The sequence below is a fragment of the Podarcis vaucheri genome (assembly GCF_965113315.1).
Source record: "Podarcis vaucheri genome assembly, chromosome: 5".
Taxonomy (NCBI): Eukaryota; Metazoa; Chordata; class Lepidosauria; order Squamata; family Lacertidae; genus Podarcis; species Podarcis vaucheri.
In genome coordinates, this window is record NC_138763.1 from 54,830,549 (window position 1) to 54,902,637 (window position 72,089).

Consider the following 72,089-nt stretch of genomic DNA (forward strand, 5'->3'; position numbering starts at 1 on the left):
CACAAGCTTGTTAAAGCATTGGTTCATCTTTTAAGTAATATTAGATTACTGTACTCCAAACAGACCTGAAATCAAAGGTCGTTCTCTCCCTATGGCTTCCATTAGCCTGGAGTTGTTTTCTGTTTTGGAGAGACTCATTAACTCATCTTTCTCCAACTGCGGCTGGGAAGCGCAAAACAGAAACTTATCAAGTCTCTGATCCACCTTCAGATGCCTTGTTAATAGCGTACTCTGATTTGGAAACACAACTTCATCAACCCCCACCCCAATCTGCCTTGCCATTTAGAGTACAAGAGTTGATGCACACTCATCATATGTAGTAGTCACATAGACGCACTACCAGTCATGGTTTCCTCTAATCCACGGGTGTCAAACACAAGCCCTGCAGGCCGAATCCGGCCCGCCAGACCTCATCATGTGGCCCGTGTAGTCTGGTCTATATATATCTGTGAGGGAAGCTTGGGCTATGGCGCGCGCACAGGGCGCCTCAGGTCCCTTCTGCACAGGCGCAGGCCTCCCCCTCCTCCAGCTACCTAGCCGAGACTTATTTGACACGGCGAGGGCGGGGTTGGATATTGGAGGCCGCTGCTGCTGCTCTCAACTTCTTTTCGGGCTCACCGGGGTGAAATAAGTCCCGGCGGGAGCCCAGCGTGCCTGCACGAGGTGGAACGCAGAGAAGGGCAGAGCCGGCTTCGCGCGCGTTGGAGAGAGGGAGACCGAGAGCGCGCTTGTGTTTCGGGAGCGCAACCTGTGAATACTCGGGGCGGCGTGCTTTTGCTTTGCTTTTCTTTCTTTATTTCTTTAGGCACATTTCCGCGCTGCCCAATGAACAGCATCCTCTGCCTCTGGGGATTCACAATTCAAAAGCAAATTCGATACGCAAGTGCATGTTTTGTAAATAACGTCAGGCGCGGCTTCCACAGGGTGCGCATTGCAAAAATTTATATATGGAAAAAAAGCTGATAAGGAATTGGTTTATTTTTTAGGGTATTTACACATCATGCAATTTTTTCCTCAATGTTATTATAGGGTCCGGCCATCAGTTCCCGCCCTCCTCAAAGGTTTAGGGTAGGTAGCAAAGGGGAAAAAATCCAAACAAATGCTCGATTAAAATTTGGGGAATGAGAAAAATTAAAACCTGCACATCTTGTGTAACTTAAACACCAAGCCAAACAGGAAACAATTTTTATATTCATATATGTATTCAAATGAAATCAAGGTGTAGTGTTCCATGAGCCAGAAGCTCTGCATTACTTAATCCAGCTGTTAAAGGTGTCATGGGCTTTGAAGACACTCGAACTCGAACCAGCCCTTTGAGGGTGACCAAACTGCTGATGCAGCCCCCGATGAATTTGAGTTTGACACCCCTGCTCTAATCTGTGCACAGACATATGTGAAACTGTCACATGTATCTATCCATTATTTTATACAAAACACTATATGTATTCCTATATGAATTCCTAACTCCTTATTATAGATTCTGGCCTAGTTTTCTTACATTCTCATAACAGCAAGAACAGGCAACAGTGACACATTCAGGGACTTATTATCATGTTTGCTGCTGATATTAAGTTTCCTTTCACTCTGAAATAACAGTTTTTGTATGAAGCCCTCACCCCAACCCCTGTGTTTCTCAGGCACGCTACATTTCAGTTTCTGCTCCCTGCTCTCACCTCTGGTCTCTCAAGCCATCCTGTTTCCATTTGGCCTGTTTACCTTGGAGCTGAGTTCTTGCAAGCAAAAAAAGGGGAGGGGGCAATAATTTCATTTTGCTTCCTTGGAATAACATGTCATCTGGATTTGTGAGCTGTGCAAGTGTAGCACTTAGTATCTTAGGCAAAACGGCCAGTCTAGTATGACTGAACATTTCATTTGTTTCTTTTCATTTAAGTATACTTTTACTGCAGCTTTCTCCCCTCACTGACCTCAAGGTAGCAAGCATGCTTATGGAACTCAGCTGGTCTCCCATGTGGTCTGCCCGGATCCAGACCCACTTAGCTTTTGGCAAGGTGTCTGCATTATGGTCCCTAGCCATGGTCTGAGAGCACAACTAATACCGTATCTTTCGCTCTATAAGACACACCAGACCACAAGACGCACCTAGTTTTTGGAGGAGGAAAACAAGAAAAAAAATATTCTGAATCTCAGAAGCCAGAACAGCAAGAGGGATCACTGCACAGCAAAAGCAGCAATCCCTCTTGCTGTTCTGGCTTCTGTGATAGCTGCGCAGCCTGCATTCGCTCCATAAGACGCACACACATTTCCCTTTACTTTTTAGGAGGGGAAAAGTGAGTCTTATAGAGCAAAAAATACGGTAATTATTCTACTTGATTGGTATCATATGTGTGGGTAAGTGATAGCATAATAAAAAATTTCCCGGAAATTAACCTACATAAGATAAAATCTTGGAGGCATAATTGGCCAGAATTAATAAGCCTGAAAGCTTTGGCAAGGAGTTTGAAATTATTGTGTGTGGGTTTCTCTCACCCTCTCTCTGCCTCCCTCTCATCTATGGGGGTGGGCAGAAATCAGTACAGTGGGAATTTTATATTGAGAGGATATTAATTAAAGCTGAAAGGCCATGACAGAGTATTTGTAGAAGATTCCAGGTTCAATCAGTATCTCTCTTGAGTAAAGAGAAATTCATAGGCGCAACCAGGGCAGTAATATGATATGCTGAAGTTGCTCCTCAAACACCTGTGTCCCTGTTGTGCAAACATAGACTGGTTAATACAGAGCTGTCAGTGCCAACTGGAGGGGGCCTGAGCCTGGGCATCCCTTCCTCTGCCCCAACACATAGGCTCTATTGTAAACTCCAAGGTGGTGGACTCTCCTTCCTTGGAGGTTTTTAAACAGAGGTTGGATGGTCATCTGTCATGGATGTTTTAGCTGAGATTCCTGCATTGCAGGGGGTTAGACTGGATGACCCTCAGTGTCCCTTCCAACTGTGATTCTATAGAGCCAATCCTATGTTCTTTCTACAAAAGAGCATGCCAAGCTCTCTGGCTTGACCCTGTGCATCCAACAGTTTTATGAACGTTAGATTTGCAACCCTTGTTACTTCCATAACATACTCAACCCTATAACATCTAGAAAACTATTGTCCCTATAGAACCAGAAATAATGGAATGGTGATGCTATGACAAATACCACCTGTGCATGTTATTTTGTACTCTTTACTCCCAGTTCCCCCAAATCCTAGGTTACGTGACGGGCCATCTTCCTCTACCCCAGTTGTTTCCTTAACCAAAATATGGCTACTTTTCTGTAGCCCCCAGTAGACGTATGCTGAAATTTACCTGGAGCAGCATTCAGCTATGTTGTCTAAACTAGGGGTGAGCACAATTAATCCTTTGTACCCACCATATAAAAGCAGCTCAATTTGCTGCATCACACAGGCGAAATTTACTCAACACTTTAAATAATATTAATAATCTACACTCAAGGCACATAGTCTCTAGTATTTATTTATGATTGACTCCATACATCTGTTAGTCTTTATGCTACAGGCAGCAGATGGAAGGGGGAGAAAATTTCCAAGCAGTCATATTCATGGCTGGCAAACCAAATTGTTGCAAATGTGTGGTCCTGTCAGTACATGGGTACAAGTATCATATCTGGGGGGGGGGGATGCATGAGCTTTTTGTGAGCATCCTCTGAGAAAGCTCAAGCTCCTCAACTATTGAGCCAATTTGGAGTTGGGCTGAGTTCACCCAGCAGTTTTTTGAAAACTTAATCTTGACCTTATCCTTTCAAATGACATTGCATTTCCTACTGTTAAAGAGGAGCAACTGCAGCTTGAGCGTGACCTTATTAGCATTTTGAAATGCTATAGTGAAAAGATTGTTTTAAATGATCTGTCAAAAGTGTCTCATTTTCAGAAATGGCAAATGAAAATAGTCCTAAGACCAGGATTCAAGTCTCTTTCTCTGCCTTTCGGTGTGCCTGCATGCTAGATAATGGACAGTGCTCTGAAGACCAATTGCTATGGTTACATCCAAGCAGTCTGTTCAAGTTTCCATAGCTATTTTTTTTAATGCACTTATTAATTGAATGGGAACTGATCTCTGGGCAAAGCCCTGTATGCTTCTCTTTTCTCTAGGGATGAAAGAATGTCCTTGGAAGTCACAAGTTTGCCTAATTACCAATTTAAAAGGTACAGATCAAGAAAGGAAAGCATACACAACATTCTCCTGAATCAAAAGAGCTAAATGGCCTTTTATTCGGGGCTGGGGAAAGGCATTGTGGGGCCCAAGGTAAGAGGAAATCAGCTTTTGCTGAAACCCTGCTCACCAACCTCCTTTAGCTCCTCCTCCTTTGTCACCACATCAGTGATGTGGGTGCTTCTCTGCGGACATCTTACCCATATCTCACTCTGAGCAACATCGGGTCTTTCCTCAGAGTGAGATGTCCAGGAGAATCCTTGCAGCAAGTGGAATTTGGATATAAAATTTACAGCATGTTATGGTTTAAGAGGAAATGATATATGAAAATGATATATAGTTGGTATCTAACACCAAGTAAACTGGTGAAAATGTATAACTCTAAATCAAACAAATGTTGGAAATGTAAAGAGAAAGAAGGTTCTTTTTATCATATGTGGAGTAAGGTTAAAGCTTGCTGGGACATGATATATAATGAATTGAAAAGGATGTTCAAAATATCTTTTATAAAAACAAACACCCAGAAGCCTTTGGGGGGTGGATTATAGGGACAGAACTACCTGAATTGTATAGAAATTTATTTATGTATGCTACTACAGCAGCAAGAATGTTACTTGCCCCAAAATGGAAAGTAGCAGAAGTCCCAGTAAAGGAAGAATGGATACAAAAACTTATGGACTATGCAGAAATGAGGAAACTTACCAGAGGAATAAGAAGTCAAGATAACAAACTTTTTATAAAAGAATGGAAATAGTTTATTGAATATTTACAGATAAATTGAAAACAGATAAAAACATTAGCAGGATTATTGTAATACACTGCAGTTTTATAAGAGCATATATTTACAGTAGATAATTAAATGAACAAGTTAAATGAATTTGGATATGTAGAAGATATTAAAGAATAAATTTAATGAACTACCGAAAGAGGGGGAAGGAAGTCAAATTTTGAAATGTTAAATAGATTGTAAAACCAATGAAATGTATAAATGTATAAATTTGAAAAGTATAAATAAAAAACTATTTTAAAAAGAAATAATAAAAAGAGAGAAACTACTTGCAGCATAACCATTTTGTGGTATCAAATACTATTTAAAGTTTCACAGTAGTAAACTGTGAAACGTTAAAACAGGTACTCTTCTGGGATACCTTGCCCACAATGTCTCACTCTGAAAAAGACATTGTTGTTGTTTAGTCGTTTAGTCGTGTCCGACTCTTTGTGACCCCATGGACCAGAGCACGCCAGGCACTCCTGTCTTCCACTGTCTCCCGCAGTTTGGTCAAACTCATGCTGGTAGCGTCGAGAACATTGTCCAACCATCTCGTTCTCTGCCGTCTCCTTCTCCTTGTGCCCTCCATCTTTCCCAACATCAGGGTCTTTCCCAGGAAGTCTTCTCTTCTCATGAGGTGGCCAAAGCATTGGAGCCTCAGCTTCAGGATCGAGAACACTGTCCATAGGGTGACCCAAAGTACCTTTTCAAAGCGCCACAATTTCACTATAGCAGAAAAGCAGTGTCAGGGCCCTTACAGTCCCAGGCAGGTGAGCTACAGTAACAAGCCTGCCCACTCAGGAAACAGCAGCAGATCATTCCTCAGGCAGATGGAGATAAGGCATGGATCACTAACCATGGCTAATCCCATAGGAGCCAATTCCGAGGGGCTGTGAGGACTGCAGCCCCCACAATAAAATATTTGAGAAGGCAGGGCCTCCACAAAGTTGACGGGCCTTCCCATTCAAATGGTGTGGGTGCACTGTGTCATGTGATCGATGATGTGGGGCGGGGCTGACCTGGGCCCCCACAATATTTTATTCAAGTTGGCATCCCTGGCTAACCCTGATCCACAGCCTGAGATGAGGAGTATATCTTGGCTAATGGATGGACCAAAACTGCCTTTCTAATGTTTGTGGTGGGTGGAGAGGCAAATTGATCTGCTCATGCCCTGCATTCTAGCAACATGTAGAGAGTTTTGTGATGCTTATAGAGAATGAAAGAGCTAAGTGATTCACTGGTTCTGTTCTGTACACAATGCATCCACCACTTTTAATTTTTTTAAAGCTAATTTTAATTTAGATTTTAGCTCAAGCTGCCCTGTCAGAGAGTGTTGATAGGCTATGGAATTAGGCATAATCATTATCAATGCGAGCAAAACCTTTACGTCGTCAGAACAGAAGATTTGCTGGTGCCGCTTAGTCAGAAATCGTTTATTTCAGTTCTGCACAAGAGAAATTCCACAAGCAAATTGCAGACCCCTGGGGGAATTCCAAAAGTTATTGTTTGGGGCACCATCCATCAAGAGGTTCTCATTATGCTCTGAATTGCTCGTTCTGCCCCTAAATCCAGAAGAATGTGATATTATTGGCACCATCTAGCTATATCTCACAGCTCACTCATAACTGACATTCCTGTAGCATGTGAAGTGTTGGTATAATGAAAGCTTTCTAAGTTCCATTGCAGCCTGTTGACAAAACTCAAGGAAGATAAAGAAGAAAAGGGGAGAGCAAAACAAAGCTTGTGGTGCAGAGAGAATGGGGGACGGGTGAGAGAAAGGGCCATAGCGCAGTGGTAGGTTTCCGGTTCCATCCCTGACATCTCCAGGAAGGGCTGGGTGAGATGCCGGTCTGAAATCCTAAAGCACCACTGCTAGACAATGTAGACAATGTTGAGCTAGATGGACCAGGTAAAGGGAAAAGGGACACGGGTGGCGCTTTGGTCTAAACCACTGAGCCTCTTGGGCTCGCCAGTCAGAAGGTTGACGGTTCGAATCCCCGCAATGGGGTGAGCGCCCATTACTCTGTCCCAGCTCCTGCCAACCTAGCAGTTCAAAAGCACACCAGTGCAAATAGGTACCACTGTGGCGGGAAGGTAAACGGTGTTTCAGTGAGCTCTTGTTTCTGTCACGGTCCTCCGTGTGCCAGAAGCCATTTAGTCATGCTGGCCACATGACCCAGAAAACCGTCTGTGGACAAATGCCAGCTCCCTCGGCCTGAAAAGCGAGATGAGTGACGCACCCGAGTCACCTTTGACTGGACTTAACTGTCAAGGCAGGAGTGCCAACTTGACCCTGCAACTCTGAGTGTCCGGGGCCATGGGTGCCCTGCAGTGTGCATGGCCTTGGCACTGAAAGTTGTGGGTGCCTGGCCCCTTCATGGGGAATTTTGTGGGTGCTTGGGCACCCAGGGCCCCAGAGAGTTGGCACCTATGGTCCAGGGGTCATTTACCTTTAACCTTTAGATGGACCAATGGTCTGACTTGGTCTAAATCCATTTCCTATGTTGGCCGCCATCTTTTGAGTAGTCCCTGTAACTATGCCTTTAAAGACCACCTGGATGTACTGATATTAGCAGGTGATAATGCTTAGCTCTGTACTTTATCTACTGGGTTCTGCATACCAAGCAGCTGTTAAAGACTGAAGAGCAAGCTAGGCTTTTGAATATTAAAGGAAAACTGAAAAACATAAAATACAGGGGGCTGGGGGGGGAAGCCTCTGGGTGGGGAGAGAGAAAAAAGCATGCAGATTAAGGCAACCAAGATAATCAACAGTCTGGAAACCAAGTCTTATGGGGAATGGTTGTTGGGGCTGGGTATGCTTAGTCTGGTAAAGAGGAGACTGAGAAGAGGTATGATAACCATCTTCAGATATCTAAAGGGCTGTCACGTGGAAGAGGGAACAAGCTTGTTTTCTCCTGCTCCGGCAGAGAGGACCTGAAGCAATGGCTTCTAGTTACAAGAAATGAGATTCCGACTAAACATCAGGAATAACTTTCTGGCAGTAAGAGCTGTTAAACAGTTGAATGGACTCCCTCAGGAGGTGGTGAACTCTCCTTCCTTGGAGGTTTTTACACAGAGGTTGGATGACCATCTGTCATGATAATTCCTGCACTGGACTAGATGACTCTTGGGGTCCCAACTCTACAATTCAATGTTTCTATATCCAGCCACAAAGATGCCAAAATACAATTCATCATGACAACAAAACCAGCATCAGGACACAACTCGGGAGCAAGCAGACAGCCAAAAGTGGATCTTGAGGGCTTTCCTACTGGGGCTTGTCAGCATAAAGAGAGTAGAGTGCGCCATACAATAAAGTGCAGTGAAAAGGGGGAAAGAGCATTGATGACGTACAAGAAAAGTGGAGAAAATCTCACATACCTCATGAGGCAGAGTATGCTATAGAGTCAAAAGGGAAGGTCAACAAAAGGGTTCAGAGAAGTAGTAGAGAGAGGAATTCATCACCACTTCTGTCCCCCGAGAAGTAACCAGGCAGTGTCTTCACTCTCACAGCCCATGGCAGGGAATTTGCTTTTGCTTTGTGAACTGCATTCATGGGAGCCACTTAGCCACTTTGCTTTGTGAACTGCATTCATGGGAGCATATTAGACAGACACCATCTCTGCTCTCTTTTCAACGTTTCTCTCTTTTCAGACCCTCCCTCTTTCAAGATCTTTTGAAAGATCCCTGGAATTGTTTAAAAGACATTTTATTGTTTTTTCCACTTGTTTGCTGTCCTGGGCTCCTTCAAGAGGAAGGTCAGGGTATAAATTTAATAAGTAATAAGTGAATATAAATAAATAAATCCAGCAGAATAAATCTGGCAGTCACCCTTGCTGTTAATCTTCAGGTATCTCTTGAATCCTTTATTATATGCTGACAAAAAGTCTTTTATAAGTTCATTGTTGTTGGTTCGTTCGTTTTTTAAGCTGGATTTAGCCAAGCTTGGCTAGAAAAAAAGAATTCAGTGCAATAATTAAAAAGAAATCGAATCAACTATATCTCAATTGCACCTGACACACATCTCAATCGTTTATAACCCTTCTGTTAGGCTTTGTTGGTACAGTTATTTCATGTAATTATCCCTTTGACTCTTTTACTCTTGTTCTGTACAATGGTTGTATAAAAGAAATTTGTACAAGGAACAGTATTTAAAAAGAAAGAATTAATCTAGGCACTACTTCATTTTCAGGTGTTTGTCCGAAAGCTGTAAGTGATCCAAATGCAAAGACAACATTCTTTCCTTAAGCGATGCAGGGTTATTCAAAACGTGGCAATCGTAGAATCGGAAGGCATCTCAAAGGTCATCTAGTCCAACCCCCTGCCACACATGACTAAATCATTCTGTGGATCTATGGCACAGGCTGAGGAAATGTAAAACATCTGCAGTGACTCTGCAGAAATGTCCACTTCACACTGATGAGTTGCTGAAGGTCAGACTCCTTTGAGCAAACGGTTGCTAAAGCAACCAACACTGGCCGCTTGGATGAAACCTTTTGTGTATAATACATGTTTATGGAGCGGTAATTTCATTAGTGCTCTCAAAATAGATACTTGAGAGCACACAGCTGCTCACCAAACAGCACTGAACCTTCCGTAGGACCAAGACTTCGGTTGATAAGCCGAAGTCTTGAACAGTAATTGACATCAGTTCCTGGAAGCAAAGATGGTAGCCTGGGGGAAGCCATTTGAGTTTCTCACAAAGCCTTTCAGTAACAGATTCTTTAAAGGCGAGAGGGGGAAGTGAAGTTGATTTGGCACTAGAAGTAAATTCAAAGATAAAATGGTTTACACTGGCTATGTGTGTACCACAAATTAGAAGGTGAATTGCAGTAGTTTGGGAAAGGTTCTTGCTAGTCCTATTTTTCTGGGGGTGCACAAGGGCACTTCCTGTAAAAACTTCATGATGAGTACGAGCGCAAAAATAATTGTTATTTAACTTAATTAGAAGACTCAATTAGCAAATTAATCACATCATCGAGAATTTCATAGAAATGAAAACAAAGTATAAAGATGACCATTGCCTTGGAACTTACGATTTATAAATAATCTCCAGTGTTCAGTCAATCTATTTGTTACCCTTCCTTTCCTATTCCTTCTATAATTTGTGAGAAATGCTATTTCCCAAACTCTTTTATACCACTATCAGTAGTTTTGAAGATTTCCAGTTGCTAGCAGTGACTTGCCTAGCTGCTCTTATCTAATATTCTGTATGTCTGAGATCTGATTCTTCAACCATTTCTTTTAAATTGCCAAAGGGAGTGGTTTTGCTGTCCTTGGGATATCATAACCAGTAATAGCTTCCATTGTATTCAATATCTCTCGCACAAGTCTTGAGAACAAGTCCAAAATAAATGTTACAGGCTTGCAATTGACACCTCCAGTGATTATCATCCTGAAGATTGTGTTTTCTGCAAATGAACAAACATCAGATACTAAGTTGCAAGTTATATAAATTCTATTTTAATGTCACTGGAATCAGATTTATACAACCACACCCATTCTTCTGCAATAATTGGTTTACCAAGTCTTATCTCCATATACCTTCAAAACTATATGTGTGATCCTGACTTCGCAGTTGAAGCCATTTAGGTTTATCGCATTGACAGCAATCAAAACAGCATGTTACTTACATCCCTTGAGAATTGATAAGTGCGTCAGGTAAAGAAGTCAATGCAGTGGGATTGCAATGCCTAGCAAACTGTACGCTTTGTTATTTTCCAATCAACCCTTGTCAAAGGCAACAAACCTTCTAGAGGGAACAAGGAACCAGAGGAGTCAATCACACTTGATACAGCAATGTGCCTGCTTATATAACCAAACCCATGCATTTTACCTGAAATTTGTTGACAGACAATGCCATTTATCAGGTGAAGGAAAAGCTCAAGAGGCATTGTTCTGAAGCTTAGTAACTTGGGTGATGCATCACAGATTGGCTTTCTTTTCAAAAATGAATCTGTGGTTCAAGAGAAGCTACACAAACATCTTCAATCCAATGCCATTCTAATTCCACTTTTTAAAATGCCACTGCTTATGTAGCCTGTAAAGAGGAGAGGAGATATAGCCATCTTCTACACAGACAAACTCCGGCCCTCCAGATGTTTGGTACTACAATTCCCATCATCCCTGACCACTGGTCCTGTTAGCTAGGGATGATGGGAACAGTTGTCCCAAACATCTGGAGGGCTGGAGTTTGCCTATGCCTGATCTAAAGGGCTGTCACATGGAGGACAGAGCAAGCTTGTTTTCTCTTGCTCTGGAGGCTGGGACCCAAACCAATGGATTCAAGATAAAAGGAGATTCTAACTAAACACCAGTAAGAGTTGTTCAAAAGTGGGGCCAACTCTCTCAGAAGGTGGTGGACTCAGCTAATATAAACAAATTTGCAAAGCCATTTCCCCTAAAATAATGCATTTATGTGTGGGTGGGTGGTTTGAACTACTACAGTAGTACCTTGGTTCTCAAACTTAATCTTTTTTGGAAGTCCGTTCCAAAACCAAAGCATTCCAAAACCAAGGTGTGCTTTCCCATAAAAAGTAATGCAAAATGGATTCATTCCAGACTTTTAAAAACAACCCCTAAAACAGCAATTTAACATTAATTATATTAACATGAATTTTACTATCTAATGAGACCATTCATCATAAAATGAAAGCAATAAACAATGTACTGCAGTCACACAATCAATCAATCAGTAGCTGAACTGGGTTCCACACAGTCACAAAAACAAAACAAAAAAAAGCAGCAAAAACAAAAATGCAAAATAAATAGCAAAAACAGACAGACCTCAGCGTAACACTCAAAACCGAAGTGTAGCACTCAAATCGGGAGCGTAACACTAAAAATGGAGTACGTTCAGCTTCCGAAAAAAGTTCGCAAACCGGAACACTTCTGGGGGTGGGTTCCAAGTTGTTTGAGTACCAAGGCATTTGAGAACCAAGGTACCACTGTATATGCATTTTTAAGTCCATGTACCTGTCAAACAGACACCTGTTAATGACTGGACTACTAACTGGGCCTTTCCAACTAATCTCAATACGCGGACTGGATGGTACTGGGAGAGGCACCTTTTATATATTACATTAGAAGAGACCCCATGTGTTTCTTAATGCCATCATAGATTAATCTTAGAGAAATGAGGCTCTGGCTTCTGTGGAGAGCCAGTGTGGTGTAGTGGTTAAGAGCGGTAGTCTGGTAATCTGGGGAACCGGGTTCGCGTCTCCGCTCCTCCACCTGCAGCTGCTGGGTGACCTTGGGCCAGTCACACTTCTCTGAAGTCTCTCAGCCTCACTCACCTCACAGAGTGTTTGTTGTGGGGAAGGGAAAGGAGAATGTTAGCCGCTTTGAGACTCCTGAAGGGGAGTGAAAGGCGGGATATCAAATCCAAACTCTTCTTCTTCTGTCACAGTTACCCTTGCCCCGCTTATCCAAGATGTGGGAAGTTCCAGGCCACAGAACTTACCTGGAATTAGCCTTCTTCAGAGATTCAGACTAAACATCAGGAAGAACTTTCTGTCAGTAAGAGCTTTTTCAACAGTGGAACCGATTCTTGTGAGAGGTGGTGGACTCTCCTTCCTTGGTGGTTTTTTAACAGAGGTTGAATGGCCATCTGTCACGTATGATCTAGTTGAGATGCCTGCATTGCAGGGGGTTGGATTAGAGATGACCCTCAGGACCCCTTCCTACAGTTCTATGATTCTAAGTCACACACAGCAAACCTGATGTTTGCTAAGAATGGACAGGGAACCCCCCCCCCCAATACACACACACACACCAAATGGACAAGTCAATCCCTATGGGAACAGAGCATGCTCACTGGACACAGAATGCTGATAGACAGTTGAGAGGGAGATGCAGAAAAGTGGGTGAGAAAATGAAATTGAGCAACTGGGAAAGGATGATCAGGAAAGTGAGGCAAGTAGAGAGAGATGAAAACTTTCTCACTGCTGCCTGGTCCACAAGAGAAAAGGCCATTTTTAGATGCTCCCTGAGATGCCTAGAAAAATGAGAGAAATTCAGGATTTTCATTTAGCTGCCATTGCCCATTCTCACACTGAAAATGGAAGGGGAGGGAAACCTCACCAGCACCCAAATATGCTCAGTGAGCAAGAAATACTGAGGGTTGGAGAGAAAACAGTTTTAGATTTGATATCCCGCTTTATCACTACCCGAAGGAGGTTCAAAGCGGCTCCTTTCCCTTCCTCCCCCACAACAAACACTGTGAGGTGAGTGAGGCTGAGAGACTTCAGAGAAGTGTGACTGGCCCAACGTCACCCAGCAGCTGCATGTGGAGGAGCGGGGAAGCGAACCCGGTTCACCAGATTACAAGTCCACCGCTCTTAATCACTACACCACACTGGAGGAGATGACAGGGAGAAACTGAGAACAAAGGGTAACAGAATGAGGTAACTAGCATTCTGAACTGAAGCTGCAGGCACCACTTTCCCCTTCCAATAGCAATGTGGCTCATTGGCTGGCTCAAATGGGTTGGAAACAAAATGGGGCTAACTGTAAGAATACAGGTTTTTGCATATCTGGGGGACCCTGAGCCATGCAGATGTATATGGCTTCTAAAAGAAACCTGCTCCGTTAGGACTATGTGCATAATGGCTGGGCAGATAGCTCACTTAGGCAGGTGCAGCAACTCAGTGGTGGTGGTAGCCCAGGTCCTGGTGCAGGGGATAATACTGGCTGCTCTGAAAGGAACAGAAGGTGCTGCTATTTTGGATGACAGAGTAGGAGCATGGATTGGTAACAACCCTGTGTCTGGTGGAATGCATGAAAGCGGTACCTAGAGCTTGCAAGGTGGTCCTTGTTTGACAGCCGAAGGAGGGAGGGAAGGATGGCATGTGGTGAGTGGATGCAAGAGATCCCAATGGACACAGAGAGTGGGGATGGGGGGCAGTCTGAGTTGGTGGGCAGAAAGAAATGGAAGAGGGAAAGTCCTAAGGCTATGTCTGTGTACACACAAAGAGCAGGGATGTAGTTTGCAGAAGAGCAGTGAACAAGCATATCTGAAGGTGTTGGCTGTGGCTTTTATAAGTCTACTATTGAGCTATAGAAGTAGCCCTCGAGCAGATTCATTTCTCTCCTTGCCAACTGAGGATTTTCAGTTTATCATTTGCTGGGTTGGAAGCAACAGTGATTGACAGTATCCGGCAATTGTTTCTGACCTATGTGTCCCTCGTGCCTACAAGGGAAGTCTGGTATATATGCTAAAGCTCTAAAGTTGGGTTCAGAGTCTGAAAACATTTACTAACAACCTGATTTGTGGCCTATCTACTAGGAAACAGGCCTCACCTACTCAGGAACAAGGCATATTATAATGATTTGTACTACAAATTTTACCTACGCTGATACCCGTCCATCATCCCCCACCACTGCTTTCTCTTCAGCAGCTAATGCACCAATGCCAGTCAACCTGGCAATGAGGATAAACTTTGTGGCTCCCACCCAATATCCAAGAGCTAAGGTAACTCAATATGCATGAGACCCCGCTGCCACATTTTGCCAAAGGGCCCACCTGTTCACATCCTGTCTGACCACTGCCCTCCACCTCACTCACATTTGTGGATAGGGCCTAATAGAGCCACTGATTCTGGTGCAAGGAGAAAGGAGTAAAGAAAACTTGGTAGGAACAGTCAACCTCACCCTCCAACCCAGGATATAAAGAAGTGAATGTAAGTATGCCTGTTTATGAGGGGGAAAATTTGGGTCGTTATTAGATGTGAATGTTGTGTATGTACCATGCAAACTCCATCTGCTCTCTTAAGTTTTAAGGGCAAGCAGGAGGTGCAATCACGTAATTTACATCACTTGAGCAAATTAGTAGGTTCCCTTCTTACAATAGTGGTTGTCTAAGCCAACCCACCACGTTCACAATTAATAAATCCTGGTAAAATGCCACAGCAACTATAGCAATCACCGCACAGTGGTACCTCTAGGCTAGGGAACCTCATACATGGGACTAACCCCAAGGGGACACATTATATTTTTTGCTGCTTGCTGATAAGAAATCTCCCACCACTATATGACAGATCCCTCAAGAGCATTAGCCTTCAGCTCTTAGGGGTCAGGACTCACTACTGGGTCACAGCACGATCCAAGGTGGTTTGCAACAGCAGCACTACCACAAAACAAATATATGATAAGCGATTAAGAAATGGGCCACCAAATCTATCTTTGAGTTAAAGGTGGGTCTCAGATTCGGAAATAATAGGAGGCTACTGATCTAGAGAATACAGTTCCAAGGTTACCTCATTCCATCAGCAACAGAAAGAGCAATCACTAACATTATATGGAGGATAGAGGGGGAAGCCATCCTAATCGGCCTAGATAGATGAATTTTTTTTATTTAAAAAATTGTTTCAGAATAAGGGGTTTCTAGCCACACAATCACCCTACCCTAGCAACAAAAAACTGGCTGACAGCTTTAGAAATTAGAAAGGTTCATCCAGAGGGTGGAAATACATGAGCAAACAAGCCACTGAGCAGTGAAGTGGCTAAATCACAACACTTTTTGTGATGTCTTAAATATGAACTGCTGTTCCATTACCAGCAAATGTAAACTGGCATAATTATGTCTGGCAGACAAAATAGGGATTCAGGAAATGAAGATCAAAAGATCACTATATATGCAAAGCACTTTTCATAGCTCTCCTGCAGCCTAAAAAAAGCAGCCAGGTATAAGACTGATGCTGAAAATTTGTTCATGTCAGTGAATGGCGTGTGAAGAGTTCGAACAGCCTGCAACTCCTATGTGCACTCTGCACAGTAATATATTCAACAGTATAATATTAGGAACCTTTGAACAATAGATCCGAGATGGAATTCTCAGAGAAAATAATATACTTCTCTGGCTGATTACTGCAGAAGCATCCTTCAAAAGGCAGGCAGAGTTTTCCTTGGGACACTTCTGCACTTCGGACACTTCTGCACTCACTGTGTAATGCCAGCACTGTTACTGGCCATCAAAGTCTCTCTCAGCCGGGCAAACCAGTATGGATAAGTGGATGCAAGTTAAAAATGGAAACTTCAAAACCAAAATGTTTGTCTAAAAATATTTTAATAGAGCAAATTTCCCAAGAAACAAATCTGATATATAAGATGATACCTGATGCATAAAATTTTGCTATTTAGGTCTCATTTGAGGGGGGAAACAAAACACACACACACACATACACACGTGTGGCAAGTTGTCTGATTCACAGAAGCACCATAGCTAAGACCATGCTGCTTTGGTTAAGTCATGGCTTTAGAGACCTGACACACTGATTGACCAAGAAAGATGTCTACAGAGTAACCATTGTTTCGTATGTTTTGTTGTGTTCTTTCATGCTCAGCTCACAAAGATAAAACCCTTTGAAGATAAGGAAACAAATGATTTCAGCATTAGATGCCAAAACATACAGAAATCTTAATACTAATTTACAACATAACACAACTTTTTTTTTATTTTTACAAAAAGTTTTCAGTATCCTAGTCAGGCAAGATGCTACATAGGGCTAAAACATTTTTTCCCCAAAGAATGTGTAGAATATTGACATTAGAGGAAGGCTTTGTCCTAACTTTTAGAGAAGGACTGGTTTCAAAAAAGTAATGTCCTAAGACTCAACATTCAATGACACAAATAAAATTATATAACCTGAAACAAAAGTTGCACTCTACAGGTTATTTACAAATCACAAATTAGATACGAGTTTAAAAAAAAAAAGCAGCCCAACATACATAATAAACCTGCACACTCTTGGAAATCAAAAGGGTGTTTTATATTAACATTCTCATCCGCTTGCTTCTGGTAGCTCTAGTTCTGCCAACAACAAAATATCAAATGAGAATCCCATCCTAATCCGTAGTAACATAGACTATATATGTAGAATATATATGTGGAATATATTCAGTCTCAGACAGTACCAACACTCCAAATGAAGGGAATCCCATGGCAATGGTATAAGTCACCATGAATACTTTCTGCTTATGTTTCCTTATTGTAGGGGTATATCTCATTGGTCAAAGCAAAATGGCAGAAAGGTGGAAGATTAACTACATGGCCTTTCTGGTTAAACAAGAACCACAAATCCCAGGCATGATCGTCAACCTCCCACCCTTTCAGTGGTACCAAATATTTCACTTGTGCTTCAGATGGCTATCCTTCAGATTACTTTACCTCTGACCACTCTAAACGAAGATAAAGTGGACCAAACGGCAGAGGACCATTGGTAGGAAGTATATGATGGGTTATACTAAGCAATGTAGTGCTTTACCAGGGCGATCTGTAGTGCAGTAGCGACATTAACTGGGAAGGGCAGAACAATATGGGTTGCACCCAACTAAGCTGCCCCATGAGCACAAGGACTTCCACCTGTGCAATGGAACTTCCCGTCTCTCTCCTCGGTGCCCCTCAAATCTCTTCTGGAGGGTTGGAGGGGAAAGCCAGAACAGATTTGAAGGGGAGAAGGAAAAGGAAGGAAGTCCCACTGTGGAAAACCTTGCACTAATGAGATGACTTCAATGGATACAACCATTAGGTTTCCATCTTTTAGAGAAGACCCAGTGCCACGGAATGGCTGTAGGCATGGTGTTCCATATGCTTGGCTCCAGTCCTCATTCACTAACCAGAGCAGGGATGAGGAACCTATAGCCCTCCAGATGCTGTTCAGACTACAGGTGATGAGAAACAGCGCAACATGTTCCCCACTCCTGCTCCAGCAGTTGTAGCTCTGCCATCTTCTGCCACACAACTAAAGCCTGAATGGGAGGGTTCTGAGGAGAATGCTACAACAATAGGAATCATCTGGATGTAGTGAAGTACCCATCCTTAAAAATAAATAAATCATAAAAATTATTTTCACAACTGCGGAAGCAAGTAGCTTTTATATCAGGAATCTTGGTTTTGTTTTCTTCAATCTGTTTTTGTTTGGTTACTAAAACTACTAAGTTGTGCATACATTCTGCACGCTCCATTTTCCATATCCAAAGGTATACTCAGTCAACTGGTGTGAGTGGCATTTGTACAGATACATTCTGCATTAAATACAGTATTGGATATATATGACCTCCCTACAAAAGATACCCCCCAGATCTTTTCAACATCAGAAGGCCTTATGTGAACTCTGTCCTTGAGGGCAACTGAGGTCTGGTGGGTGGGGTGCCAATCTGGAGCAGATGCCAACTGGGCTAATCTAATTCTAGTGGCATGACTATGTACTTGCTCATCACATTCAATGACTGGGAGCTCAGCGTGCAAACTTATGGACACTGAGTGGGATGTCACAATATACTGCTCATGGTATCAATTTGCTGGGGATGAAACCACAAAAAATGTTACACTGGTAAAGGTCCTAGGTAGTCCATTGTTTCTAATGGAAAACATTCCACAGCAGAATCTGCTCTAACAAAATTATACCCACCTCTCACTTAGTACTTTTCATCTAATTAATTGTTTCGAAGAAAAATACTGAACAAACCAAGAACATGCAAGGGATTAATTTTTAAAACATTTCAAAAATTAACAATCTGTAATTTCCTAGTGTCTTTCATTTGAATATCAAAAGAAAGGAGGACAGCCTATGTAAAAGTAGAAATGAATTTTCTTGCCATATCTACTGTCATGGTTTCTTTGAAGTGATGCATAATTTTTGACCATTAACTAAGAGCCCAGTTTTCCCATCAGGTCTAAAAGATTTTTTGATATTGCAAGGGTTTTGTTGTTCTTTTTAAAACAAACCAACACTTTTTCCAAGTACCATTTTGCTATTTAAGATTATGCTCTCACACCATTAATGGACAAACATATCTCTCAAGAGTCCTACCCAATCAGATTTCAAAACTGTGCAGGGCACTCTGTGCACCAGATAAGCCCAGTGTGACCAGTGCACAAAAGTGGGGAAGGCATGTAATAAGATTATTTTTTTACTAATAAAGAGAGCTGCCATTTATTACTTCTGGAAATGCAAAATGCTTCCTCTCCATGGCCTTCCACGGGCACAACACTTATATTAAAGGTTCATTCATAATGAACTTCCCCTGAGCACTAACTTCTCAGAACAACTGCATCCAGTTTGGCTTTACTGTCTCAGTGGCAATCGATATCTGCACTTACCTTTTATTGCAGAGAACGACCTACTCTTTCTATTAAAAAAACCTCCTCATTGTGTGATATCCAACTAAACCCTACCCAGAAGGGACCTGATGAAATCAATGGACTTTAGTCATGACTAACAAGTCTGCTCTATGGATCTACTCTGAGTATGACCTAGCTGGTTACCACCCATAAGACACAGGGGATCCCTTAGTTCTCTATGCATGCATGGTGCTTCTTCATAGAGAACACGGGGTGGGCAGGACAGCACCTTGTGACTTGCCTCTGATCTGGGACCAGAAGTAGAATACAGGGATCCAAATTCATCCCATATGAGGTACAGATTGCTGCATATATATTCATACCCACAATGCAGTACAATCTATTGCAGGACGTTCAAGCTTTAACAAGAGGAAAAAATCCTTTACGTGCAAATCAAGTACACAATTCACTTACCTTCTGAAAAGGGTACAAACTTTTCATGGGTGTATAAAATTGACCTAGAGTACCTTGCTACCCAGAGGTAAGCTACAAGCAAAGTTTCGGCTACGTTCTTTAAATCTATTATAGCAGTCCAATAACAAGGTAATCAAACAAACAGATTACTTAAAACCATAAAGAAAAATCTACCTGTACTGTCACAGCCCAACACGATAGATGTGAGCCAATAACCTGACCCACAATGTCTTGTCAAATCCTTCTATCTGTATGTACCAGCATTTCAACTCTGAATTGAAATCGCATGTGGGAACCGCTTTCTATCTGGTGTTTAAGCTTTTGCAATCATTACTGAAGCCAACAACAAAATACAATAAATGCTGAGACTTGCATTAATACTTCTCATGTGGAAGGAAACAGGGAACATAATTGCCATTTTCGTTCACTTTTGTTTTCCTAAGTGATAGGTTGCAAGAGAATCTTGCAAATTTGCAGCATGTTTAATCAAATCACAGCTTAAGAGAGACAAAGATGCAAAGCACACAAGCTGAAAGCAAGGAGACTGAGGGCACAGAAGGACCTATTAATGGATATCTGAATAAATGGTGGGGGAATAGGGGGAAGGGGGCTGAATAGGTGAACCATATAGATCTGGAATGTCAAGAGCCAATAACATAAGACTGACTCTAGGATGCAAACTTTTTGTGGAACAAAAGAAATACTGCCAAGCGATCAATTTTTATTCTTTCTAAGCAAAACATTCCAGACAAAACCTAATGGGCACAAGCTCAGCAATGTCCACACATTTAGAAAGTGCAAAGTTTCTTTCAGAGGAAGCTGCTTTTTTTTTGGCTACCATGTTTTAGTATGCACTGGTCTTTTTAAAACAGAAACAGGAAGGTCTGCTCCTCACAGGATTGCCCAAGAAGAACTTGTCAAGACTGGTCACATTGTTCCAAGTTAGCCCCCAAATAGCAGCAAACAGATATTTTATTACATGGCAAGAAACATGTCCAAACTCCTCTTGTAGGTATAGCTTGCATCAAAGAACCTGAGTATCAGTAGAGCCCAACTGGGCCTCTGGATACCCTCCCTTCCAATGTCACTCCAGTGTCCGCTCATATTGAGAATAAAATACTTGTTGCAGTCACTATCTGCATCCTCTTGAGCTTGCACACGAAGCGGAACCATCTAAAACAGTAAAAATAAAATAAAAGTTTAAAGAGAAAAATGATTCAAGGTATCTTTGCTGGTGCCCTCCCACCTGATCCATTATCTCAAAAGACAAGCATCCCCCCCCCCCCCAATTCTTCTATACGTACAAATACCCTAAGAAACTTAAAGGACATCTTTCCATATGCCAGAAAAGTACATAGATGGCTGTTAAGCCATAAAGCACTAAACACCACCATATTATACAACACGCTACAGTAGTTTCATCAGTTTGGCGAACCAAGGACTGCAGAACGACACTGTTCGGCAGAACGGACCTGCAAGATAAGGCCTGGGTATTTCTGATCCTGCCAATTCAAGTATCCATTCAATGATATCATGCTGAAGGTAAAGTTAACCTACACACACACACACACACACACACACACTCACACACTTCAGTGATCCAATACTAAATTTACAACTTCTTGAATCTTTTTTTGCTCATCTGTACAAACTTTATTATTACCAATATTTTAGAGATGTAGAGCAGGCATAGGCAAACTCGGCCCTCCAGATGTTTTGAGACTACAATTCCCATCATCCCTGACCACTGGTCCTGTTAGCTAGGGATGATGGGAGTTGTAGTCCCAAAACATCTGGAGGGCCGAGTTTGCCTATGCCTGATGTAGAGGGAAGTGGAACTACAGCCAGCCAGTTTTTCTTACCTTCTGTACCCTGGCAGCTTCTCTTTGACCCATGTTGCAAGTTGCCATACATAGGAACTTAACTTGTTGGTGAGAAGGAGTTGTTTGCTTCACTGTCTCAAACGAAGCTTCTGTTGTTAATCAAATAATTTATAATGGTAATCTAAATTACTTACTGTAGGTTAATTCTTCTCCAGCTCTTTTACGTGACTGGTCACCTCTAAAAAAGAAGGTAGCAAGGGAAGGAATTATAGAAAGTTAGCATGAAGCCTGACATCAATATAGAGTTCAAAAACAATACAAGTAAAATATAATATTTATCTATGCCAGAAGAGCAACAATAACAGAAGGAACAGAATGTACCAGAATCAATTTATTCTGCCTGACAAGTATTATCCCTAATATTTAGGGTCAAGTTTTGAATTACCTGTGTGTCAGGGTTTTATTTCTGTATGGTCTTATTCCACACCAGCAGTCATTTGAAATGAGCAGCTACAAAGCATAAGCAAATGATGTGCTTACTTCCCATGCTGGCAGCATAACGCTCTGTGGCTAGTAACACTGGCATGTGAAGCAGACACATAATCTACCTATCCAACACAATGGACACTGTTCTAAATGTTACAGGGACGGATCCAACCATGCAAAAGTAGCTATCCTACCCAAAAACATAACATGTGATTGACACCTATGGCAACTTTCTTTTGGAGGTGAACAGAAACTTCAATGAGGGGCTGTTTTCATTAGGATGCCATAACCTTTCCCATCCATGCTGCTAACAGCCCAGAATGGGCTATCTTAAAAAAATAATTATAATAACCAAGCATGTTAGCAAACATACATATATTTAATGAGCCATCTAATTTTGCCTAAAAGATCTGAGACACAAGGAGCAACCTTGCCATTAGTCACAGGAAAGCAGCTTTATTTAAGCAGCTTATTTAGAAACTGGGAAAGGGCAACAATTACTAACATGGGGAGTTTCAGTTGGCATTTGTGCCTCAGCCATCAGACTAGTTAGTGTCTTGATGAAATTTCTCAAATTTACTATTTCTCCAAAGGGGTTTGGAACTGAGCATCTTGGAAACCACACTGATAAGCTACTGAAAGAAATGCTACCAAGCCAACATTGTTCCATTTAGTGAACAAAATGGAAGAGTTAACATTCCTCCAACATATGTATGACTCATAGCTAAAACTATTTTGTATTGTAAGTGACCTCTAGCACTACAGCTAACTTATCCTCCTGGAACATTGCTAGTGCTAAATATCAGCCCCAAGGCTAAATTTACCCAGAGTCACTGGGGAACAGCAGTTTAAAATTCAAATGAAAATGAAACAAAGCTCTTGATCAGATTTTCAGGCTAAAGTGATTAGGTGTAACTGTGCAAGAAACCTACAGCCATTCTGCAAGGGTTCAAGTACAGTGGTACCTCAGGTTACATACGCTTCAGGTTACAGACTCCGCTAACCCAGAAATAATACCTCGGGTTAAGAACTTTGCTTCAGGATGAGAACAGAAATCGCTCGGCGGCACGGTGGCAGCAGGAGGCCCCATTAGCTAAAGTGGTGTTTCAGTTTAAGAACGGACCTCCGGAACGAATTAAGTACGTAACCAGAGGTACTACTGTACAACCTTTTAAGGAGGGTGTTGAGAGAACTCCTGCTTTTCCTGGCAAAAGCTGAAAGTGTGCACACACATACATAAGAAGGACATATAACAACAAACAAAGCAGAACAGTAATAATTCCCATCCACTCTGCAGTCACAACATTCAAAACTCTGGTAGCTGGTTTATCAAGGCTATCATATGGCTTTAAGCAGACAGCTTTGGGTGCTTTTGTAGCAGTTGTTCAAAAGGCAATGTCTTTGTTTCGTCCTTGTTCGCAGTCCTTGAAAACTGTCCCCATCCCTGATAGTTCCTCAGTGAACACATTCTCCACGGTCAATAGAAACACCAAGGAAGAGAACAAAGAAACACGTGCTCCTTCCCCAAAACATTTACAGCAAACAGACAGTACAGGGGCAGGTAATCAGTTGTTATTATTGCACTTTAAACTCAACTCTCAGGGCAGTTCATAAAATGTTTGCTTTACACATAAGCTGTTCTGACTTTTCTGGGCAAGTACAAGGACTGCTGGCAGCAATTATTCTGACTGTGGCTGCACTTTATTTCAGCTCATAGTAATAGCCATGACTGACCCCACTCCCAAACCCCAACAACATCAATTCGATTCACTTGCTGAAAAAAACTAGGTACTAATTTTTAAATGCCAGGGTTATTACCTGGAAAATCCTTCCTGAATAAGTTCTTGTTGGAGCTTCTGGTCTTGAGCAGCATATTCCTCAAGCTCAGATTCTACAGCAGGAGGGAGGATGTTTGGAATAAATTTAGAAAATAAAGCTGGTGCCATCTGAACCCATTCTGTGTAGAAATGGAAAGCAATAGGGAATGAAACAAAATCACTCGCACACACACACACATTAATTCATATGGCAGGCCTGTAACATCCTAGCACTGAGCTTTCACACAACATAGAAAGGATAGCTCAGTTGGTTAGAGCGTGGTGCTCATAATGGCAAGATTGCAGGTTCAATCCCCATATGAGACAGCTGCATTTTCTTGCACTGCAGTGGGCTGGACAAGATGATCCTCAGGGCCCCTTCCAAGTCTACAACTCTATGATTCTATGAAAGGGTAAATATTATCTTGCTGCATGCTAAATGCATGTACAAGGCACCAGACTGCTTAGCTATGGAAGAGAAAGATGTCTGTCAGGAAGCAGCCTGGAGGAGTAGGTGTTCCTAGTGTTTCAACAGCAATCATAATCACAAATGTACCACAAATGCATCCAATTTCCCATGTGCCACACAGTTTAACTACACACCTTGACATTAATGGCTCTGATCTAGGACTTCACCTGCAAGTCCACAATCTGGCCAAAATAGATTATAAGAAAGGACTGTCTCACACACACACACAGAGAGAGAGAGAGAGAGAGAGAGAGAGAGAGAGGTGGGGGGGAGACGCCTTCTTGTTGATCTGGTTATTGAGAATTGCCTAAAATATACCGCTCTTGAAGGCTTCAAAGCCAAGCCCTTTCATTTTCTGCCATGCGTACATAAGCCAGGCCATGATGTCAACAGAGCAGAAGTCACAGAATCATGGAATTGTTGGAAGGGACCCTGAGGATCAATTATCCCAACCCCTTGCTATGCAGAAGAATGCAGCTGTCCCATCCAGGGACCAAACCTTCAACCATGGCATTATCAGCACCATGGAGACAAAGGAACTTGCTGCTTGATTTTCCAGGGACATCAGTCCTGTAAATTATAGACTATTCAAAAGAAAAATGATTTAGCTCATTTCCTATGTTTGTATTCCTTCTGTGAAGCGCAAGATACACTACGTATCAATATTCTTTATATCTACTATCCATCAAAATGTGATCACCAATTCTCCCTCATTGTGTTATTGTTTTCTAAACGATGTGCAAAATTAATATTTAAAATAATAATAAAAATAACAATAATAATTTACCTGGCCTAAGCATATACAATCCTTTGACAATGTTTGCCATAGTGGAAGGGTCTATCCAAAAAGGCGTGGTCTGAGCTTCTAGGAGTAAAGCTGAAATGATAAAATAAACTCACTTAACATTAATTGTATGCCAATTAAGCAGGTAATGGTGGTTTCCAAATAACCTTTTCAGAAGACAAAACTGAATGAACCATATTATCAATTGTTACTAGTTCAGAAATGAGGAATATTCTAATATTTTCCAACAACCTTTTCTGAAGATAGAGACAACTGCCTTTACCATCTTTATTAACAACAGTATGAAAATACTGGATCGTTCCAATATCTATTGATACCCCCACATGACACAGTAAGAACTTTAAAGCCTATTAAAACTTCCCAAGATGAAAACATTTTAAGCCTCTTAAAAATAAAATCAAGATAACAGTTTGTATTAAAACAGAGGAAAATCTCTGTATGCAATGCTAAGTTAACAGAAGAGTTTGAAGGTAACCCTGGGTGGGTTACGGGGACCCCCTGGTGTCCATGGACCACCAACTGGGAACCACTGCATGATGAACTGCATGGAAAATGTACTCACCCATTAATATAACTAGGTGGCCAAGATCTCTTTTATTATGAGAAAATGGGTGAGGAGTTGGCTAATAATAATAATAATTTATTATTTATACCCTGCCATCTGGCTGGGTTTCCCCAGCCACTCTGGACAGCTTCCAACAAAATACTAATCTACAATAGTCTGTTAAACATTAAAAGCTTCCCTAAAAAGGGCTGCCTTCAGATGTCTTCTAAAAGTCTGGTAGTTGTTTTTCTCTTTGACATCTGGTGAGAGGGCGTTCCACAGAGCAGGTGCCACTACGAAGAAGGCCCTCTGCCAGGTTCCCTGTAACTTGGTTTCCCGTAGTGAGGGAACCGCCAGAAGGCCCTTGGCACTGGACCTCAATGTCCGGGCAGAACAATGGGGGTGGAGACGCTCCTTCAGGCCCATGCACTTTCTCCAAACCAGACATACATTTATAAACTGCTATTGTGTTTCGATTGTCGTTTCTCCATACCAGAAAACCTAGCACGTCAACCTTTTGATTGTTCCAAAAAATCCCTTATATTTACTGAGGTGACTCAGCCTTTTAATGTCTATTGATTACGCCCAATAGCAGCACAGGAAATTACTTCTTGACTTTTAACAATGCCTTTACATCTAAATGCCTTGACCTTTACACCTAAATAAAAAACTGCTGCCATATGTCAGACGCATGAGTCAGTCTCACTAAAACTATAACGTTAATGATTTAGAAAAAGTATCGGTTGCAAGTACAGTGGTACCTCAGCTTACAGACTCCGCTAACCCAGAAATAGTACCTTGGGTTAAGAACTTTGCTTCAGGATGAGAACAGAAATTGCGCGGTGGCGGCGCAGCAGCAGCGGGAGGCCCCATTAGCTAAAGTGGTGCCTCAGGTTGAGAACAGTTTCAGGTTAAGAACAGACCTCCAGAACGAATTAAGTTCTTAACCCGAGGTATTACTGTAAATGGATCTGACGCTGAAGCACTAAACAGCAAAAAGGTAGAATACTACAAAATGGCATTGCTGGGCGTTCATTAGCTGTGGACTGGGATGTAAGACGTGAAGAACAGACATTTCCTTTTATTGACTATGATCAGTTGTTTACCTTGATTTGATATAAGGGAATTTTAAATAAGTGCTATTAAACTACTAGCATAAAGCATTCAGGTGCAATACTTATGGGACTTTACGGTGTATCTAATAATTCTTACTTACACCTCGGTTGGGCTGATACAATGACAGTAACAAGTTTACCTTAATCAAAGCCGATACAGTCAAACCTCGGTTGTTGAATGTAATCCATTAAGGAAGCCTGTTCTGCTTCCGAAACATTCAGCAACCAAGGCACAGCTTCCAACTGGTTGCAAGAGCTTCCTGCACTTAAGCGGAAGCCGGGTCAGACGTTCGGCTTCCAAAAAACATTCAAAAACTGGAGCATTTACTTCTGGGATTTTGGGATCCGGGAGCCGAAACATTCCAAAACAGAGCCGCTTGGGAACCGCGGTTTGACTGTATAGGTTCACAAAAAGCAGGTGTGCAGCTCTCCTAAAGACAGGCATGGAAAATTGCATGGTTCATGCTTCCACACATACAAAAAAAATGAAATATGTAACTCATTATATGCAGAAAACTGGTGACAGTTTATGAAAATGTCTGAAGAACAGAATTTCCATGAACGATTTCAGTGGAGGCCAAAGTAATCACTGAAGTGTTCTTATTTTCTTACTGGGTTGGTTCGAATCCAGAGATAGTTGCTGTTTTGCCAATGTCAACATTGACATCTGAAAAGGACTGTTTCCATTTATAGCAAAAGATTTGTAAAAAAAGTAACAAAAAGCTGGATGTTGTAGTAAGAACAAATCAACAGTGAACTCTGTGGCTGCAGACTTCCTGGCTTACAATGGTTTTTTGTGAATGACCAGCATGCTACTGTATGCTTCCCAATGTTCCCACTAAACTCCTTTCCAGGTATGAGCAGGACAAACAAACTCGGAAGCCCAGATCTAAACTGTGGATCTCCTTAAATACCTCGATGAATAACCTTCACCTCCCATGGCTTAAGGTTAGCTAGAGATCAAGGCTTGCTAGGGAGAAACAAATCACAACCCCCTGTTCAGATGGAACAGGAAGTCTAGGCTTTCTGGTTAGTATATCCTGCTCATATCAGGGATGGAGTGCAGTGGAAGTGACTTGGCATGCTGCTTGTTCACAATAAAACCACAAAAAGCCAGAAAATCTGTGCATGGAGCCAGTTTTTCCCAGTGATGCATTATGACTGTATTTTAGTACAACTTAATACTGTCAAAGACATCTGCTTCAAACCTCTTCAGCAGATAGCTGTATTTATTGAAATAATCAATCATATTGCATTTTCTAATATAGGCCAGGAATAAATGACATCCATCATCTGGTCTTCAAAGCCTATTTTGAAATAAGCTATGAAAGGTTCCTTGATATAATTTTTGGTCTTAGAATTTTTACCTGTTCAATTTCCCCATTAATATTGAAACTTCAGCATTTTGTAACTCCACAATACGAAAGAAGCCAATTAACTTAATATTTTAGAAAACATAAGCCCAAGAACTTTACTTACGCATTAGGCTGTAAATGTGCTTTTCTGCAACATGTTCCGTAAACAGTTTTATAAGGTCATTTTTTAAGTCTCGATTAAGCTTGGTTTCTATGTAAAACTTATTCTGAAAAACAAAACAGAAGAAACCATGTTAACTGTTTTGGATTTACAGCAACACAAAAAAAGGCCTGTGAAAATCTTCAGAAAAGCATCATTCATCATCACTCCTTAGAACCTTTGTTGTTGTTGCTTTTGAGCACTGTATTTCTTCAAGGATAAACTGTTGGGGACCACATGGTGGTGGTAGACATGGGCTGTACTAGAGACACAAGTGGCCCAACTTCTATTATTATCCATTGTTGTTATTACAAGGTATTTATAGGCAGCTTTCCTGCATGATACCCATTTCAAGGGGAGAGAGGAAATCAACAATACAGAAGTTAAAAACCACTAGATCACCCCAAGATTTACGAATACTTTTCTCTTTCTCTCTCTGCCACTCCCCTTTCCCTTGTTTGCCACATGCATGAAATTAGGCCAAGGGCTGCTTGAAATGAAAATGAGGGCTGCATGTTGCTCATATAAAGTAAACATAGCTTTCTTTGAAAATGATTCTAACAACTTTTGCTACCCCATTTCGGTACATAGAAAGTGTTCACAGAGTGATAAAACCGTTCAATGTAAAACCACAGTAGAGATATCTTGCTTATCAGTACTGCAGGTATCACATATTTCTACAGGAGCCGTTTCCTGCTTGTATCACTGCTGTTCTTCAGGATCACACATCAGTTGCCATTATGGTCCTCCAGATAGCAAGCATATAAAATGAATATTAATGATACCTGTCAAACACCAGCTCTGCCCAGCTGTCCCCACTATTACTTATTTAGTTAATTGCATTTCTATACCACCTTCTCCCCCAATGAGCTCAAGGTGCTGCACATAGCTCTCCTCCTCATTTGATCCTCACAACAACCCTGTTAAGTAGGTAAGACTGAGAGACAGTGACTGGTCTAAGGTCACCCAGTGTGCTTCATGGCTGAGTGGGAATTCAAATCCTGGTCTCCCAGGTCATAGCCCAACATTAACCATTATGCCACACTATATTCTACCACTATCAAATGCAACCTAGCAGATGTCAGGAGACAAAATGTGCTGGGGCTTCTAAGGTGGATGATGATTTTTTAACATAGAGCAAAGAGAAAAACACATCATGTTTTGAGTCCTTCATCCAAATGGCTCCTTAAACCAAGTTACATTTACCAAAATGGAATGTCTACTTGTCATTTTGGAGCAAATCAGCTCGAAAGTCTTATTTTTCAAATGATGGACTGCCTGTGATTGATTATCTGTTAAGCATCTGGCTAGTTCAGATGACAACCTTCAGCTGGGTTAAAAACTCTGAGGACTTAAAGAAGAAACATCACTTGATCCAGGGACAGTCCACATATATATTGACCTATTCCGACCTCTTTTTCTTAATGGTGACTGCTCCTGCTCAGGCTGCATAGAAAAAACATTTCAGTTCCTGAAATTCATTCCAAGTGTACAGATGAAATATATTTGATAGAATTCTACAGGATGTGGTATTAGGGTGTGAAAACAGTCCAGATCCAATGATCCTCCGGCTTGAGTGCCATTGGGAGATGAGAATACAGAAATTATTATATGAATCTAAGCGAGTAAAGTCTATTGGATTCAGCAGAAGCATATGGTTGATTCAGAGACAAAGCAAAATGAGAACCAAGACATTAAATCTGACTAAAGCAACAGTTAACACACTGCCCACTTCATACTCCATTTAGAATCATTACAGACCTGAACATACCACCCAGAGATTTCAGCCAAATACAGGACACCTCCAAGCACTTCATTTTCTCTTGAGAAAGAAACATGCTTCAGAACAACTTCAAAATGTTCCTCACAAAAGGTCAATTGTGAACTACAAGCACATATTCTGATAACACTAAAACCCTTCGCTACCGTTCAGAATGTTTATCATTTAGTCAAAAGTCATTTAAAAAAATCAAATGAAGAAATATTACAACACAAAAGAAAGGCTACATAATGACCAGCTCAGGTAGTTTTAAAGGACAACACAATAATCTTTACAACATTCATTTTAGTTGTTGCCATGGCAAATAATATAACCCTCCTAATGTGTGTATCATTATTCAATACTATGTAGGATAGCTAATGGGATGCTCTCTAAAAGCAATGGTACCAAGGATACCAGCTAATCAGTTTTCTGGTGACAGTTTGGAGATGTGCCTAGATCCAGTCATGGGAGTTACAAATGGCCTCCATGGACCAAGAGTTTTCTAACAGCTTAGCTTGGTTTGTCAGCTGAGATTTCTGGAGAGAAACATAAAAAGCACCTGAAAAGATTTTAAGTTACATATCTTTAAAGGCTCTTAATGAAACACAAGTTTGCCTTGGTCCAGTGTTCTTTTAGGACTACAGATAACATGATCTGAAGTCAAAGGGTTATAAACATTCTCTGTGGTACAGTCATTTAAATCAAACAAATACTAAGCAATAAAATTATGGCACATATTTGTAAACCTTATCTGTGACCTGCCAATACACTTCTTTTTAAAATCTGAGATCTAGTAACAGTTGGCTCTACGTGGGTAAGAGAGTTTTGACAAAACCAAAATCATAACTGTGCATAAACAAATCCTATTTTTGAGATAGTGTGTTGACAGAGGGTTGTTTTTAATTACAAGCTTATTTTGGTACATTAAAAACACAGCTAGAGCCAAAATTCAATAAATGAATGAAGTGGTCTTGCAATAATAAGCATTACAACTTCTGCTTCTTGGCATGGGACCAACAAAGTAGATCAGAATTCTCTTGATATGCATAGTTATCAAATTTCTCAAATCGGTTTGCAATGTTTTAGCTGCAAGACATTTTAGAGCAGAACCCATCTAATACCCCTTCCTCATGTAAATCACATTAACATAAGCAATGTAAGTGCATGTTTTGAATTAAATAGTCTGAATATGTAAAAAAAAACCCACAAGAAGCAAACCTTACTGATCCAGGAAAGATTATGCAAGATACAAAATGTCTATAAATATGAAAGCCTGGTAACCCATCTGCAAAAAAATAAATGTACATACACTCTTAAGCTTAACACACCAAGCTAATGGCAAAACTGATTCTTCCAAATGAGTGCTTATACCAATTTTAGAACACTCATGAGCAATGCTTGATTCAGTACAACCATACTCAACCCGAGTGGTTGCCACGCAACTCCAGGCACTTTTAGATGAGATTAAGTTAACTGTAACCTGAGTTATGCAAGCATGCCCTCTTTGCTGCACCTTTCTGCAGTCCCTTATAAAGCCTCCCAAGCAGCCAAGGGGAAAATGGGCAAAAAACAGGTACGGACAGCTTGTAAGAGCCAAACCTCATGGTTGCATTGCAGACTGAAATGCTTTTGGACAGGCTGTTTGGGTTGATAACAGAATGCACCGTGTTATGATGGTTCTGTTCCTAACTGGGTGGTTAATTCCAGAAGGTGCCGCTGGGGGATAAGAGTGCAGCACAGAAATACCTCAGCACACTAGGCGAGTTTCTGTTACGGCCTGGGCTTTAATTAAACTGGTGGAATAAGTCCAAGTGAGTCCATGAGGGAAAGCTCAGTTGGTAGAGCATGAGACTCTGAATCTCAGGTTTGTGGGTTCAAGCCCTACTTTGAGTGAAAGATTCATGCATTGCAGAGGGTTGAACTAGATGATCATCGTGGTCCCTTCCAACTCTACAATTCTATGATTCTATTCTATGAGCAGAGAGAGGAAATTTGTGTTTCTAGCAGGAGATCATCCCACTTAACTCCCAATTTAAGTCTTCAGGAGAAGCTAATTGCTGACCACTGCTATACCTCGCACCTAATCAGTTCCTTCCTTCCAGACTATGCACAATTTGAAAAAAATAGTCTAAAAACTTACCATATATATGAAAAGAGGCACAATGCTCTGTAATGCTCCCATATACTGTCCAAGTGCTATGTTAAACCTTTCGATGTAGATGTCTGGAGGGCTGGCCTGCAAGAAAGAAAACATAGCTGCCTTACTAGAATGAAGTAACCAGGTTGGACTTGCAGGTAAAAAACAAGACTAAATAAGGTGAAATAATACAATATCTAGGGTCATATTGGCTAAATGCACTACTAATTTGTCCTTAGGTGGGGGGAAAGAGCTTGCTTAAAAAGAGAAAATGTGCAGGGAGAGCCAAAAAGAGCACCACTGTATCTGCTGATATAATATCATATTAATCAGTGATGGGTAGCCTGCAGCTTGCAGACTTCATTAGGCCAGCCAGGATGTTTTGAGTGAACCAAGGACACTTTTCCCTGCTTGATGTCCTATGATATCAAGTGTGGGAAAGTTCAAGAAAGAATTCAAGTCATGGCAGGAAAGAAAGAAAAAAATCTTCCTTTACTGCTATGAGTTGAAATTTCAATTATCTGGTGCCAGGTGATTAGCAGGTGGTTGATTACGCTCACTTTTCCAAGTGGTCTGTAGAGTGCCACTTTTAGAAACCTGCTGTATACCAACAGTGAAATCACTCCATGAGTGTGTAACCTTATGTAACCAAAATGGGAAGTTATCAGCAGGCTTGGGCAAATCCCCAGTGTTTGTAGGTAAAAAAGGTGGTGAGCAGGGAATACTAAGGAAGGGAGAGGACCTGAAACCAAGCCGATGAGGACTGAGCATGCTCAGTAGCCACAGAACGTCAAATGTCTGTTGCAGAGGACAGGGGGATGGTATGGAATATCCCAGAAAAGGGCATGGCTGGCTGGAATCTGGAACTGAGGCACTGCACCATAGTGGTCCAGGTTCTACTTGCTCCAGGTTTTATAAAGCATGAAGAACATCAGTACACACACATTCTATTAGACTTTTCAGGGGGGAGGGGAAATCCGGTTAAATTATTATTTATATTCAAGCAAAAGAATGAGTGTTTGTATCCTAATTTTCCTAAAGAGCATCTAAGAATTGTTGAAGGAATCATTATATCTGTACTCTATTCTGCACTAACATTACAATTACTGCAACACTTACTGACCAAGAAATGCTTTTAGCAATCATAATTGGGTCTTGATGACGTCAAGTGTGGGAAGGTTTAAGAACGAATTCAAGTGATGGCAGGAAAGAAAGAAAGAAAGAAAGAAAGAAAGAAAGAAAGAAAGAAAGAAAGAAAGAAAGAAAATCTTCCTTTGTTGCTATGGGTTGAAGGATCTCTTCTTGAAAGGGACACTTCAGAATATTCCAAGAAGTCGGCATCAATTTAATGTAATTATTTATGTTCTGAGGAGGAGCATTTGCTCTTCCACTTGTAACTGAATATGCTGAATACACATCAAAATTCTACAGTAATTCTCTTAAAAAGGTAAATCATAAAACTCAGGCCCAACAAATCCCAAGTTGCATATGCAATTCATGGAGGGAAGCTTGTCTAGCACAAACTGATTTCCACTTGCACAACAGGACTTCCATCCCTCCAGTCCTGCCCCTGTGTGCGCTCTCCTCAAATCTGTTCCAGAGGGTTGGGAGAACCCCTAAATAATGCTGAGAGTGTATAGGGGAAGAAGAGGGGGAAGTCCCACTTTGCAAGCAGAAATTCTTGCGCAGACGCAACCCTGATGCAGTGCTATGCTAGATACAAACCAATACAACTATCTGAAGAATTCCCTAATAAGTTAATTGCTGACACTTAAGGTTTTTTAAACAAGCTGCACAATGAATTGGTGCAAAATGTTGCAACAGGCTAACACAGCTACGTTACCCCTCTGAAAATACGACTGAGAGTTAGTTTAATTTTTTTTCAATTTAGTTTAATTTTGAATCACATCTGCAAAAACCAGAACCCTTTGCTTCACACATACCCTCTGCCCGCAAAAATGTTTATCCCATGTTGTAGAAAAGATTTCCAAAACCTAATGTATAATAGAGACAATCTTTTGGCATAAAAAAATGTGATTCTCACAGTATTTCTGTCAGTTTTCCTTAGTATAGAATGGAAAGTGATTTTCCGAGACTGCTAAATTAAAAATTCATATAAACTGTGAAGAAGTTCAAAAGATACCTAGGGAGTTCTTGTATGCATAATTAAATGCATTATTAGATCAAGTGCATACTGTAACAACTTTCAAACAGACTTGCAAGGGCAACAGGTCTTCCAGCATTATACTTATTTTTAAGCACAAACTTTTTCAGCTGATACTTTCTTATTGAAGCATGTTCCTTTTTCTTCATTATATTCCTTTTCTTTTCCAGCAACAGTATTTAAGAATTGCCAATCTGTTTGCCTGAAATTTCTCTGTATGAATTATCATTATTCTTTTTAAAAAGTTATGCTTCACTTCTACAAGCTACTATATGGGAGGATTATTTCCAGCACTATGATTAGGGTACAAAGGATGGTTTTGCACTGATGCTGGAAGCCAAACCTAAGTCCTACCTTTCAGTTTCAAGTCTTAACAAGTTCAAATTACCCCTTCAGGATGAAATTGCTCAATGCTAAACGCAAAATGAAATACTGAAATGCATTAAACCATTTGAACGGTTGGAAATGGAGAAAAACACCACAACATAAGGTCAACCAGAAAAAGTGATGATTAGCTAACATTTCATTTATATAAAGAAAAGATTAGTATCACCCAGAAAAGAAAGAATCTGAGGACCGGGGGGGGGGCACAATTTTTCCATATGAAGGACTACAGAAATACAGTGGGACCTCGGGTTGCGAACGTGATCTGTGTGGGAGGCACATTTGCAACTCGCAGCATTCGCAACCCACAGCGCCGCGTCTGTGCACACGCATGATGCGATTCAGCACTTCTGCGCATGCACAAAGCACAATTTAGCGTTTCTGCGCATGCACGAGCACCGAAACCTGGAAGTAACCCATTCTAGTACTTCTGGGTTCAGTGCGGTCCATAACCTGAAAACGCACAACCCACAGCGTTCGTAACCTGAAATATGGCTGTATCTAAAAACCTGCAAACCTCTACTAACACTGCTGCTAAGAACATCTTGCTCCAATAAACATTTTTGCTTAAGATTTTGCTTAAAGGTAAAGGGACCCCTGATCATTAGGTCCAGTCGTGACCGACTCTGGGGTTGCGGCGCTCATCTCGCTTTATTGGCCGAGGGAGCCGGCGTACAGCTGGTCATGTGGCCAGCATGACTAAGCCGCTTCTGGCAAACGAGAGCAGCACACGGAAACGCCGTTTACCTTCCCGCCGGAGCAGTACCTATTTATCTACTTGCACTTTGGCGTGCTTTCGAACTGCTAGGTTGGCAGGAGCAGGGACCGAGCAATGGGAGATCACCCTGTTGCGGGGATTCGAACTGCCGACCTTCTGATCGGCAAGTCCTAGGCTCTGTGGTTTAACCCACAGCGCCACCCGTGTCTTTTAAGATTTTGCTTAACCGAGGTTCAATTCAGCAGGTAATATTAAGAGTTTTGCAAGGCACAAGAGCAGACTTCCTCAAGAGCTTGTGGACTCTCCTTCCTTGGAGGTTTTTATACAGAGCTATCTGTCCTGGATGGTTTAGCTGAGATTCCTGCATTGCAGGCGGTTGAACTAGATGACCCTTCAGGTCCCTTCAACTCTACAATTCTGTGATTACTTTCATATTTTCAGGGGAGAATGAAGGTTTGCCTTATGCTGCTTCTTACCATAAAATAATTTAAGAGGTGGCAATGGTGGGTATTTTTGCTTGTACATTATTTAACATGCTAGAAGCTTCATATTGACTTTTGCATGTCTGCTTGTGCTTGGAGGGAGGGGACTGCCTTCCAGCAAGCTTTACGAGGCGATGATGGCTGCGTGCAAGGCTGTCTGCAGAGTGCTGGAGAAGTTTTGGACAAATTATTTTCAAGCAGAGCAGCAGAGAATCTTTGAAGAAGTTAAAGGAAGTTTCCAACCCATCCACTGTTCTGATCTAACAACAATAAGAATAACCATCCCTTGATTTCCAGTGTTGCACAGGCAGCATTTCGAATTCCACGAACCTAAAGAAACATTAAGAAACCAGAGATACAGTTTGCAGAAAAGTACAGAGAGAGAATACCATTTGGCCAGCTTAGGGCACTTGGCTGACATTTCGTTTCACCATAGTGAGGTGTAAAGACATCCCAAATCACTTGCTATTCAGCCCTAGCAAAGGTGCTGCACACCTCTAGCAAAAGTATGTGCTCCTCTTCCTTCCAAGCCACTGCATGCAGAGCTGGTGTGGGGATAGAGTGTGTTAGAATTCCTGCTCCATGATTGCAGTCATGGGATTGTTGTCTATCACATGATGGTGTATGTTTTCATTCCACAGAGTGGGAAGTGACGGAGACAGGATATTTGTGTTACTGTGTTCCGTGAAGTGGGACTATTGTCCTTTGCTCTTTTTCTTTGCTGTCTGATGCTAGAGAGAAAGGGAGCCATGTTGCAGCGCTCCGTGTGTGTTTATATGTAAATAAAGTAGATTAGCCAAAATGCTGAGTTGCTGAGGTCTGTTACGCAAACCGCGAACACTCTGCAGATCCCTAAGTGTGCCAGTGTCTGTTGGCATCGGTCGCTGTGATGTTTGGGCAGAAGAAAGCTTTTGAAGCTCCCAAACGATCGACCAGGAGGGAGAGAACATGCCAGTCAGGCATGTGTCTCTACCAGGGTCCTACTCGAGAGTAGGATGAGCTCCTGACAGAGAGGGGCTTGCCAAGGACCCCCTGCCCCTGAAAAGCAGAAAGACAAAGACAACCTATCTCCATCTTCCCCTCCACAATTTAGAGTTAGGCAGGAACGGCAGAGTTGTGCCTTATTTTGGCCCTCCACTTACATCCAGCAAGGGTGGAGCCAAAGCAAATCTGCTCATCTCTGGGGCTGGGAAAAGGGGACAAGAATAATCTCTGCCCCTGCAGTTCCATGGTTTGGAGGAACTCTCAGATTTTGTTACACTTGCCTGAAGATGGCTAGGCAGTCACTATGGAAACCAAGATTGAGCCCTGCAGCTGTTTATGTATATATTTTGACAAAATGTTTGTTTCATTTTCTTTTTCCCTTAGAGAAAGGATCCCAAAGGGGAAATTTATTTATGCTGCAGACATATATGCAAAGTAAATTCAAGAAACCACCCTCATTTCCATTCTTTATAAAATGCTGAATAAAGCAGTCCTTCTATCTGAAGCAGCAGCAAAACGAAAACCTAGCATGTTCTCCTTGACAGAAAAGCCAATATATAGTTTTGTTCACTGCACTACCTTTCTGATTAAAAAAAGTGAGCAGTGTAGACAGCCATTTACCAAGCAGTATCTTATCATATGCATATATAACCATTTGGTTAGCCATTATTGAATGTGCCTGAAGGACATGATACTTCTTTGCCTGATTAAAAAATATCCAAGAAAAAAGAGAAATTGCAAGATTCTCCCTACCTCTTGGTAATACAGTAAAACCAAACTACATGCCACGTGGATATATGCAAATAGTTAAAGTTAGTTACCAACTAATCAGTAATATGAGTTTATTATGAATGTTCATATATAGCCACCCAGGGCTCAAACTAAAGCCATAGTATTCTGACATAGCTCAATGGAAGACCAAAAAAGGAAAAAAATCACTCACAGTAGTTCCACTATTCCTAAATTTAATGTAAAAAACAACAACAGATAAGCCTAAGTATAAACTCTGCAGTGTGTGTTCAACACTTTCAGTGTTTAAAGTTTCTGTAAAATGGCAATTCATGTATTTTAATTATTTCCAGTTCTTAGCAAGTGACTCATAGATAGAGGCAACCTAACTGCTGTTGTCTAAACCAGAGCTTTCCAAACTGTGTGTCGCGACACGTCTGTCGCAGCAGTGTGTAGGTGTGTCGCACAAACACTACTCGCGCTCCTCCCGGGGCTGGAAAGGGGTTAGTTTCGGTTTTCTAGTAAAACTGAATCACTGTGTCGCAAATGATGCATGTCTATAAAGTGGGTCACCAACATGGAAAGTTTGGAAAGCTCTGGTCAAAACTCTGGTAACCTCTGGGCTAGACAACTGCAATGCATTGGGGCTGCCTTTGAAGACAGTTCAGGAACTGCAGCAGGTGCAGAATTTGGAAGCCAGGTTGCTCACTAGGACAAGATGGTCTGAGTACATAAGATCAGTTCTGGCAGAACTGCACTGGGTCTTATATGTACTGTACATACAAGCCCCTGAAGTGTTTTTCTCAGGCTGTGCTTCAAGTTCCATTAACATCCAATACAATATGCCAAGTAGACTTATGCAACCTCTCTATGATATTTAGACAACTGATTGTCATCCGCATCTATCTCCAAAACTTGTTGAATGCTTACAGATGCATAATGAAGGAAGGCTAATTACAGAGTTGTTACTATGCTAGACCAAACCTAGCAGTTACTATGTGACATAAAGGGGGGAGGTAATATATCAGGCATAAGCTGTATTTAGTGTAGTGCATGTGGAGGATAATAGGGAGGTTGTAAGTGATACAGGGAACAGTCAGTATGGAACAAAGCTTCAGGTTCTGTAAATCTATGAGACAATCTAATGCACAGGAAAGCTACGAGGTTTTCGAAAGAGAAAATCTACCTTGTCTTTTCTGCAGTTTAAACAGTATTCAGACAGTGAAAGCATTCTGCTGCCACCTACAGTACAATTTACAAAATGGAAAACCCTTCCCCCCCCCCCCCCTTAGCTGGTGAAGAGTCCATAGAAGACATCATCTATTCAGGTTGCTCACTGCAAGTTAAGCTCACTTGTCACTAGTCACACAAAAAGCAAAATTAGTACTTCACTGCACTATATAGAGGAATGGGATAAGAGCTGAATATTACAAAGAAATCTATCGAGTGCTAAAATAATGACAATATTTAATGTTAGATGAGAGATAGGCAAGGACTCTCTGAAGGATATGTTACATCCTGCAGAAAGACAGAACATTCCTCTGCGGCTGTCACAGACCAAGCATAAGCTTGTGCCAACCTATGAAAGGCAAACACATTCAGCTTTAACCTGCTTATCTTATCCCTACCCTCCCTTTCAAGCCAAACCTTGCTACAGTTTCACCAGTGCAAGATTGCACCAGCAACAACTCTGGCCTCATCTTGGATACTGATCAGCTCCTCCTATGATTGAGCAGACCCCTTCAGAATTCAAGCACCTTCACCAGCGCTGGGAACTAGGAAGAGGAATCACCAAAATCCTAACACAAACAGAGGAAAGGAATGAGCTACAGAAATTGTAGCATTGTTCATCCAGCTGGCAGCACTTGTGAACATTTTACACACAAACATTCTCCTGTTTGCTCAGGCCTGGCAATATGCAGTTAGTTACGTGGTAAGATCTTTAGCTCACTTTTCCAGTCTAGAAGGGAGCAATCAAGGCAGCTTCTATATAGTCAAGAGAAATAAAAACACGATGACAACTAAAAAACGTAACAATAGCACAAGAAGGGCAGTGAATGAGAACCTGTGGCCCTACTCCACAGGTTGGACTGCAACTCCCACAATCTGACCACTGACTTTGCTAACTGGCACTGATGGAAACTGAACTCCAGCTCCAATGGGGAGTCTCACAGGATCCCAACTTGTGCCATAAAAATAAAAAATTGTTAAACAAAAAGGGAAGTCAAAAGTTTTACAAATAAAAAAATGTATTTTGGGACCTTAAGGTGAAGGGCAGGTTAATAATTAATAATAAGAATCAGAATAAGAATAGCAGAGATATGTTAGCCACTCTCTGCTATTAATATTATTAAGCAAATCACATGACAGAAGGAGTTGTGCTTTCTGGGCACCACAATGAAACAGGTGCTGTCTCATGTTCCTGCCAACCTGCATCGGCTATCTGCTGAAGGAAAGGGTATAAATCTCTTAAGTAAAAATAAGTACAGTTGGGAAACCATACATACACGCAGCTTTTTCTGGTTACCATGAGTATCTCATTGTAGATCCAAGAAACATCTTGTTTAGAAATGGCTGATTATTTAACTTGTAAATACTTACAAGCGGACACTTGCTGCGGCTGCCTCAAAACATTCAGCTACCAATGTTGACATTTTGCAATGAAGTCTTTAACAAGTATAAGGAAGCACTACTTTTAATAACTAATCACGATGTTCAACCTTATTCCATAGGAAAGCAATACGCAAGTATCAGAACATTTGAATTTACTAGGGAATAAGGCTTCAGAGGCACAATGTGCTATCCAGCGGCAAGTTTTCTTTTTAGCAAACAACCTTTATACATTGACACTTCACACCAGTGGAATCATTGCCAATAAAATTGTGTGATGCTGAAAATAAGATTTACAGATTATAGAGAGTGTGTCTAAATAATTCATGAAAAAGCATCAGATTACATGTACATTATGGCATCTTCTTAAAGAAGCTTAGAAGTTGGGAGTGAATCATGTTTACTTTCCCATCTCTATCAGGACAGAGGAGCAGGGAGAAGACTGGAAGAGGCCAGAGAAAACCTAGCCTTTTCCCTAGTAAATGCCTGCATTTTCTTAAAGCGGCTTGCCACACACTTTTCTGTTCCTCTCATTATGGGAATATGCATTCCAAAGATTGACAAATTGAGATACAATAAAATCTGATATGTGGATCAACATATTTTGGGGGTGAGCAGGCTTCAGGGCTGCAACATCCATCATCTGAAGGCACGTAAGACCACTACCCTGCTGAAATAAAGCAGGTATTGGTTTGGTTGGTACCTGGATAGGTACCTGCCTGAGAATCACATATTCATCACCTTGAACACGAGGGTACAAAGGTGGGATCCAAGTGTAAAGTTTTTATTCATTTATTTAGCCAGAACGTTGAGGTGTAACAGTAAAGCCAGTCACAAAGCAAATGCCTGGGAGAGGCCAGGTAACTGCAACTGCATGCTGGATACCACAAGCCAGACATCAGGATGACTATAAGAGGCACTACACCTGACCCCAAAAATTCTACATAAAAACTACATAAAGACCTACTGTAGGTACGGTGATTAAATGTATTAAGGCTTGTGCATTTAACATAATACAAACTTTATATGCCTATCAATCCCAGCATCCACCTCTGAAATTTATCCATATCAACCTCTGCCTTCAGGCTCGCAGAAAAGAAAACAAAGACCTGAAAACCCAGTTCCCAACAGGAAGGAAGCCTAAATTCAATGCTGATGCAGAACTCTTGCACTGCATTGCATCACTAAGGACTGAATAGTTTAATGAAATCTAATAACAGTTAAATTCAAAGATTAATCCAAGCATCTATCTGCAATAACAGAGTAGTATTTGGATGAGTGTTCACAGAAAATGCAGATTCACAGAAGATAACTGGCGGCAGCAGCAACAACAACAACAAAGGCAAAAGTAAAAACAAAGCAACACAGATTTTTTAAAGGGATTTGATTTTTGGGAGATTTTTTTGAAAAACAAAGTCATTTTTACAAAGGACATTCAAAGCTAGGAGGAAGAGCAGGCAGAGACCAAGAAGAGGTGACTGTAGAAGCAGAGGGGTACAGTGGGCCATGTCTACCCTGAACCAGGTTAGATTTCCGTTATGGTGGGGTCTGTAAGCATACGCCTTTCCCCGCTCAGCCAGTACAAGCAAACAAAAGATAGTGGTGGATTAAAGGGAACAGTAGTTGCAGCAGCTGCTCTCAGGAGTCCTCCTCCATTAAAGCCCTACATTCCAGTAAAGAACCAGTAAACATGCATGGGGATAGGAACTTCTCGCCACTTCTCTCATCTTTCTACAAGCCCTGAGTAAGAAATTGACTTAACAATTTTTCTTATTACCACTCACTTTTATACTTGTTCTCTTAATGTACTTCTCCTTTCCTTTGCACCTTGTTGCCCAACTTTGAACCACAAGTGTAAACAGCTCTACATGTTTTAATGTGCAGCATAGAGGTATTAGGATATTTGTAGCTTAGTACTGAGGGTAGAACTAAATGCTTGCCCCCATCATCGACGGCAAGCAAGAATGAACAAAAAGAAACTTTTATACTCTAAGAGAAAGGGGAGCTCCTCTTAAGATGACAATGTCACCCACAAGTGACATTGGCTAGGTAAAAACAAATGTGTATCAGCAGTTTAAGTAAGACCCAATCAAAGCTGAAGTTCTGCGATGGATTTGTGGTCAATCCTAAAACACAAAGGAATTTACCCAGGCAAAAAGATAGTAATGTCTGGTCCTTTGGGAGGAAACAATGCACTTTTGTGCTGATCCGGGGTAGGTTATGATGTGCCATAATGAACCACTAAGGAAATGTTTTTAGAAAATTTAAATATACATTAATAATTGCTCTGGTTTTGGCTCACTTTTATGTTATCCCAGAGAAGTCTAGAGGTCTAAGAGTCAAGAATATTCCATTGCATTTATTTCAACTTTTGGTTCATGACACTTTTATAAAATACAGGACCTAAGTAAACACAGTGAAACCTCATTTTCCTAGAGGAATCATTCAAAGGTTAGTGCTCTACACTCACACATTACACATAAGGTTTAGTTGAGTTCTACATAGGTAACAGCTGTGATAACAATCATTTCAAATGATCGGTGGCACACTACTCCCAGTAAAATGCCAAATCCCAGGAAAACAAAATTGTGCAGCTTCTTACCTGCAGCTCCTTTGAGACTCTCTCTAAGTGGTTAGTTATCTTTTTTATTAGGTCACTATACATCTGTTCCGAATGCTGCTGGCACACACATTTATACACACAACTGCAGAAATAAATACAGGAACAGTGATGAATTGACAACAGTTTGCAGCACAGGGGGGAAAAACAAGAAATGTCAAGCCAGTAGAAATTCTGCTTAAAATTAAAAGGAAACTTCAGCAATACGCATCCTAAACAAAGACCCTATTTATCCAACAAGTTTTGTAGCAGCCTACAACCTGTGCTCCCTACAGACAGCCTTGCAAACATTGAAAAGTTAAGGCTGCCTCATATATAATGTTTGGGATTTTAATAGAATAGCTTGATTGTATCAAATTGTTATGGAAAGCCATCAAATAATTATTCACATGACTGGAGTCTGTATTAACATGGGCCACTTTCTCAAGCTTTATGCACTTTAACCACAGCTTCATCTAATTCCTTCAGAGTCTTTACTTCTGAACATAAAGGTATTCCTGTCAACTAATTTACACTTTCCCTGTTAGGTACAGAATGCTGGTTTAAACCTACAAAGCACCACACAGCGCAGGACCCCTATACCCAGTTCTCTCATATGAACCTACCCAGCCCCAAGGTCATTACAGGCCTCCCTCTCTGTTCCCCTCCAGCAAAAGTCTGGAGAGTAGTTACAAAAGAAGAAGGGATTTTCAGTGGTGGCCCCCATGCCAATGGATGCTCTCCCTAAGGAGGCTTACTTTGCACAGATTTTGACATTATTTTGGTGCCAGGCAAAAGTGTGTCATCAAGAGGCAGAGGAAGCTTGAAAATAGGCAGGAAAGTAGAGAAAAGTACTAGTCTGAACACCCCTTCAATGTCTTTCACTTTAAGCAAGTAATCTTCACTCCTTTACTTTATTCCTAGGCACTTAAGTGCAGATATTTTACTGCTACTTCTTGGGAGCTGATTGAGTTTTAAAGGTTAGGTGATCGTATAACGTTTGTTGGGATGATGAGGTTTCATTGCTTGATTGCTTAAAGAGTTATTGATCTCATCGTTGTAGTGAGTTCTTTTACAGTCTTTAAACTGTTGGTTTTGTATGTGATATTGTTTATAATGTATATTTTGACATTTTGACATCACCTTGAACTGTTCCATATAAGGAAGATCTAAAAATCAAAATAAATAAGGCTTAGACTAATCTAAGCTAATATTTGTTGGCTTTCCCAGAACTGCAAGCTACAAACCACAAACAAAATAAGCAGCACAGAAATACCTGCACATTACAAGGATTTAAAGATGCTATTTCTGAATGGAAACTGACAGTTCTGCCGTTAGTAGTAACCACATTTCAGCAATCATCTGTGATCAGTGTTCCATGACTTGCTTAAAATGAAAGACAATGAAGGGGTGTCCAGACTAGTGCTTTTCTCTACTTTCCTGCAGGGTGGATTTGATTTAAATCAAATCAATTTAAATCTCAGTTTTAAAACACTAGTCAGTAAGACTTGATTTAAATCAATTTTTTTACGGAAAGAATAATTCCTGCTGGTATAATCTTAATATTTACAACCAGACGAAGGTTTCATTCTTGGAATAATAAATTTTCAGAGTAGTTCTCACAGTTATATCAAAAATTACTGATTTGGTTATACTATTAGAAATACATAGACTGGTAATTATGAAATTATTGTGAGGTTTAGTAAGTGAACTGTTTATATCTGGACAACTTTTCTGCTGTACTTTATTGGAAGGAGAAAAATAATCATTTCTTTAATAACAATTTAAACAATTCATTTAACTAAAACAATAGCATTATAGCATATGTATCCATGTTTAAACAAATTCTTATTTCCTGATGAATAACTTTTGGACTATAATGTAACTTAAATAGAAAACTATCTTTAGAAAGATTTTTTTCCTCCAAAAGCATTTTATTTTAAAAATTCAATTTAAATTTTAAAAAATCTGATTTAAATCCATTTTTAAAAAAACAAACCATTGATCCACCCTGCTTTCCTGCCTATTTCCAAGCTTCCTCTGCCTCTTGATGAAACAAATTTTGCACAACAAAACAAATGGTGTGAAAATATAAGCAAGTCCCACTGAACTCAGAATAACTTGCACGAAAAGCTGCTGGTATAGATTCCACCTAAGACGGCCAACATTGGAAGCGGTTATGTTCTGAGCACCTATCTAAAGTATGGCTGAAATTCCATCAAAGCCACAAAACCTTAAGCAACATAAAGCTGTTCCTTCATCTTGACCTAGAAAATACCACAGATCAAGGGACATGAAGCCACTTCAGATCAAGCCCAAGTAACAAACCAAAGAATGCTGTTTTAGAAGTATTCAGACCTTCACCAATGTGGCCTGAAACAAAAAGAAGGCTGTCTATGATCCTTCGTACCCACTTTGGAGCTATACAGGATAGCACCTTCATCACAATCCCTGCTCACACTGTCACTGTAGACAGGACAGCTACCATGATTCTTCATATGCAAATCAATGGAGACAAGAGGATCCATGCTGGGTGTGGACTTCTTCACTGTTGCCAGCCATTTTCAGGGATGCAATATTTATTTTCTTTCTCTGGCAACTGCCCCAATGTGAACCAGCAGAGAAACTCCTGCTCACATTGACAGTGGCTGTCATGTAGTCAGCAGGTGGACATCAAATGACTCAGAAAATCAAAATCAAGGCTGTATCCTGAGTACAAGGTGAAACAGGTCCCACCCAAAGTACAGAAGTTGCTTCTGAAGCAATTTGTGTGTGTCTCCAGATCTCTACTACATATCGCATCAATTTAATCGGGCTCAAAAGAGAAATCCATTCAAAGTTATTATCTACGTAAGTCTTAACATCTAAAGCCTTTATTGCCAAATACTACTGAGTTTAAGAACTTTCCAAAATTGCAACAGCAGCAAAACTATACACGGGGAGTACATCTGACAATGCATGCAGTGTTCTCAGATCAAAAGTAAAATAGTAAAATGAAAACAAAATTATATTTAAATAACAATTATAACATGTGGGACTCCAAAATGCTTCATTTGAACTTTTAAGTACAGTGGAACCTCCATTTTCGAACATAATCTGTTCCGGAAGACTGGTCAACTTTCGAAACGTTCGAAAACCAAGGCACAAACGGCAGTCTGCAAATTTACAGAGAAAATTGAAAAAAATACAGTGGTACCTCAGCAGAAGACTTCCGATGCACGTTCGAAAACGGAAGCATTTACTTCCGGGTTTTCGGCGTTTTCATCAACGGAGACGTACAAAAAGCAAGGTACCACTGTATTAATTTCAGAAACACAACTACCACAATTCTCAGATACCTATGAGATAATCTCAATTAAATTTTTAAGATTTTTTTGGTCCAAAACTGGGCAGAGCAAATTTTTTTAAAAATTCGATTTTCACATGATATAGACTAATGCAATTTCTGTGACAGCTAAGAAGAAAACCTCCCATTTTGCTTATTTTTCAACCAATTGGGCTTATTTTTGTATCAAAATAAAGGTAATTTTTGTCTCTTTCAAAAGAAGGTATAAAAATGGTATTACGTGCCACAGAAAAGGTTCACCGACCATTCAAAGTGAATTTTAGTCATTTTGTACCTTGGTAGGTTCGATAAGCCACAGCACACAAACCACAACTAACACATGTACCATACTTTTTTTGTAGAATGGGCTAGCCATGAACTTGTTATATTTTAAAAATCAGAAGGGTGTTTATTTGGTGGTGGTAAAATATTTTAAAATTAAGTTTTATTAATTAATTAATAAAAAAAACCCATACGTCTTGGAACCCTTGTTCATTTTATTGTTTAAAACACTTCTGCAATGATACGGTCAAAGCTCTTTTGTTTCCCGTACGTGTAATATGGTCAATGGTGCTGTTCTGGCCACTGTATGCAATATGATGTTTCTGAATCACCAAGAAAAAATGCATTTTTTTTTTTACTTTCAGATAAAAAAAGTCTAACAAGTTTCTTGTGAATGAAACCAAAGCATTTAGGAAATAAATCTACATGAGTGTGCCTGTCTTTAACAGAAAAACAAAACAAAAACAGCAACTTGCATTGGAATGGATGGCAACATTTTCATGAGTGAGCCTATCTTAACAGGATAAAGCAACAGAATGAAACAGCTTCACCAAAATAAATGGGACTAGTGTACACCACAACTAAATTTATATTGATTATGTATAACTCTGTATATCTGCCCTTCTTCAGCCAGCACAACAGAGGAAATGGAAGCACATGCATTCAATTTCTTTGACACTTGGTACATGACAGTACCCTGATCCATATTTTCAAAAAGTGAGTGGTCACCTCCGCTGTCCTTCTCAGAAAGATAATTTTACAGTGGGGCAGATGAAGCACAAGTCAGATGGTGTCAGCTTACAGCAAACAGAATGCTGCTTTTAGACACTGGGCTGCTTTTAGACAAATATTTGGGTGAACAATAACGAAAACTGGTTGGTCATGGACAAGACCCAAACATCTCTCAGCCTCACCTATTTCATGGAGTCATTGCAAAGCTCCATGAGATAAGCACTGCAAAGCACTGTGTGTACACATAGCAAGTGATTGCAGATGAGGAAAGTAGAGGATAACAAAAAATTGAAGTTTAAGCGCCAGTGGTATTCTGCCAGCATTTACAGCTTCTGTTCATTTCCATGGGGTCCTCAAGTAACCCATGATTCTCAGCCCATTTTATCGAGGGTTCTCAACACTCCCAGTGCCAAGCTAGTGTTGCCATTAAACCTGTATTTGCTATTTGAATCAGAGTTGAAGGTACCAACAACCCAATCCCTGCCCAAAATCACCGAGCTCCTTTTAACTAAAAAAGGCCACTTCATATCTCTTGAGGAATTATTGTAATCCATACTGTATTTGGCTGGCCCTTGAATATTCCATAAATTTTCACAATCGTAGATGATCCAGGAACTATACCTAAGACATTAACACACACAGTGATTCTGAGCTAAGTAAATAAACCGGCAAGAGTTTCACCTAAACATAATTCTAAATAACCTCAATGCAGTCCTTGGAACATTAAAAACCACCCAGCAATACAAACAAAGAACCCCTGGGACAAATCATCCCTAAGTGATGGGTTGAACATATCTATAGATCTGTCCCAATGGGAGAGGGAAGAACTAGGTAACAGAGGTGTAGGGGTACATGATAACTATTCTAAGAGCTGAAAGCACCATAGTGGAAAACATTATGCAGAGACATTTGGAGAGAGACACCATTTATAAGTGTTTATATGCCAATACTAGAAGATTCCAAGACAAGATGGGAGAGTTGAAGTGTTTGGTTTTAAAGAACAGCATAGATATACCGGGCATAATGGAAACCTGGTGGAACAAAGAGAACCAGCAGCACAGTCATCACTAGATTCAAACCCTACAGAAAGTACAGGAAGTGCATACTCGGGATGACTGTAAGTCAAAGAGGACACAGTCAAAAAAGCTAGAATTCCCTAAAGGGACAGGCTCCTTTATAGAACCACTGTGGCTGACACTAGTAACTTAATTGTTAGGGACATACTGTCATCTCCCACCACCCTAACTAAAATGGTGAACTTGAGATTGTGAATCCAAATCAAGGAAGCATTCTAAGGAGGAAGTGCAGTAGCAATAGGAGACAAATTACCCACACATTAACTGGGTGATTGCAGTCAGGGATGTAAGATTTCAGGGTGCCCTAAAACGTTTGCCCTAATGGAACTGATCAGATGGGAAGAGACTTAAGACTTAAATTTAAGTGGTAAAGAGGGGGTGCAAAGTGCTGTTGAACCAAATGCACTGTATGACACAGCTATCAAGTTCAACATATATGGAAGTGGGGAATTGTCAAGGAAACTGAAAGCAGTCACACATATACTTCAAAAGAGGAACCTTCTCAAAATTCAACAGAAGTGTAAAAAGGGAAGTTGAAAGGGAAAGTCAAGAAAGTAAAAACTCTTCAAAATGCTTGGGAGTTATCTAGCTCAGCTAGAATGTATATAGCATTTCAGGAATTAGTGGTGACTGGCCAGGAAAGAAATTTTGGGGTCAATGTGGATAACTCAATGAAAATGCTGACCTAGTGTGAAGCAAGCAGCTGTAAAAAAAGGAGAATTCTGTGCTAAGGATCATTAGGAAAAGGACTTAAAATAAACCTGCCAATATCATAACACTGTTATACAAATCCTTGTAATTCTGCATGCAGTTTATTGTAGAGCTGGAAAAGATGCCAAAAAAAGGCAACCAAAATCATTAAGGGGGTGGTGCAAATCCCTTATAAAGAAAGGTAACAATAGTTGGGGTTTTTTGTTTAGAGAAAAGGTGAATAAGGGAGAACAAGGTAGAGGTTATAGCATATGCATATTCTGGAAAAAGCAGCTAGAAGCTTTTTCCTCCTTTTGTATGCATAACCCAAGATTAATTGAAACTATTCACCTTACTTTCCAATAAATGAAAACTTCAAAAATGTGTTACCTGGTTCATTTTTTTTTATCATACTTTTACCCTGTCTTTCAACCTTAAGTCTTAAAATCTAATATTAAAATGAAAATTGTTACCCAAGAATGCAATACTAGTGCATTAAAAGTAGCTTCTATGCACACAATTGATATACAGCAAACCTTAAATGCAAAATAATTTATTCCAGAACCATACAAAGCTTGTAAAATTTTCTTACCTGTATATTTGTTCATAGGAGATGGGGATGTAGTCACCAGGACACTGAGTTAAAAGCTGATCTATGGCACTATCCAACTTTGGCCAGTATGTGCTCTTATAGTCTTCTATTGTTATAACATTCATTACTATAAGAGAAAATAAATCATCTTAATGCACTTATGGAACACAATGAGAAGAATGATAAAATAATTGCACCAACATTCTTAGCAACATCTGTAAAGCTGTCTTAAATGTAAATCATCTCTATAATGCAAAAAAACGTATTTTTTGAGATGCAAAAAACGCATTTTTCACTGTGATACAAGAACAAGAATTTGTTCTCATCAGTGTGCTAGAGACATTAATATGTTTATTTCAACACAAAGCATGTTTAAAGACAAGACATTATACATTTACACCTAACCCCAAGCCAAACCATGGTGAAATGTGAACAAGCATGTGGGTACTCAAAAGAAAATTTTGCAGTCATTTTGCCCTACTCTGGCCCTACTGCTACCTGGAACAGAGCCATGGTCTGGCTTAGCATTACATCTTAATCCACGTTTATGGTCCTTTTTGCTCCAGACAAATCATGAGCTATAACCAAGGTTTGTTCCTGGCTTACTGTTCATTGTTTGTGCGGTGGGGAAAATTCAGATGTAACAGTAAGGGAATCTATGGCATGGCTCTGAACAGTGTGGCACAAGAGGACACGGGCAAAGAAGCTGATAAGATGTTTGCATTCAATTGCCTCCTGAAACACACAGATGTTTACATAGCAATTTTCCCAACTCAAATATTTATACTTTTCTTAGTAAAACAATAGGGCAAACAACATGTACTTCCATAAGCATGTGTGTACACGCATGCAAAAGTAAATGCACATTGGGTAACTTTTTATACTTTTATGTTGTTGAACTGTTTTTGTTGATTATGTTTTATCATACGCTTCTCTGGAAACCTACTGGTACAAGAGCAAGCTATCATTTTATATAACCCAGTTTTCCAAGCACTCCAAGTGCCTTGCACACTTGATTAAAACAATCCTTCCAACTACCCTGTAAAATAAGCCACATGCAGTGCTAAACATAACAAAATGGTTTGGGGATCAGGTTATTTGAAGGACTATCTTATTCTGCATAAATCTGGCTGTTTGTGTTCAGAAGAACTGTACAGCCAAAATGATACCCACATATGTAGCCAAACTAGGGAGGGCAGCAATTCATGCACACACTGTGATGATGTCAGGGAAACAGTTTAAGCAGTAAGAGTTGCCATCCTCAGCTGGAGAACATATGGTGACAGGCATATGAGAGCAGTCTCTAGCATGTATAAGCACACAAATTCATGTCACCAGAGATCAGACAGATGTTATCTCTTAACATTTCCATGTGTAGCACTTTTTAACTGTGGAGCAACTTGGACAATAATCATAAGCCCACAACTGGAGAGCATCAGCCGAGCCTCACCTGTTAAGACAGGTACAACCAGAATCCCATCACCCTAGGACCCTCATACTTACAGGACCGCCTCTCCCAGTATGCCCCACAGAGGACCTTAAGGTCCATAAATAGCAACACCCTAGAGGTCCTGGGCCCTAAGGAAGTTAGATTAGCCTCAACCAGAGCCAGGGCTTTTTCAACACTGGCTCCGGCCTGGTGGAACGCTCTGCCTCATGAGACCAGGGCCCTGCAGGATCTGATTTCTTTCTGCAGGGCCTGTAAGACAGAGTTGTTCCACCTGGCATTTGGCTTGGAGTCAATTTGATTCCCCCCCCTTCTTTTTTCCTTTCTCCTCCTGTGATGAGGCTGCATTTTAATGTTTTAATGTTGTGTTTTAATCTTGCTTTTACGTTGTATTCATTCAACTTGTTTTTATTATTGGTTGTTAGCCGCCCTGAGCCCGGCCTTGGCTGGGGAGGGCAGGATATAAAATAAATTTTATCATTATTATTATCACCCCAGGGAGCAACTGTGGTTATTACCCGCCTCCCCCCCCCCGCAAAAAAACCCATCCTTTCACTATGATGCGAGGACAGAGCAATGCTACAGGATTTACAGGCCGTAAACTGAATGTCGGTTTCTGCGAGCCGCTCTTTGCGGAGGACCCGGCACGTGGGCATCCTGGCACATCTTTGGGTGGCCACGGTGAGAACAGGGTGTTGGACTAGCTGGGCCCCTGGCCAGATGCAGCAGGGCTTTTCTAACGACCTGAAAAAAGGGCCAATGGGCCGGGATGCTCCGTGCCTGCCCCCTTAGCCGACACTCCTGGTTCTGCAATGAAAGGGGGAGCACGAACCAAGCTGGCCTCCTCCGCTCAGCCCAGCTCCTCAACAGATCGACCGTGGTGGGGGTGGGATGGAGGTGACGTATAACACGGCCGCTTGGGCCCCGGCCTCCCTTGGCCCCGGCCCTTTTCGGCCTCTCTCTCACTCACAGAACTTGGAGGCCGAGGGGTTGATGTTGAGGTTGATGCTGGAGCCCCCCTTGACCGGCGTGGCTTCGCAGCCCTTCCCTGGCCCGTTGGCGGCCTCGGACATCATGTGGATCTCCAGCTCCTCGTGGGGCGACAGAGAGGCCCTGTGGGGCTCCCTGGGAGACGGAGAGCCCGGCCGGCGCCGCGTCTGCCCGTAGCTCCCTCCTCCTCCTCCCGCGGCTTCGGCCGCAGCTTCCCAGTTGTTGTGGTTCTGGTCGTCCATTAAGGCCTCGTAGCTGCTGCTGCTGCTGCTGACGCTTCCGCCTCCTCCGCCGCCGCCTCCTCCCGCTCCTCCGCCGCCCCCCTCCTCCTCCATGCTCTCCTCCTCCATCCCGACAGGCCGGGAGGGCCCCGCTCTGCCCGGGCAGGGAGGAGGGGGCGGGCACGGAGAGCGCCGCCTGTCACAATCGCCTCCCGCCCATCGCCGAACGGCGCTGTCGCGTCTCCAGGTTACGCGGAACGGCGAGCGGCGGCAACGGCTGCCTTCGGGGTGGCTCACACCGGAAGCGGATCCGGCCCTGGCAGTCGTAAAGCGACCGTCGCACGCGCACCGCTCTTTCCGACGGCTCTCCCCACCCCTAAGCAGTAGTTTGCGGCACAGCCCGGCCCAATTTGCTGTCGCGGGGCATGCTGGGAAATGTCGTTTAATGATCGGCCTCCCCGCCATGGCACGAGAGGCAAAGGATTCCAGGAAACCTCGAAGCTGCTGTAGTACTGTACTGGGGGCGAGGCAGGGGCGGAAGTGGTAGAAGAAGCATTCGTCTTCTTTCCCCGCCTCCTGCTTTCCTGCTATGTTATGGGGTGCTAGATGTTTCCAAACCCCGAACTGAAGGTTTTGTTGGAGGAGAGCAATTCTGAAGAGTGAGGAAAGCAGTCTCTGTCTAACTCATCCCTTTACAGTGCAGGGAGCAGAGTTCTTTTTTAAAAAAACACAAAGCAGGTGGTCTCTCGTTACCCCTAGATCAAGCACAGACAAGCTCGGCCCTCCAGATGTTTTGGGACTACAACTCCCATCATCCTAGCGAACAGGACCAGTGGTCAGGGATAATGGGAGTTGGAGTCCCAAAAACATCTGGAGGGCCGAGTTTGCCTATGCCTGCCCTAGATGCTCACTACCTGCTGCAGACTCCAGTGGGTCGGCTCCCCTCCTCCATTTTACTTTCCTTGGTTGCTGTCCATATTTGAGGGCACCCTGGGCAAGTGGTGGGCTTCCTTTCCTAGCAGACAGGGGCAAAACTAGGCTTGTATTTCACCTGGGTCAAAGACCCAGTTTGGCACACATTTGTGTACACAGACTGGGAGCCTCAATGGCGCCCCTCTGGAGGCTTCACCTGGGGCAAAAAAAAACCCAAATACCATCCCCCGCTAGCAGGCTTACCTCCAAGCCATGTTGGACATCTTCCTACTTACACATTTCCCACAGTGGCACTAGATCAGTCTGTGGCAATCAAAGGGTGACTAGGTGCAGCTGCCTTCCATTACTCAGCTGTGGGCCCTGTTGGCACTGCCTAAGTATGCTAAGCAGCCCTGGTGGCTGTGTTCAGTTGTTAAATTTATTGCCCATTCTCCAACAGCAGGCCCCAGGGCAGGTTACAGCAATTTAGAAACTCATATTAAAAACAGTTAAAACAAATTACAGTCACAGTTTCGGGGGGGGGGGGGAGGCCTGCAAACACGCCTCTCAGGTTTCAAAGGCCAGAGCACAGAGATGTATCTTCTACATTCATGAGAAGCTATACAGTGAAGGTGTCAGATGCACCTCTGTACAGAAGGAGTTCTGTGATTTAAGGGCTGCCATAGAGAATGCCCTGTCATGGGGCCATGGATCAAAACTCGCAGTCTCTACCATAGACTTAACTGATAGATCACACAAGCCCTATTTAGGCAAACCATTCAGGTATTCTATCAAAATCTGATAGCGAGGGAGCTTTCACATATACAGCTAAAAGGTCCCTATTAGGCCAATGGGGATTTATTTATAATACCATTTCCTTTTAATTTGCAAGCATACAAACTTCTATACCTAAAGATGTATGCATGTATTTGTGTAAAGCATTGTTTTATCACCGTCTTGAACCAAAAAGGCTCACAGAGCAGCTTACAGTCCAATTTTAAAAAACAAGTTAATCCCTGCCCTTGGATTTCCACTATAAAAGACAAGAGAGAAAAGGCACCAGCTCTTAATGTTACATTTCTCATAATATGGTTGTTATAATTTGGATGGAAATAGTTCGGGGTGGTAGCCTGATGGAATGGGTGCTTCTCGGTGAAAATTGGGGAAAAGCCAAAAGCAACTAGTCTCCCACCACAGTGACAGAATAGCCAATTTCCTTTACCTCCCTTTGATCTGTAGCCTGCTGGAAGGGCTGGTGTTTGGAGATAGTTAGGGAGAGCCAAAGGGATCTTGTCTCTCAGCAGAGATGGAATAGCCCTGCTTCCCTTCTCTGCTGCAGCTTGACAAAGTCTGGCTTTCCTTGCTTACAAATAAAAGTCCAGATTCAGTGCACTTGTATACTCATAAGTGTAGGGGAAGCCTGTCCCCAAGTCATGTTTTTCCTCAAGACAATTAATATATCTCTAGTCATTTGAAAGAAACAAAGAAAGTAACCTTTTGGGGGAACATCTAGTGGTGCAAGATTCTGATGAGTCACATGAAGTATCAAATGGTCCTCATCAATTTAGAATCATAGCAATTCGTTTCAAGCAGCCTGTAACAGTTGTAACCTGCCTCTCAACCTTTAAAGTTACTGGGGACTATTCTTCAATTTTCAGATTTTCAAAGTACATTGAAAGTTCAAGTTTACACACGAATTGCAAAAGAAGGTTTAAGAATACACTTTAAATATAGTCTGTTTATTTCTACCAACTATAATTTGGACTCTGCTCTATTCGTTTTTATGAAAAAGGAAAAGATAGGCAAATTATGATAAGCATATGCAAGTCATTATATAGTTATAGTGTGGTCCCTTGATATCATACCTCCAGATGCAAGCCAAGCGATAAAAGCCACTCCGACTGCTTCCTAATCATATCACCCATAATGTGCCACTCATTTCTGTGGAGGCACACATACTAGTGCACAGCACTGGAAAGTCTGGAGGGAGGTAGAGTTAACCAATGTGACCACAAAGTCTTGCAAAGTATGAATGAATAAAAGCAGGGACATCACATTCTGCTACATCTTTTCACACAAAAGATTACCTCAGCATGGCACGTTAATTTGCTGTCTCTGCTATGGCTAGTTTTTATTGATGTCCTGCTATCCCTGGCTTGCACATGGGGGAAAAGAAACAGAGGGTTAATTTATTGCCTTTGTCTGGTATTAGCTTCACATCGCTGCTCTCTTGGTACACCAGGTGGTTTGCTGTTTTTAGCATCACTGGAGCCTATTAGGATGGATATAAAACTCTGGAACCTCGGTCAAGAAGCCATTTCTAACATAATTTCTGGTCCCTGCACAGCTCCATATGCGAATCTGCACATCATTCTCGATAGCTATTGAGAAGCATTTTATATTATTCACCAGCAGGGAAAAACGATCACCGTCCTGCAGACCTGGCTGTCAGTCTCAGTTATACAATTGTCAGGCATTTAGAATTGGTAGACATAAGGAGCACCGCAGAGGTATTTTTTTTCTCCCTCTCGCATCCTGTTTTTTATGAAATGGCTTCATTTGCAGCCCTCAAATACACACTGAACTGCTGAGATTCTTGAAAAAAAAGACATGGAAAACAATGTAGTTTCGAAAAAATAATACATTATCTCTGTACATGTCCCCTGGTAGGGATATACAGTGCTATATCCTGACATTCTTCACTGTGAGAACAGGAGGAGCTAGAGCAGGGGTAGCCAACATTGGAGTCCAGCAATATTTGGGGAACACTAGGTTAACTAACCCCTGAACTGGAGGCTTGCTAAAAATGAAAAATGCATTTTGCTGGATTCTAAAAAGGGGAGAGAAATATGATATGCCTTCTGATCCTGTTCTTATTTGCTCATAGGTAAGCTCCCTGAATTCAGTGGGACTTACTTCCAGGTAAGTAGGGGGGAAGTCATTGCTTATACAAGAGTAGCTATGCAGGACGGAGCTGCAAGTTGCCTGGAATGTGGTGTTCGTTTTATGCCACGCACAAAAATTATCCACACACACACAAACACCCATGTTGCTGGATCCTTAATCCTAAAACTGATTGTTCCATGGAAGGGGGGGGGTTCAGGGGTTCAGAATGCCCGGAAGAGTTGGCCCTTTCCTCCCAGCTGGCACCTCCTTAAAAACATCCACTCCCTTATGTGGTAATTAGGCTTATGAGGGAAAGCTCTAATTCAAGCAAATGATGGGGGGGGGAGGAAGGTCTAGGCTTCAATTCTGTGCAGGATCAAGGGAATAGATAGGGTCAAGGGAATAGAGAACATGGTCCAGGTTCAAAGACAACGGGCTGCACCCAATCAGAGTCTGGTAGTTCTCTACCCTTAGTTTAAATACATCAAATATGTTATATCACTTCAGGGGCTTTGTCAGATAGCAGGAATTAAGGAGTGCAAATGTTTAACCTTTTTGTCTGATTGAAGACAAAGTTTCAAGTCTAAATGCACGGGTTCCCTGAAGGTTGGCTGATTCACATCCAAAGAGGCTTATAACAGGGGGAAATGTATTCTCTTTCCTGTTTGCTGCTGACAGCTGTATTCCTGTTACTTTGCCCACTGTGTGGAGAACCTGAAAATATGATTTTGATAAAAGTAAGCCAGGATGAAGACGAGAAGTGTGCGGCCCCCAAAATACATGCAGAAAACACGAGCGGATTATGAATTTGTTAAATGTGATGATTGACAAGGAAATTGTTCCTGAACGCATAATACAATTGAAAGCCTGGCTGTAAAGCAATATGAGTGATCTTGATTTGAAGTTAAGAGGATTAAAAGAGTGTAAATAATTCAAGTCCCAAGGGCTGCATTTAGAGATTATTTTTTTCTTACAATTTATACATGCATCCACTCGGGGGAGTACTTTCAATTTGATATTCCTTTTCATGTGCTTTTCCGCTCAGTGCTTCTTTCCCTGATCAGAATGTCAGCTTTCTATTCAGCAGAGAGAAGGCGATAAGAAGTAGTCAGAAAAGGAAACTTAACAAATAAGAATTATAGGAGCAGTCCTGGGAGCGGCTGCCTCAAGAATTGCTATCAGCAAAAGTGTCTCTCCAGACACTGTTAGTGGGGAAAGGGGGGGGGGAGAAAAGGCATAAAGGCACAGCAGCCATTTAGTACTTGGTTTTAAAGCACATAATTGGAGCTAAATGTGGTATCTGCTTCCACTTGCCAGTGGAGCATGAGGAAGCCCTGCACTCCACCATATGAAGAAGAAGAAGAGTTTGGATTTGATATCCCGCCTTTCACTCTTCTTCAGGAGTCTCAAAGCGGCTAACATTCTCCTTTCCCTTCCTCCCCCACAACAAACACTCTGTGAGGTGAGTGGGGCTGAGAGACTTCAAAGAAGTGTGACTGGCCCAAGGTCACCCAGCAGCTGCATGTGGAGGAGCAGAGACGCGAACCTGGTTCCCCAGATTACGAGACTACCGCTTTTAACCACTACACCACATATCCACATCCTATTAAAATTAGGCTCATTTCATGAACTACTGTTCATATCACATGGCTGCAAGACAGAGCCATCCATTATTATTATTATTTTAAAGATGATAAACTTTATCAGTTGAATGCTTACTGCTTACTAATAATATATTTTATGGATCCTCTTTGAGGCTTTGACAATTAAAGGTAGATTACAGTAGGTAAAGGTAAAGGTACCCCTGACTGTTAGGTCCAGTCGTGGACAACTCTGGAGTTACGGTGCTCATCTCACTCTATAGGCCGAGAGAGCCAGTGTTTCTCCGCAGACAGCTTCCGGGTCATGTGGCCAGCATGACTAAGCCACTTCTGGCGAACCAGAGCAGTGCACGGAAACGCCATTTACCTTCCCGCCGGAGCAGTACCTATTTACCTACTTGCACTTTGATGTGCTTTCGAACTGCTAGGTTGGCAGGAGCAGAGACCGAGCAACGGGAGCTCACCCCATCGCGGAGATTCGAACCGCCAACCTTCTGATCGGCAAGCCCTAGGCTCTGTGGTTTAGACCACAGCGCCACCCGCATCACTAAAGGTATATAAATCCTGTTAAATAAATTCACAGATCGTTACAAGAATTGCTGCATATATACTGGGTGTCCATGTGTTACATGATGTAGATAAGTCCTGTTCACAATGCAATATAGACAAAGAGCAGAGAGGGGACAGGAGACAACAGGACTTGATCAAGAGTAGTGAGGTTTGCTGCTACTCATCAATCAGAGGGGCTTGGAGTCACTTGAATTCCAACCTACAATACCTGGTTTTGAAGGTGTTTGTTTACATTGCTAAAGGAATCAGAACCATGGACAGCTCTTCTCACCTTGGAAACATGCAGAGATTACCCTAAAAAGGATGAACTGTTGAAGAAGCTGTCTTGCAATGGCTTCAGCAACTAAGAACAAGGTGACTGTAATAGGATTTGTTTTAATGGGTAAGCAGGAGTCAGCAAACTTTTTCAGCATTGGGCCGGATCCGGCCCCCGGGCTTTAGTTTGCCTACCCATGGGTAAGACGAGTATCCAGTCACACTAAGACATCCAAAATTAGTTACTTAGATATAAGATTACATTTTCATTTTTTTTAAAAAAAGAAAAGATAGGTCTACATCTGCTTCCAAAGGATGCACAGCATCTCATTAAAGATCTGTGTAACTGTGTCAGCACATACACAGTATCATGCACTAACATGGTTAGCATTTGATACAAATATGATGATGGTGATGATGATTTTATTTGTACCCTGCCCATCTGACTGGGTGACTTCCAACAAATATAAAAGCATAATAAAACATCAAACATTCAAAACCTCCCTATATAGGAAGGCAGGACAGATATGTCCCCCTGCATTATAAACAAGGTTCCACATTGTCACTCGCCACAGTTAATGGGCTATTGTCCTCTGGTAAGTGCAACAAGTCCCAGCCTTGAAGCCGCAGAAGGGGTGGGAATCACTCCTGAAGTTACATGGCAAATCCCATCCAATTTCTAGCTCCAAAGTTTGGGAAAAGGCTGCATTGCCAATGCAATCCAAAGGTCACAGAAGCTCAAGTCCAGACCAGCAAACCTCTACCTTTTAAGCTCCAAAGTATCTGGACTCTCTCAGCCACACAGAATCAAAAAGACAAAACCCTCCCCATCATGCTTTCTAACTTCAGACTTGGACCTGGAGAAGGGAGGAGAGACACAAGGTCAGAAGTGGTAGAGTTCTGGTGTCCTTACATCAAAATCCTCAATTCCCCCTCCCCCCAAGTGATCCTGGTGGAGAGGGACTCTTGCAATCAGCTCTGCACATGTGACTGTGGGGCTATAAACGTGATGTAGCACCTTGAGATGAACCCACACAAAAATAACTCCCACCCTGCTGCTTTAATATCTAAAAAAGATTACTATGAGAGAGAGAGTTCTATGCCCGCTTTTCTGACAGTAAGCCCCTTTGAACGCAATGGGACTGATTTCTTAGTAGACATGTGTAGGATTGTGCTGCTGCTTATTGCCCTTGTAAAGCAAAACTTTTTGAGAGTGGCCCAGCTGTTGCAACTGTCACCTCTTGCTGCCTGTCACCCCATGACAGACCTTTATCATGCCAGTTTAAATACGGCTTAACGTACTGAAAATGAGCAAATCAAACATTTCTGTAAATCAGCGAATTCAGAGACACTGGGAGACAAGAAAGACACTCACGATATACGTTGCATTGGCTGCTTTACACTAGGCCTTTATTTTGCGAGCATTTTTATCCAACATTAAAGTGCTTATATTATGCTGCTTGCACTGACACTCAATTTTAATCAGTGGTTCTAAAACCCAGCCTGCTGTAAGTTTCTCATTTAGATTTCCACTCTACAAGGCTAGCTAGCTGCCTGTCAGAAGCTTGGCTTAGACACACTCCTGCCTGAACAAAATGAGTTGGCTGGCTTTCCCTGCATAATGCACACCACCTGTGTTCTGGAGGAAAGAACTGGCATCCATTTGTTTTCATTGAGGCTTACCTACATCTATCTGTCATTTCAGCCCTTGCATCACAAGTTCATGAGAGCTTGGCAGGTTTGCGGCGGTAATGCAAATTCAACAATCCCAAATGGTTCTTAGTTACGCCATTATGTTAGGCAAACATCCTTCACTAGAGCAATAGCTGAGTTGTCTCCTGATGTAGACACTAGGAATGCATTCAATATTCACCATTTTTTAAAAAAAGAAATTGGGCGGGGGTATCAGAACTAATGCAGAAATGCAGTAGAAATTTATCCTGAAAATCCACTGGATGGATGCTTTTATTGTTAGGTCAATGCTTCTCACGTTTCCCCCCACCCTTTCTTTTTTGCAGCATCTCACCAACATTGTTGGCATTAAAATGCCAGCCCATGTTTTTTTCCCCATTTAATCCAAATTTATCCTTTTAGGGGGAAATCAAATAAGTTTTTAAAATGCAGCTTGGAATAGCTCAACAAACTATTTCAAAGTTCCTATCTGAAGGAAGTCTTAGGGCACAAACTTTACCCCTGGCCAGCTGCAGTGCAGCTTAATGGAGCAATGCAACTAACACTGCACCCACTGTCTCTATGCTCACACCAACCAGAACAGAATGTGGACAGGGGGTGGGGAAATGCCCCTTCACTCTTTCAGATCCCAGACTGGTACAGTGAAGAGGACCAGATCAGGGCCATTGCTATTGCATGACAACAGGATGCTCAGCACAGGAGCCAGCATCCCATCTTAGCCTGCACTAGCTTCTGCCCACCTGCCATTTGGGTAGGTGGGAGCATTGGGGTGCTTCTCACTGGCAAGACATCCCCACTGCCAGTGGATCTCCCCACTACCAGAAGAGTCAGGCAAGGTTGGAAGGAGGGACATCTCAACCCTATCAAAGCCCCCTTCAACCCATTGGATCAGGGTGGCTCCTATAACCTGTGACAGTTATGTAGAGGAGGGAATACTATCTAGGCACCCTACTCCTGAAGCTTTTTACCCTTATTGCTGATGTTCCTTTCTAGACTCATGACATATGTGATCCCACCCAACCAGTACCATGCCATGATTGTAATGATGGCATAATGCTACATAGCCAATCAGATTTGGATATATGTTGACATCTCTGAGGGCAGGTGGAAGCAAATTAAACAAAGACGTGGGGAAAATTGCAATAAGTAAGAGAGAGGTGTACCTTGTTTTGTTTACAGCAAACTCTAACCAGCATTGGGCATGGGCAAAGCCCACCATAAATCTCTCTCTTCAACTGTCTTAGGGCTTCTTCTCAAGAACTCTTGAGCTTTGTGTCAATCCTGAACTGGAATTGCTCAAGATGCTTGAGAACTCAAACATGTAAAGCACACACTGGATTCCCTTAACACCGCAGGTTGTATTTTTAGCATGGCTTGAAATATTTGCAAAGAATAGTGAGTATTGTTGGCTCAGTCCTGGGTGGAATCATGACCATGTGAAAAAATAGCACCACGCTTTTATTCTATTGCATGATTTGGAAGCCATGATGGTAGTGGCAGCTATTTTATGCCCGAGAAAGAAGGGCAACCACAACAATATGCACAATTCCTGCTGCTTGGTTGTGCTCCTTTATTTCCTGGCAATCTTTCTTACCATCTCACTAACCCTGCATTTATGTGGCCAGACCATTGAAAGCTTTCAAAACCTCCTCCATCTCATGCAAGTCTTTCCTGATTAAAAGCATAAAAGGGAACTGAAACTTTCTCAGGGAAGGAAAGTAGTCCCCCCCCTTTATAATCTTTGAATCCTTCCTTGTTTTCTTGGTTTGTTTCATATAATAAAGGATGGGAGAGAACAAAACCATCCCAGCCGAAAAATTCCAGTGCGGGAGAAATAATCTTTAATCACATGTCAATGAAATTTTGTGTTTCTTATAACAATCTGCCAACAGGGCTTTTAAAAAAAACAACCAAAATCTACAATTGCATTCTTTGGAAACAGCACAGTAACTGAAATTATGCCCACAAAAGGGAATAAACCTCTGTAATTCAATTTGGTTTTATTTATTTAAAATGTGTTTATAGGGGCTAGAGCTGGCACCAAACTCCAGAACAGTGGTGGTTCAGATACCAGATTTTGTCTTCGAGACTGGGTGAAAGATTCCATACTGTCCTGCAAACATACTGTCCTGCAAACAGCTGGATTTATTTTGAGTCTATCCCAAGGGCTGTAGGGCTGGTGTAAGGAACTTATGCTTGTTGCTGTTGTTAGACTACAACTCCCATCATCCCTGAACACTGGCCTTGCTGACTGTGTGCACACCTACTCATCTGTAGTGCAAAGACGATTTCCTCAAGACAGGATCATGGGTGCTGGTCCTCAGCAATTCTGCTTTCAACCTAGATCAAATCTAGATCCTGCCATCCACAAGGGTCAGTGAGTTTTCATGATGCACATTTGAAAATCACCCCATTGATTAGCTAATAATAATAATAATAATAAATTTTATTTATACCCTGACCTCCCCGGCCAAAGCCAGGCTCAGGGCGGCTAACACCAGTAAAATTACAATAAAAACGTAATGGGGGGGACCAATTTAAAATACAGGTTAAAATGCAATTTAAAATGCAGCCTCATTTTAAAAATAGCCCATAGATCAAAAACTGTAAGGGGAGGGAAAACATAAGGGTCAGACTGAGTCCAAACCAAAGGCCAGGCAGAACAGCTGTGTCTTGCAGGCCCTGCGGAAAGATGTCAAGTCTCGCAGGGCCCTGGTCTCTTGTGACAGAGCATTCCACCAAGTTGGGGCCAGTACTGAAAAGGCCCTGGCCCTAGTTGAGACCAATCTAACCATCTTGTGACTTGGGACCTCCAAAGTGTTGTCATTTGTGGACCTTAAGGTCCTCTGCGGGGCATACCAGGAGAGGTGGTCCCGTAGGTACATGGGTCCTAGGCCACGTCAATTCCTCCCCACACATGCCCCAGCTGAATGAAGAAAGAAGTGGTGGTTGCGATCTTGGTATGGTCTAGTATGGGTTCCACTCCTTGTGCTGGGACTGTCATCTATCCATTTACTAATGGGTACACTGGAGAGCAATGCAGAATCAAACAGCACTGACCTTTTACTTTTGGAATGAAATAATTGGTCTGGAAGAAACCATACTAATTTTCAGATTTCAGAAGATAGCCAGGTAGTTAATGTGCCTTTCTTGGTTTAACAATAAGATTGGGAGGGTCCGCTCATCTGTTATAAGCCATTACTTACAGTAGAATAATTGTTTGTTTGGTCTTTGTTTTTAAGAGGAAACGTGTTCGAAACAGCAACAGGGAAAACCAATTTCAACACATTTTGTTATTTCAAAAAGAATTACTGTTCCTATTGATCTCCATTTCGACATCTTCCCTGCTATTGAGCAAAACAATATTGTTCTGGAGCTTGAACCACAGGGAATGAAATTGAATAATCCAGTTTTATTTTCCATGTTGAATGTAAATAAATAGCATAAATGTTGTATTACATCCACTTTTTCAAGCTGTGTACAGTTTCCTCTTCCTCAACAGCTCAGTGCTGATCATAGCTATGAATTAGTTATATAAGATAGCTCATGATGGACAGTTCAGTCAGTAGAGCAGGAGACTCTAAATGGGTCATGGCTTCAAGCCCCACTTTGGGCTATTTCATTTTTGCTTATGTTTCTTTGGCTCTAATCTGTTATCTTTAAAAAGAAAGTACTTTAACGAACAATGCATAAGAATAGGGGATTCTTGTTTGAGTGTGAGGGGAGAAAGATAATAACCATGGCCCAAACACAGCAGAAGTTAGTTATTAGTCACCAAGACACCAATGAAACAAGTTAATCGTGGTTGGCTTAACTCCCATTACTTTCAACAGGGTTAACAGTGCAGTCCTGTACATGTCCACTCAAAAGTAGGCCCCATTAACTTGAATGGGGCTTACTCTCAGCAAGTAAAGGTACATAGGATTGCAGCTTTAGTCATAAGTAACTCTCATTGTATTGGAGCCCATAGTAAAAAACATTTCAGTGTTGATAGTGACTGTTTTTGTAAGAAAACCTAGTCTGGCAGACTCTTATGAGCTTCTTTCTTCCATTTAATTTCCTGTGTCAAGAGAAATGATCTGTGATAATTACATAAATTAGATAACTTCATCTCACTTTCCTTGACTGACAGTGCAATTTAGTGCATTCTAAGCACAGCCTGCCTGGAAAAACCCACAAAAATATCCTAAATAATAATAATAATAATAATAATAATAATAATAATAATAATAATACATATCAATCATAACACAGATGGCTAGATTTTAATTAGATGGACTTCTCCCTATAACAAATGGTTGAATGTCTGCCATCCATTTAAATCTGTGGCCTTGTTTGGTGTGATTATATCAAAAATTAGCTTTAACCATGTTCTGGATGTTTTTGTGACTAGAATCCTGTGTGTTTCAGGTTCTTTTTTATTTGAATTGTAGGTTTGTTTGTTTTTATATTACTCCAAACCTTGCCTCCCACACACTTTGCAGAATCATGGGCTGCTAGGCTGGAGAGCTTCTTCCTCTTTTTACATTTTATTTATTGATATATAAACAAATTATACTGCTGCATCATAAATATATGTCACAGTGGTTTATTGATATAGGAACTGAAGAGTGGCTTGTGAGAGCCATGCAGTCTGAACTGGAGCAACCAGTTGAGACCTCCTCAAATGCTGAGTTTCTCAGATAAACGGAGGGGGGACAGAGGCTTGATTACTTAGTCCATGGGTAGGCAATCTAAGGCCCGGGGGCCGGATCCGGCCCAATCGCTTTCTAAATCCAGCCCGCGGACGGTCCAGGAATCAATGTGTTCTTACATGAGTAGAATGTGTGCTTTTATTTAAAATGCATCTCTGGGTTATTTGTGGGGCATAGGAATTCGTTCTTTTTTTCTTCTTCCAAAATATAGTCCAGCCCCCCACAAGGTCTGTGGACCGGCCCCCTGCTGAAAAAGTTTGCTGAGCCCTGAGTCCTAGTCCCTTCCAAGGTGAACTAAGCCTAGCAGGACAGCTTACTCTATGGTTTTAACCCCTTCATGCATTAATTAGACTTAAGCATGTTGGTTATATAAGGCTAGTTATCCCACAAAAAAGTATTTAATATATCTATTAAGAGATAGAAAAAGACAGTTGTTTGGACAACATTTTACTCTTATCTTCACTCTCAACAGGAATTTAGCTACAGTTTCTGTAATAATCTTATTTGTAACAGAGAAAAGAAGAAAAATAATACTTAGACAGTATTCCAGGATACAAAGAGATTAGTGGATTAACCACCTCTTTCTGGAGAGCTTGATAAAAGTTACAAAATAATAAAAATATGGCTTACTGTTTCAATTTCATCTGAATCACAGGGGCATACCCTATTAAATCACAGGGGCATACCCTATTAAAATAGGCTATCCCATTAAATCTCTCATCGGCTGACAGTATAACACTGAAACATACAAAAGAGGACCCCCTCCTGTATTTTGGAATGCTTAAGTTTTGAGAATAGTTGGCTTGCAAATTAACAGAATAGAGTAAATGCTGAATAACAAAAGGGAGTACATCTTACTTGCTACTGAAATTTATTTGAAATTTTATATATTTGATGTTCTGAATAATACAAGACCCCAGTCCAATACAGATCATGCACATATCCCTAGATCAGCCAATTCCCTAATCTTGCCTGAATTAAAGTTCATTTTGTGGTCCATATGCAGCAAATCAATGATCTCAGACACCAGTTCAGGGATCTCAATTGCCTTCCTAGGATTTTACCATAAAGAGAAATACAGCTGGGTTCCATATGCATATGTTAATACTATACTCCAGATCTGCAGGTGACCAGGTTCTATGTAGATGTTAAATAGCCTGGCAGAAAATATATAACCTTACAGTGCATTGTAGGCCACTGACCACAAGTTGAAGCATCAATCTTTTAGTACCATATTTTGAGAGATTCACTCCAGGAAGCCACTCCGGAATGGTTTCCCTCTATCTCACATTGACAAGATGATCCTGAAGGATATTCCATTGAATTGTCCAAGAGAATTAAGTAAGTCACCCTCCCCCTATTGGTCCCTTCATAAATGTCATTGACTAGGATGTACCTGTTCCAGAAAGTCAAAGTCAATTCATCATCTGTTGTGCTGTGATTCTGATAAAGTTAGCTAAATTGATGCATATTTTGAAAACATGGCTGTTAGCCGACCTTAAAGCATTTAATTTTGGAATGTTTAACAAACAAAGACACTAACGGACACTGGCATCCAGCTGCCATTTTTATTTGTTTGTTTGAAAATCTGACTTTAATAATCTATTTGGACAAAATGTATGGTGATGCAAACTCTTATGAAGCCGATGAAGCAGATACAAAGATAAAGTATACCAGTCAGCTACCATCGCAGCGGGAAATCTAAATCAAATCTAATTACCTCTAATATGTTTTTCTTAAATTGTTTTCTGCAGAGGTGAAATGTGAAGTATCATACAGTGTGAGTGAGCTTCTACCTGCTGCTTTATAAGATAACTGTCATGCATAAATTGCTATTATGAGTTTAATTTGCTTCACACAGTTCATCCAAACACTGTATAATCAGCCTTGACACAACCAATAGAACAATTGCTGCCTATTTTGCCTTACAAAAATCGAGAATTGCTGCCTTCTGCCTTCCCTCCTTGTTCACCTCCCCTGTGTCCAGTTAGAAGAGAAATGACATACCACGGGGTATCTTCCACAAGATAAGAAATCTGAAACTCCCTACACATGAGGAAGCTTCATTGTGCATGATGGAGAGCCTGCCTACCCAAGTGATTTGCCATTCACTTCCAACAGTGGAGGAACATGCCATGTGTTCTGGGTGGAGCTGGCTGGCATGTGAAGCTACTCTTGATCTGTGAAAATGAATACAGTAAGGGATTTTTTGCTCATAGGACATTCATGCATGTAGAAAGATACATGCACACAAAGCTTGAGATCAGGTCTGTTTCATTTGTTCAGTCCAAGCACAATGCTTCCAGCCAGTGGGAATTGGTCCTTCTCTCCAGATCCCATTATACTAGAGAAAGCTTCAGCTCGCAGCACTCAAAAAGAAGCAAAAAACAAAACAACAACAACAACATTATGTTGGGCTTCCCTTCCAATAAGCATTAAATCATTGCAAAAAATGCATATATAAATATGAATATTATCAGTATAAATATTGATAAATATGGGTTTGGGTTTTAATTCCCCAAGAAGGTGAGAGGCAGAGAGCGGAGACGAATATCTGTGGCTCTGGCTTCTCCTTCTCTAATTCAATTAACAATTGTCTTACAATTAGCTTCATTTTGACAAGCTGGCAAAAAGAAATCCTGCTGTGAGGAGGCTGATGTACAGCTTCAAATAGCAGAGCGGTTTAGAAAGGAGAGAGTTAAATCAAAAAGCCCATTTCAGAGGCCAGCAGCCTAGCAAGAAAAACAACTGACCCATTTCTCTTTTTTGTTTTATTTAAAAAGAACTTGTGGTGGTTTTTTCGCCTCTCCCCTACTGATCTAAATTTGATAAAGCATTAGCTAGATCTAAGGAAGGAAGAGATGAAAAGTGGATATTCCAGAAACTATGCCAGAAGCTAAAAATAGTTACCTCTGGTTTACTGAAAGTAAATTAAACAAAAAAGGGAACTAGCTTTGATTCCAACTGCTTTAAAAATGGCTACAACATGCTATGTTCAAATATATGGGGAATAAACCTTTCTACAATGAACTTTTAAAAAGCTATGCCAGTATGAGAGAGCTTGAAAATGCACACACAAGGAAAGAATTCTTTCTCTACCTCATGAGAATAGTTATGTAACTCATCCCACAAATTTTTGTTAGGAATTATGTAGAGTGACATTCTGGTTTGAAGAAAAGCCTGTGGACATCACTAACCATAAAAAAATCCTCTATTGTCCTCTAGGTAAAGGGACCCCTGACCATTAGGTCCAGTCGTGACCAACTCTGGGGTTGCAGCGCTCATCTCGCTTTATTGGCCGAGGGAGCCAGCGTACAGCTTCCAGGTCATGTGGCCAGCATGACTAAGCCGCTTCTGGCAAACCAGAGCAGCACATGGAAACGCTGTTTACCTTCCCGCTGGAGCGGTACCTATTTATCTACTTGCACTTTGACGTGCTTTCGAACTGCTAGGTGGGCAGGAGCAGGGACCGAACAACGGGAGCTCACCCTGTCGCGGGGATTCGAACTGCCAACCTTCTGATCAGCAAGTCCTAGGCTCTGTGGTTAACCCACAGCGCCACCTGCATCCCTCTACTATTGTCCTCTAGCACTCTTCAAACTTTATCTCCTCCAATAGGAAAATCTGACATGAAACAAGGGCAATGTTCGTCACTTGCAGAAGCAGCCTTGCTTGTCCCAGCATTGTCACTAGATCCCAGGCATCTGCACCAGAGCTCTGGATCACAGTCCAGCCTGAGTGGGAGCTGCCTTTCTCACCCTCACCCATTGGCAACCCAGAAGCAGAAAGGAACAACCCATGGTTGTGCCAATGGGACTTGCTGGTAATCCCTTACTCAAAGTGGTCAGAGCTGGCTGACCAGGCATATACAGTGGTACCTTGGTTCTCAAACTTAATCTGTTCCAGAAGTCCATTCCAAAACCAACGTGTTCTAAAACCAAGGCACGCTTTCCCATAGAAAGTAATGCAAAAGGGATTAATCCGTTCCAGACTTTTAAAAACAACCCCTAAAACAACAACTTAACATGAATTTTATTATCTAATGAGACCATTGATCCATAAAATGAAAGCAATAATCAATGCACTGTACTATAAAATAAATAAGACAGTATTGTAGATGATAAAAAAAAAAAAATCTTACCTGCAGTGATGATAGTCATTGCGTGGATGGTGGGCTTTTATCCATTTTCGCAGTCACACAATCAATCAGTCAGTAGCTGAACTGGGTTCCACACAGTCACAAAAACAAATTAACCGGAAAAACCTCAAAAACAAAAGTACCAAACTTAATCTGTTCTGGAAGTTCCGAAATGTTCGAAAACCAAGGTACAGCTTCTGATTGGTGCAGGGGCCCCAGAAACAAAAGCCGGCAACCACATTAGACATTTGGCTTCCAAAATATGTTTGAAAACCAGAACACTTATTTCCGGGTTTTTGCCGTTTGGGAACCAAGGCTTTTGAGTACCAAGGCATTTGAGAACCAAGGCACCACTGTAGATCATAGAGCTGCAGGGATAACAGTATCTGTCTAAGACATTTTTCTGCCTGAGGTGGAATAGATAAATGGTACTTCAAGATTCCAAAGCCGACCAATATATATTTGCCTTTGTAACAGAAAATCTCACAAACTCCTCTCCCCCTCCCTGGCTGTAAAAATAATGACGACGCAATAATAAGAAACAACTAGCAATTTTCTGCTCTTTCATGACATCCAAAATTAGCTGCCTGAGGCAGCTGCCTTACTCTGCCTAATGGTAGGGCCTTTTCTCGCTGGGGAGAACAATGGACCAGGACTGGGGACAGAATTGGCATGGCACTGTCCCTATTGATTGCTTACACAGGCATAGTCTTGGACAATCTCCAGGACACTGAAAGACCATGCAAGCCGCCACGTCAAAGGGAAAGCTAGTACAATGGTGTCTACTTTATCTTCTCTCTTTGTCGGCATTCATCCCAGAATGGTTTGGTTTCTGTACATCCAAAATAAAGGCCAATGCATTTTTGAAACTGTTTTCAAATGGTTGCTTATTTCAATCAGTTCAAAAACTACGCATGTATACACACACGCGCACACACAGAAACTTTGTTTAGCAATACACCTTGGGAACACAAGAATACCTTGGGGGCTATGAATGGATTGTGGTTTATGTATTTCTCATTCCTATTCTGCATTACATACCCGCATTCCCCACAACTGACAACATTCATTTTGTTGCATATGTGCAGCAGAACCGACAGCTCCCAATAAACTCAGGGGGCTTATTCCTTTTGAAATAAATAAATGAAGGTCCCTCAGGACCTATTCTCACAAACTTCATGGGATGCAGGAGCTGTGCTGACTCCCAGCCTTAGTGTTCATGGATTCAAGTACTTACAGAGATGTCAGCAGGCATGCTAAAGTCACATGGATCAGATTTGGGTGCCTTGTTGCAGGAATAGCCTTTGCACTTTTACATTAATGTGCCAAAAGCTGGACTGAACTGACTTCAGCATGTACATAACCAGTGCTACCATGATCAGAAAGTGGCATTTGGTCACTGAAAGCCATGTTCCCGAAGGATTGTGAAAACACACTCTTGTTTTCTTTGGACTCATTCACCCAGAAAGCCCTATTCCTGTCTACTCATCCTCACCCCACTGATGTCACTGCAGTTGATAAAGCTCACCTTCTCTGGGCAGAATAAAAGAAGAGCAAGGCAAAGGCAGAGGCAGGGAATCTTTTTCTCAGCCTAAGGGCCACATTCCCTTGTGGGCAACCTTCCAGAGTCAGAGTGGGGCAGCCACCTCAGACAGCTGGTTTGGGGTGTCATGACAGACCAGCAATCTTTAGTAGTAGTAGCAGTAGTAATTTCATACCATGGTTACACTTGTGGAATTTTCTGCCTCAGGTTCCAAAACAACTTGGCCAGCCTTAGGTACCACACACCTGATTCAGGCAGCAAAATGTTTGCATTTAGGGCTGATGTTTCAAAAACAACTATACTGGTAAGAGGAAGTCTAAAGATCTCTGGGAATCTGTAGCAACTGCGAGCCAACAGCCATTTGGGCAGCCAGGAATTTCTGTACAAATGGGAACTGGTTCATAGCCTCCCACGTCGACCAAGTCTGTCATATACATTCAGGTACACTTTACAAAATCTTGCAATTCAGTAAAAATATGAGCTGCGTATATCTCAAGCTGTTGTGAGATTTATTTATTAAGAAACAGTATTATACCCCAAATCTTGCAATATGTCACATGGAATTTTTGAGGTGATATGAATGGTCTCTCTGGGGGGTTTGCCTATGGTGGCTGTTTCACTCATTCTAGACATCCCTCAAAGTTACTTTCACTAACTGATGAGCAGGCATGTATGTGATCTAACATTTTCAAGACTACTATCAGTCAATGTGTTCTTTTGTCAGGTGGTTTGGAAAGATTACTTTCTCTTCCCTTTACTACCTTTTCCTTTCACTACAAATGTCAGTTTGGCAGCTTAAATAACAGGTCCTGAAGGATTAAATGAATATTGTTATGTGCTACCCATTTCTCTAAGAGCAGCGGTGTTCATGGGCAGCACTAAGCAATTTAGTTTCATGCGGCTGAAAGAAAAAGCATTGCAGGCTTATGTTTTTTTGTAGCATTGGTTTGTGTACAAATAGACAGGCGGAGCACAGCTGAAGCAAATAGGCTCCTCAAGCAGGCAGCACAACCACTGATCCTGCTTCAGATTCCCAGCTAGCTTAGGCTGCAGCCTACCACCAAAAGCTTCACTCCAGTTTTCTTGCTAATTTTAACTCTGCCATGGTCTGCATCCACATTCAAACTAACAAAATACATCTCCTTTTCCTCTTACTCATTGAATTCAGCAAGGTTGGGTAACATGGGACACAGGCCTAATATGGCTTCTCTTAAAAGACTGGTAAAGGGCTTCTACAATGACATCACAGAGCCAATGCTTCCAACCTTCACTCTAAAGTTTAGAGTTTAAATAGTAAAATGTTTTCCACTCTGTTCTTAGTCTTCCCTCTGAACAATCAAACAATCACCCAAAGTAGGGATGCTTTTATGCAAGAGGGGAAAGTGTTCACAAAAAGCACCCAAGTTTGGGGCTCATCCATAGTTGTCAGGTGCTGGTGGTGGTTGCTCGCGAGTAACCAGGCAGGACTCCAACCTGTCTTTTACAGGTTTTATTGGTGCAAACTATTTACAGTGCATAACCACAAAGTTCATGTCCGTCTCAGTCACTTGCAGAATCTGGGAGTGGCCCCTTCCAGTTTCTCCCCCAACATAAGAGCTTAGACACTCCAAATCTCCACCTCCCCTCCTTACATTTCACCCCTCTGCACAAGCTGGGTGACGGAAATGGTATGTGTGCCTCCTGGCCAGCCGGGCTAGATGAGGCGCTTGGGCTCTCAGCATCATTTTCGGGCCCTCTCCTCGCTTGGCTCCCTCTCTTCTCCACTGGAGGCATGGCTTTCCCCACCGCTGGACAAGGAGTTGCTCCTCAGAAGCATTGGAGGCTCTCTGTAT

General features: G+C 41.6%; 1 protein-coding gene across 2 annotated transcripts; it reads right to left on the reverse strand.

Annotated features, from left to right (window-relative positions):
- Window positions 1-15,978: 15,978 nt before the first annotated feature.
- On the reverse strand, window positions 15,979-52,299 carry CACUL1 (CDK2 associated cullin domain 1). Of its 2 annotated transcripts, none has more exons than XM_082222691.1 (9): window positions 51,726-52,299; window positions 49,309-49,435; window positions 42,615-42,717; window positions 31,945-32,040; window positions 28,007-28,109; window positions 24,851-24,940; window positions 23,596-23,668; window positions 21,486-21,529; window positions 15,979-20,641 (listed from the first exon to the last, which is right to left on the reverse strand). In XM_082222691.1, exons 1-9 carry the CDS (start codon window positions 52,093-52,095, stop codon window positions 20,601-20,603), a joined length of 1,047 nt encoding a protein of 348 aa, XP_082078817.1. In that variant the 5' UTR covers window positions 52,096-52,299; the 3' UTR covers window positions 15,979-20,600. The 2 variants fall into 2 exon arrangements, with proteins under 2 accessions (XP_082078817.1, XP_082078816.1); XM_082222690.1 differs by having other exon boundaries at window positions 23,596-23,734; window positions 51,726-52,295.
- Window positions 52,300-72,089: the final 19,790 nt, after the last annotated feature.

Excerpts from the sequence above, each read along its gene's own strand:
- CACUL1 (XM_082222690.1), bottom strand. The coding sequence starts at position 52,095 with ATGGAGGAGGAGAGCATGGAGGAGGAGGGGGGCGGCGGAGGAGCGGGA. Across the intron at positions 32,041-42,614 it reads GAGTCTCAAAGGAGCTGCAG|GCCAGCCCTCCAGACATCTA; the intron begins GTAAGAAGCTGC and ends TCTTTCTTGCAG. Across the intron at positions 24,941-28,006 it reads GCACATTTACAGCCTAATGC|CTTTACTCCTAGAAGCTCAG; the intron begins GTAAGTAAAGTT and ends TTATCATTTCAG.